Here is a 72,089-nt window from a genome sequence, read left to right on the forward strand (position 1 = left end):
GTATTTAGTTGCTTATTTGAATTTATTTTTTCCTGAGGTAGGTGTGTATCACTATAACCTTCCCTCTTCGAACTGTGTGTGCTGCAATTGTGTTTGCTGAATTTGGCTCTTTGTGTTTCCATTTTCATTTGTCTCTAGGTATTTTTGAATTCCTCTTTAATTTCTTCAGTGAGGTTGTTTAGTAGCACATTGTGTAACTTCCACATGTTTGTGTTTTTTTCTTGTAGTTTATTCCTAGTCTCATAGCATTGTGGCCAGAACAAATGTTTGACATGATTTCAATCCTCCTAAATTGTTGAGATATCAATTTTGCCCTAGTATATGATATATCCTGGAGAATATTTCAGGTGTACTTGTAAAGAATGTGTATTCTGCTCCTTTTGGATAGAATGTTCTCTATATATCTTTTAAGTTCATCTCAACTAATGTGTTGTTTAAGACCAGTGTTTCCTTATTGATTTTCTGTCTGAATTATCTATGAATGCAAGTGGGGTGTTAAAATCCCCTACTCTTATTGTATTACTGTCAATTTCTCCCTTTATACCTGTTCATATTCCCTTATGCTTTTAGGTACTCCTTCTTTTGGTGAAAATATGTTTACAATTGTTACATCTTCTTGCTGGTTTGATTACCTGATTATTTAGTAATGGCATTCTTCTTAACTTATTATGGTCTTTGTCTGAAAGTATGTTTTGCCTGTTATAATTATTGCTACCTCAGCCTTCTTGTTTCCATTTGCAAGGAAACCTATTTTTCTATGCCCTCACTTAAAGTCTCTCTGTATATTGAGACATGAAGTGAGTATCTTGCATATATATGGGTCTTATTTTTTTCTTAATACATTCAGCTACTCTGTGTATTTACATTAAAAAATAATTATCGATTGTGGGTACTTATTGCCATTTTTGTTTTCCTTTTGCTTTTGTAGCTCTTTTGTCTCCTTTGCTGTTCCTTTACATTCTTCCCTTGTGGGTGATGGCCATCTATATTGTCATATTTGGATTAATTCCTCTGTTTGAGTGTAAATCTAATAGGTTTTTGGTTTGTGGTTATCATGAGGTTCAAACAGAAATATATATATATTATAATTAGCATGTATAATATATGATATATATATACAAAAATATATATAAATGAAACATATATTTTATATAAATACCTATTTTATATTATGTATCATATATTACTAATGTGAAATATAAATCATACATATATTATTATATATATTATATATAATGTATTATGTATAATATATGACTAATATATGTAACGAATAATATATAATTCATAATAACTTTTAATAAATATTAAAATATGTATAATGTATACTGTTATATATTATATAAGAAAATATATATACAAGTATAAACATAAATATACAAATACATAAATATAAATAAATAAAATATACATTATATTATATACATTATAATATAATACATAGTATTATTATGTATTATTGTATTAGCCTACATTATATATAATAGAAGATAATAAAATAAAATTATAATATGATAATATAAACTACATATATATTATATATAATATATAAAATACATAATATATTATAATGCAATACAACATACATTATATTATATGATCTATTATATATACATAAATTATATTATTTGTATATTATAATATATAATATTATATCACATTATGATATATATAATAGATAATATATAAAAATATAATAATATATATCACATATAATAATATTATGTATATAACATATAATATAAACATAATAAGATATATTATATATTACATATTATAATGTAGATTTAATTGTATAATTGTATAATTTTATAATGTATATATGTGTAATTGTACAATATATATTATATATTATACACTTTATATTTTAATATATATTACATATTATAATGTAGATATAATTGTATAATTGTATAATTTTATAATGTATATATGTATAATTGTACAATATATATTATATATTATATATTTTATATTTTAATATATTAAGGTATACAATACATTATATTATAAATTATATATTATAATTATGTTTTTATTTATATATATTTATAAGTATATTATAGATTATATGTAATATATATTAATAGATAATAATAACAATATGTATTAATGTATATGTATATAGTATAAATATAATATAAATATATAAGTATCAGAAATAGATTTGAATGAAAGTAATATAAACAATATTCTATATATTATACTCTAATACTATATTTATTTATGTTAAAAATAAAATATATTATTATAACAATTTTATATTAGGATCACTATTAATATTATTATATTAATAATAATATATATTAATCATATATTATGTATGTATAATATATTATAATATCTTACCTTGTATTGTACATTAATATATATTATTATATATTATATACAATATATACATTAATGTATATTGTATATATTGTATTGTGTATTATAATGTGTATATTATACACATTATTATACGTATTAAGCAGAATTTCTGCTTAAAAGTCATCTGACAGCCTTATATATTATTTAAATATTTATATGCTATATTTATATATTTATGTATAAATATATAATATATATTTATACATTCATATAGTTACATTATTAAATTATATAATATAATTACATTATATTTTATATATGTATTAATTTAGTACATATTATTATATATGGTATATGTTATATTATTATATAAACTACAAATATGAAATTTATAATATAACATGTAAGAAAATATAAATATTCTATAAATATATAATATAATTTAATTTAATATAATATATTATATTATAAGTATATAAGTATTTATATTATTAATATTGTACTATTATACCTTTTTATAATAACTATAATATTGTAATTATTGTATTTATATTGTAATATTATATTATAATGAGTACTATTAATCTATTGTAGTATTATATATTATGTATTAAATAAAATTTTACTATATTTGGCTATATATCTGTATTATATCATATATATTATATTTTTTATAATATATTATTTTAAATATAATATGAATATATTTATCAGATATAATACTATATTAATTATATCTTTAGTGAATATATTAATTGTAGTATTATAATTAATATATTATATATTAATATATAATTATATATTTTATGTAATATAATTAATATAATATAATTAAGACATTTCTTATTACATATAAATATATATAATTTATAGAATACATTATATATTATATATAATATATACTTATATAGTATATAATATATTAATATTAATCATAATTTATGATAATGTATCACATTATGTTATATAATAAAATATGCATTTTATTATATATATTACATCATTTATATGTATTATGTATACTATGTTTATAAAAATATACATATTATATTTTTGTGTATTATATGATATATTTATAATATATATGTATATAATATATAATATATGTAATATTTTATACATGCAATATACATATATAATTTCTATTTAATAAAGAATATATAATATGTTATATGTAATATATTACATATAATATATTATATATTGTACTTAATATATTACATATAATATATTTTATAATATATATTATATACATAATGTACATATTATCCACATATTTACCTTTTATATAATTATATATTATATATAATTATATGATATGTATTACATTATGTATATAATACTTATAATAACTCTGTTTTTTGTACATATTATGGAAAGTTTCTGATTAAAATTCAGCTGACAGCCTTTTGGTAGAATGTGTATATATATATATATATATATATATATATATACACACACGTATATATATATATATATATATTTATATTTTATATACATAATTATTTTAAGTTGTTGATCTCTGAAATTTGAATGCCTTCCAGGAACCCTGCATTTTTACTTCCTCCCTTTATGTTTAATATTTTTGACATATGTTACATCTTTTTATTTTGTGTGTCCCTTGACTACTTACTGTGGATTTAATTACTTTTACCACTTTTGTCTTTTATCTTTCCTACTAGCTTTATATGTGATTGATCTATGTTTACTATGTGTTTGCCTTTACCAGCTAGATTATTCCTCTTGTAGTTTTTATATTTCTAATTTTGCTCTTTTCTTTTCTGCTTAGAGAAGACCTTTTAACAGTTCTTGTATAATCAGTTTAGTGGTGCTGAACTTTCATAGTTCTTGCCTGTTTATGAAACTTTTTACCTGTCCTTCAAATCTGGTGATAGACTTTCCAGGTAGAGTATTCTTGGTTGTAGGTTTTTTTTTCTTTTCATCACTTGAAATATATCTTGCCACTTGCTTCTGGCCTGCAGAGTTTCTGCTTAAAGTTCAGCTGACAGCCATATGGGATTTCCCTATACAGAACAAATTGCTTTTCCCTTGCTACTTTCAGATTCTCACATGATCTTCAACTTTCACCATTTTAATCACAGTGTATCTTGTTGTGGACCTGTTTGTATACATTTTAACAGGGACTCTCTGTTTCCTCTACCAGGTTAGGTAAGTCTGTTTCCTTTACCAGTTTAGGAAAGTTTTGAGTTATTAGTTTTTCAAATAAATTCTCTGTCCCTTTCTCTCTCTCTTTTCCTTCTTCAGATCCCTATAATGTGAATGTTAGAATGTGCATGATATTGTCCCATAAGTCTGTTAAACTCTTCTTATTGTTTTTTTCTCTTTTCAGCTTGGGAGATTTTCACTACTCTGTTTTCCAATTTTCTAATTTATTCCTCTATATATCAGCTAATCTGTTTTGATTCCATCTACTGTATATTTTAAAAGTTTTAGTTATTGTGTTCTTAAGCTCTGTTTGTTTCTCTTCATATATTCTATTTCTTTGTTAAACTTTTCCCTGTGTTCATCCATTCTTCTCCTGAGGTCATTGACATCTTTATGATCATTATCTTGAACCCTTTATCAGGTAGATTGCTTATCTCCAGTTTGTTTATTTCTTTTTCAGAAGTTACATAAGCTGTTCCTTCCCCCTTCATTTGGAACCCATTCCTCTGTCTCCTCATTTTGCCGAATCATGTGTATTTGTTTTATATATTAGGCAGGTCAGTTATGTTTCCCAATATTGGAGAAGTATCCTTATATAAGAGATATTATGGGGCCAAGCAACACACTCCCCTCTGGGATCTAGAGCTTTGTGTTTTAAGTGTGCCCCTAAATTGCCTGCATGAGCCTTTCTGCTGTGGAGAGGCTGACTCTTGTGCATGTGGTGATGGGTGAGGATAGCCCTTGGTCTGGTTGGCTCCAGGCTGTGAGTCGTGTTTTGAATTCTGGCCTGCTGGTGGGTGGGTCTATGTCTTGGTATAACCACTATGTGACCTGGAACATTCCAGAGCTGGTGCTGGCCCATGGGTGGCAGGGTTGGGTCCCAGTACTGCTGACTGTATGGCCTGGAAGGAATTAGGACAGATGCCAGCCTCCTGCTGAGTTAGCAAACCCCTAAGGTAATATGCTAGAGGGCAGGACTCAAGCTATCACTTGCCTCTCCATCGTCCTCATGGTAACAACTCCCTAAGATGGTTGCCTCCAACCTGTATATCCCCAGTAGGGTCAGAGTTGCCTCTTGCCTCTCGGGGAGGCTCACCAAAATCAGCATGTGTGTCTCCCCAGGTCCCTTTCAGTCTACTGACTCTGCACTGGGACTCAGAGAGTGTGAGATTTTGCATTTTAAGGGCAAAGTGTCATATATGGCCTTTATTATGTTGAGGTAGGTTCCCTCTATGCCTACTTTCTGGAGGGTTTTTAATCATAAGTGGGTGTTGAATTTTGTTGAAAGCTTTTTCTGCATCTATTGAGATGATCATACGGTTTTTATCATTCAGTTTGTTAATGAGGTGTACCACATTGATTTGCATATATTGAAGAATCCTTCCATTCCTGGGATAAACCCCACTTAATCATGGTGTATGATCCTTATAACGTGCTGTTGGATTCTGTTTGCTAGTATTTTGTTGAGAATTTTTCATCTATGTTTGTCAGTGATATTGGCCTGGAGTTTTCTGGAAGACCTAAATAGACATTTCTCCACAGAAGACATACAGATTGCCAACAAACGCATGAAATTATGCTCAACGTCACTAATCATTAGAGAAATGCAAATCAAAACCACAATGAGGTATCACCTCACACTGGTCACAATGGCCATCAACAAAAAATCTACAAAGAATAAATGCTGGAGAGGGTGTGGAGAAAAGGGAACCCTCTTGCACTGTTGGGGGGAATGTAAATTAATACAGCCAATATGGACAACAGTATGGAGGTTCCTTAAAAAACTAAAAATAGAACTACCATATGACCCAGCAATCCCACTACTGGACATATACCCTGAGAAAACCATAATTCAAAACGAGACACATACCACAATGTTCACTGCAGTAGTATTTTCCATAGCCAGGACATGGAAACAGCCTAAGTGTCCATCGACAGATGAATGGATAAAGATGTGGCACATATATACAATGGAATATTACTCAGCCATAAAAAGAAATGAAATTGAGTTATTTGTAGTGATTTAGATGAACCTAGAGTCTGTCATACAGGATGAAGTAAGTCAGAAAGAGAACAACAAATACTGTACGTTAACACATATATATGGAATCTAAAAAAAAAAAAAAAAAAGGTTCTGATGAACCTAAGGGAAGGACAGGAATAAAGACACAGACATAGAGGAACGGACTTGAGGACACAGGGAGGGGAAGGGTAAACTGGGACGAAGTGACAGAGTAGCATTGACATATATACACTACCACATGTAAAATAGATAGCTAGTGGGAAGCAGCCGCATAGCACAGGGAGATCAACTAGGTGCTTTGTGACCACCTAGAGGGGTGGGATAGGGAGGGTGGGAGGAAGACTCAAGAGGGAGGGGATATGGGGATATATGTATATGTGTAGCTGATTCACTTTGTTATACAGCAGAAACTAACACACCAAGATGTTAAAAAAGAGAACAAAGTCTCTGTTTCCTACAGCCCTCTGGTTCTCCCATATGCAAACCTCACTGGCCTTTAATGCTAGAATTCTGGGGACTTGGCTTCCCACTGCAGGAGCCCTGGCCTGAGGAGCCTAATGGGAGGCTCGGACTCCTCCCTCCCATTTTGTGTCATCTACTCAGGAGTGTAGATGTTGACTGTACTTCATCTCTGCCCCTCCTACCCACCTCATTGTGGTTACTTTTATATATCTTTAGTCATGGAAAATCTTTTCTGCTAGTTTTCAGATTGTTTCACAAATAGTTGCTCTGTTAATAGTTGTAATTGTGGTGTCCTTGGGAGGAGGTGAGCTCAGGGTCTTCCTACTCCACCACATTGGCCACACGTGTAGAGGAGATATATTTATATAAAATAAAAATCTACTGCTATTCTGCATGTTCCTTCTGAGTATAAATGTCAAAGACTATCATTCAGGTAACTTTTCATAGCTATACCCATATTGGTAAATAAGTACTTTGAACTATAACATTATAATACTAGTGTATTATAAGAAAGAATGTATTAATTTGCCTTTCCAATATTTTGCATAATAAATAATTCCTTGAAAAAAATTTTCAATAGCAATCCCTACTAACAATAATCAAAGTAAACAGATTCAATTTCCAGATAAGGAAATGCTTTTACAGAGCTGTCTATTTAAGGAAAATTCAAGACTAGAAGAATTTGGTTATCCTGCTGTCGTTTGTCATCTCTTTTTTTCTAGATAATTTCCCTTTTGTTTTTCTTTACAGATTATGTTTTTCTGAATGATACTTGAATTATGCTATTTAACTAATTTTGGCTCATGCCAAAGCCAATGAATATATGATTACAGTATTATTTAGAAAGGAATCTATATGTTTCATTTTGGGTTTTTTGTTTTTGTTTTTTTTTTTTTTTTACAATTTAGAGAAAATTAAAAACGTACGTTTGAGAGAAAAATGAGACTATAATAAAAGACTACTTCTCCCCCTTTATCCTTAGATAGATACTTCCTACTGATCTTAATTGTGACATAAAAAAATTCTCCGTCATGAAAGAAAAAGTTTTTGTTTTGATAGCCTAGGCAGTTTGAAATGAAGTAAGAATGTATCTTGTCATGACAAGGCTTGTGTTTGATTCCAAATGCTTATTTGAATACATGTTCCAAAAAACCCCCTACCACTACCAGCATGGGAGTTAGGTAGAAGAGTAAGGAGGAGGAAAATTATCTTAACTCAGTTCTCCATAGCCCACTCAGATAGAACAATCGATTAAAGGCTATTAATTCAGTCTATAAAGAAAAATGCAAGCCACATGTTAAGTATGTTGGACAAAAGAAGAAATAGAGATAGACATAACATTTCTCTTTAACACTCAACTACTTGTCCCAAAACAATGTATGGCTCTGGTCCTGAGAATATCCTTCAGGAACAATGTGGGCAGTAACAGATGTTATGTTTAGGATTCCTTTTAAATGGCTTGATGGACAGTTGGTTTCTTATACATTCACTTGTTTACAAGGATAAAATCAAAGTAGCATGTTGGGATTCAGTGGGTCGTGAAAGAAACAGGATAACCTCTCAAAAAGTTGCATTCGAGGATTACAAAATCTCAAGAGAAGCACGCTCCTCTTGGGTCAGGATATTTTACATTTTAAAATTAGGTAATAAGATAGAAATTTCATTTTTTGGTGATATAGATACCCGTGTTATTCTGCTGCTTTTTTATTTATGGATTCAAAACAATCTAACACACTAATTATATCAGCGCATTGCTTGTGAGACATATTTCTTATTTTACATATATTATGTTTTTTTTTTGTATGGAATTCTTAATATTTGATTTGGCTTTCAAGAAGGGAGAGGAGTTTTTAACATTTCCTATAAACTTTCATAGGGAAAAATTATTTGACAGTTATTACACTCAATCCTAATGGTCTTATTTTATTAGAGGCAGATTTAATAGGAAGGTCCACCATGTTCTTTTATAGCATTAAGCAGCAAATTGGAGCAATTTTGGAGAAACTTGATTAGTAGAAACTTTACAAGTATTACAGGATCTATTTGTTGAACTAAAGTAAAACGCATTATATAGCATTGTGACTTACCTGAGAAGTATAATCAACGATGCCATTGCTAACTTTATGCTGATGGGGAGAGAATAAATTAATAAATGTATAGCTTGAGCTCAATATTCTTGAGGCAAATATAGCTCAACCCCAATTCCTAGAGTGCTTACCTCACTGGAGGGACCTATTTTTTGTCCAAGTTTGTTACAGTGGAAGCAGAAGCTTAGTTTCCTTTGATTCACTACTTTATTTCACTGATGGGAATAAAGTAAGATGAGAAACTATTTTTTGTATTTGTATCAGCAATAGTAAATTCACTTTTGTTACAGCTTGGTGTTCTATCGTAGAACTTGAATATCAGAAATGAACCTTTCTTTCCTCATATCCAAGGTGCTCTAAGAATTGTCCTGTAGTTCTTGACACTGTCCATGGATTACTTCAGATGACTATGGGAGACATAGCTTTTCATGGGCACTTAGTAAAAATAAAATAAAACAGAATAAAGAAATTAACCAAGTTAGAAAGATCAAACACAATTCTTTGTGAATAAGGTAGTCTCGGCTACCTTCAGAACCAAGGGTCATGGTCCCACACTGAGAAAGTGGCTGCCATCATCAAGAATGCTGCTGAGCTGGGGTGGGGGGGTGCTGGAGAAGAGTAAGTTAAAATGCCACAATGCTTCCCCACAATTTTTAAGTTGTCTTTTTCTCTGTTCAGCTTTTTTTGCTTGGTTTTTGCAAAATTTTGCCTCTTTTCGGAGTTGGGGCAAAGTTGGTTTTGACAGTTTCTTCTTGTATGTCAATGTTTCTGTGGAGGGATGAGCATTGGGAACTACTGACTCCACCTTTTTGCTGATATTACTTTATCTCTTTCCAAATTATTTTATTTGCGTTTCCTATATGTGTGTGTGTGTGTGTGTATTCTTTCTGTTCCATGTTTAATTTTAGTAACAATTTACTTTTTAATACTCAGTTAAAGTTACTTACCAATATAACTTCTAACATTTTTTTCTAGGTCATATCATCTTACAAAGCTTGGGTGCAGACACTACACTTTGGAGGTTAATAAAAAAATTATTGAAACCTACTTTGTTCAAACAAATAACTACCACAGAAGTTTTTCCTTTCATTTTGTGATTCTCAAAATCTGCCAGTATGTAAATATACTCAGATATTTAAAATATTTCAAATGGTCCAAACTGGAAAAAAAATATTTTGACAACAAACTGTGGTATGATGTCAGATCATACTTATAGCTATATCTTATTTTTTAAAAATTCTTCAAAATATGCTAGACTACACATAGAAAGGTATAACGGCATTATTATAAGCCACTACATGAAGGTTCAGTAGCATAAAAAATCTCACATCATAAAAGCTCATAAAGATAAATTTCTGGGAGGAGAATTTTAACTCTGGAATGTTATATAGAATGTCATATTGAGTGCCATAATCCTACAGGTAGAAACTGGAAACATGTAAGACTTACAACAAGGAAAACAAGATGAAGGATTGTGAGTCCTGTTAAAGTTTACATAATAAACTAAAGCATCTAGATATATTCTAATGTCAACTAATCAAATTATGTAATTTTGCTACATAGAATTAAAAGTTTATAACATATACAATTATAAATTTCCCAAACTTTGCTAAAATGGAAAAAATATCAAATAAGTTGTTAACCTTTACTTAGGATTCTTTAGTTTGTCTTTAGAACATCATTTGTAACACTAGTCATTGTCAGTGGTGTACTTCTTAGTGTTCTCCATGGTGCCTTTTGTTCACAGAAAAAAATCGTTAATTTTATGATGGTTTTAAAATTAATATTTCAAAATTTAGTGCATTAAAATTACAAATCCCAAAGCATATTTCTTTCTTAAGATTTTCTTTTTAGTTTAAAAATCTAGTTAGCTGTGTAAAAACATAGAAAAAATTTTAATAATCATCTTTAATTGGGGTGTTTATAATTTAACTAATTTTCCCTAAACTTTGACTTACACTTATAAATTAAAGTATTTGACTTCCTTTTTAAGAACTCAGATATTTGTCTTGGAGATAAAATCTTCCAAAATACTGAAAAATTTTGTAAATCTAATAAATTTAACATAAATAAAATGAATTTGATGACTCAAGATTTACTATATATTCCAATAGTGTGTATGATCATAGTAAGGAAACAATTTAAAATTTTAAATCTATTACATAAGAATTTATTTTAAATTTGTATGACAGGATAGTTTATTACTCTAATAAGGCAATATTTTAAAATTTTAGTACAAACTAAATATGCACAAATTATTTTTCTTCTCAAAATACTAAACTACAGGTTTCTTTAACATTAATATCTATATAGTAAATTCAAAAACTCCTTAACTTAAAAAAAAATACCTCCCAGGAAAACAATTATCTTCTCATTTACTGAGTATATTACTATCTGTTCTATATGCTGTGATATGTGATAGAAAGATGTAGACATTTAGGATAACACCTAGGATAATATTTTTCAGGTTCTTAACTCTCAGATCCCATTTTTAGGACCACTATATCAAAAACTGTCAAACATAAAGAAGGTGTTTGCTATATTCTTTAAAGTCATTGCTTTCTTCACTGATAAATAATTTAATTTTGGTTTTGCTCTTTTTGGTTTTGCAGTTTTTTACCTTTTGAAGATATTTAATTTTTTTCATATTTTGTAATGATTACATTCAAATCATTCCACTCAGTCCTCTGTACACTTATGTATATTTTATAATCCTTTCAACTGGAACCTCCCAGCCATTTTCTTATTATCTGGTAGGATTGCAACATTTTATTCAAGTGACATCTGATTGGATGCTATAAATCGCAAGATTGCCTGAATCTGGGGTTATAGCTTCCCAAATCATCCAGTGACATCTTTCTATGGTTAATACAATTATACTATAGAAAGCTTTATGATCCTGTAACACTGGCCTGGGTGCTTGATCCAATATCTGGTTTTAAGCCCAATCATTTCAAGTAAAATTCTATAGTTGAAATATTTAAAATATTTGATAAATGAAAGTCTTTATTGAATTCTTGTTTATTTCTCTTATACCCTTTTATTGCTTCTTGTTAGATGATTATTATATAATTTTTTAAATTAAAAATATTAAATTATTACTGTGATACAGATACAATAAACATGTGTTACGATTTTATTTAACTTATTATTAATAATGCCATAACCAGTTCAAAGGAGAATACAGATGATTACTGACTTACAATGGTTTGACTTATGATTTTTTTACTTTATGATGGTACGAAAGCAATATGCATTCAGTACAAACCATACTTCGAACTTTGAATTTTGATCTTCCCCTGATTAGTGATATGTAGTATGATACTCTCTAGTGATGTGGACAGAGGCAGCCAACTTCAGCTTCTGATCAGCCACGTGAACACCAGGGTAAACAACCAATGCACTTATAACCATTCTATACCCATAAAATCATTGTATTTTTCATTTTCTTTACAGTATTCAGTAAATTACATGAGATATTCAATGCTTCACTATAAAATAGGCTTTGTGTTAGATGATTTTGCCCAACTTTAGACTAATGTAAGTGTTCTGAGAATGTTTAAATTAGTCTGGGCGAAGCTATGATGTTTGGTTGGTTAAGTGTATAAAACACATTTTCGACTTACAGTGTTTTCAGCTTATGATGGGTTTATTGGGGGCATAGCTGCATCATAAGTCGAGGAAGATCTGTATACAAATGAGGCACTTAGACCTCAGGGATATTAAAATGGACTTGCTAATGGACATGAAACTTTTTCACAATGGGAAAGGTTGTCCTTCTACTGACCAGGGATCATTTACATGTCTATAATGCAATTATTACTTTGCATTGTTCTAAATTATCTACAATTTACAGAATTGTGAAATAGTTTATAGGCAAAAGGCTATTATCAGATAGCCAAAAAGAAGTTGTTCTAAATGATGAATATTTTCCACTGAAAATTTCTAGGAATCTATTATTTTCTCCTACATTGATCTTTATTCAAAACATTCCTGTAAACTTAGTATAATTATCTTTCTTTCTGAGTAAGACAACATGGATGATACAATGGAAATCATGTTGTAATAGTTGCATTTTCTTACATCACCCTAGTTAGATGCATCAGAGAGTGAAAGTTTAAAGCATTATTCTATGAAATTATACTAAACATGGATTTTTAGGTTGAAATTCTTATTGAGATAATTGTAGGTTAATATGAAGTAATAAAATATACCAGAGATCACATACATACTTTAACAAGTTCTCCCCAATGGTAATAATTTACAAAGCCATAGTATAATATCAAAAGCAGGATATTGCTATTGACACAATCTACTCATATTACTTATTTGAAATTTCTCTACATCATCTATTTAATTAAGTATATATCTAATTGACATATCATATTGTAGGGAAAGATTCTTAAAATTATGACCCTTAAGTGTAGAAAATATGGAAGAAATGAGTACTAGACATAGCACATGGAAAATAATTTAGATCATTTTAATTATTGTTTTGCAATCCAGATATCTTTTATGTATAAAAGAAAGAGTAAAAAAAAAAGTTATCACGAATAAAATATTTCTTTTTTATGCCACTTTTATCTAAACTTTAAATTAATTAATTTATCATATTTGCCTGTCTATTCACTTATTAAATTTTCAATAATGAGTTTTTCTTCTTATTTAAAAAATAACACTTTTTTTTTTTGGTCTTTCGTATTTTATGTTTGTAACTCCTGTGGTTAATTATTATCAGTGAAAAAATATTGGACAGACCGTCTTACTTTAGAAATAATATTACTCCCTTTCAAAGCACACTGCTTGGCATAGTTAGAAAAATCAATCTGTAACAACTTATATGTAGAAATATAGTCATGTTATAGTTTTTCTAGCCTTTCACAACATTGTAGTCATTAGCTCTGAAGAATATATGAAATATCTTTTCTAATTGATAATTTCTGTTTTGTTCTTACTTTAAATTAATTGAAGCAATCTTTTAAAAATCAAAATGTCATAGAGATTATTAGACTCAATTCACGATTTTAATTATTTTACTTTGAATCAGGTGAAAGTATACACTAAGTAATTATTGAAAATGTGTTAAAATTTTATTTCTTATTCCAAGTTTTTTGAATGTTCATATATTTTAAACAGATATAGGGTGAATTGGTATTTCCAAATAACTCAAAAATAACCATCTTAACATACACTCCATAATAATTATTCCCCATGTAGCTAGAAAAAGTAGATGAAATAGGGATGTCACACTCAAACGAAACCTGTTTGAAGTCTCTCTCTTGGGAATACATAAAACTTCAACTTTGCATTACATATCATAGTAATTGTATATATAATAATTGATTAATAATTATAATAAATAATAATTTGTATCATAATCAATTTTATATAAATAAAAATAAGTTTAAAAATTAAATTTTTATGGGCATGAGAATTATTTTGACCACATATGTTCAGTGGTCTGTTAGTCATTAATTTGTTCATTCATTCAAATATAATATCAAAAATACCTATGGGCAAAATTTATATTCAAGCAATGTAGGCATTACAATAACTGAAAAGTTAATATTTCATTTATCATTTCAGTTAATTCATATTTTCTTATTGATCAGAAAATTAACCTCAGAGGAAAATCATGTCTTGATGTGTTAAAGAATCTGAGGATGTTGAATATTTCACTTCATGCCTTATTCACCACTGGGTATGAAAGAGGATGAGCTGCCTGATTAGATGTCAGTGGGTTGCCTATGTTAGAATCTGCTCTCATTTTCGGAATGAATCAACACGTGTACCATTATACAGAAAGAACCACAGATACTGAGTGCAAAACTACTTTTGTTCCGTGACCTGTGAATTTAACACTTTTTGAGAAATTTATTGAAAAATAACAAAAAGTTAATGACTTGAAATGCAATGTATTCTAGAATCAAAGCTGGATACACTAAAGTTATTTTATTGGCTGCATAAAAGAGCCACTGATAATAAAAAGGTAAGATCAGGGGAAATCTGTGGAGGAAAATCTAAACGATTTTTACTCTGGTTTTCTATTTCTCAGATTGTATTGTATATATATTCCCCACAAGGAAAACTCAAATGATAAGAGTGTCATGTGGTATGAAAATAGTTAGATGTTGACCCGTTAATATGTAAATAGTAGAGTGTAGATCATATGCTGGGCATCAAAACTGTGCTGAGTACAGTAAGTCCCCTATATATGAAACTTCAAGTTGCGAACTTTCAAAGATGTGAAAGTGAGTTCACACGTCCAATCACGTAAGTTAGTTCACTTGTCTGGCGTACACTGTCACGTGCATGAATCCTCTACAAGTGGTTGTGCTTTTGTGCACCTTACAGTACTGAATAGAGTGCAGTAGTGCAGTAGAGTGCAGTAGTACTAGTAGAAAATACTAGTAAAAAATAGTACTAGTACTATATAGTACTAGTAAATACTAGTAAAAATAGCACTAGTATTATTAGTACTATGGTATTAGTACTATTAGTATTAGTATAGCACTATAGTATTGGTACTATTACTAGTACTATATAGCACTATACTAATAGTGCTATTAGTACTATAGTATTAGTACTATTAGTATTAGTATTAGTATAGTACTATATTATTAATACTATTACTAGTACTATACAGTACTATACTAATAGTACTAGTACTAATAGTAAAAGTACTAGTAAAAAATAGAAGCATTCCTTTCTTTGGTACTAGTGCAGAACTTCTTAGAATATGCTACCTTAGAATAAAATATTTTTTCAAAAATAAAATTTCAAGCCCACAAAATAATTTCACTCTGAAGAGCTTTGAATAGGAATGTACATTACATAATTATAGATATAGGATTGATAGATAAAAATTAGACGTCATTTTTTTAATCCAGTTACTTCACTGTGACCACATTTGTTAAAATTGAGTTCAATATTATGTGTGGTCTTTATGATTTCTTTGGATCCCTAGTACCTATATTTATTTCAATAGACATAATATACTTGTGTAAAAAGTGTTATAAACCTATTACAGTACAGTACTATATAGATGATTATGTAGGTTGGGTACCTAGGCTAACTTTTTTGGACTTACCAACAAATTGGACTTATGAACGTGCTCTCAGAATGGAACTCATTCATACATAGGGGTCTTACTGTATATTGCCCTGTGGAAAAGCACAAAGAGTCAATATGTGAGTTGGAACATAAACTCCAAGCTGCAAGTCAATATAAGAATATTTTATTTATGTGTATATATATATATATACATATATATATATATATATATATATATGATTTTTTAAAAAGAACAAAATGAAAGTTTATTTAGCATTTTAAATAAAAGTGTATTTATACTATTTCAGAGTTTAGTATATATATATGTAAGTATAAATGTATTTGACACATAAAGCATGTAATGAGGGTTGAGGTGACACTTCCACAATTTTGGAGAGTAACTTTAAATGACTTTATGAGCATATTCACAGATTCCTTCAGTTTTAAGAACATTGGGGGAAAAAACAAAAAATCTTTCATAATACCTATATCCCGTGTTGTTTGATAATTTCAAAAAAACATAAAAATTTCTCTTCTTTAGTATCTGACATTTCTTTCACGTATTTTTCTACTGTAAAATGTCTAGAATGTGTTACTTACTTTTAAGGTTTGGGATTTGATGTTGGGCACATTTTCCTAATAGATATATTCTTGTTCCCCCAAACCTAAATATTTAACATTCAATTCATAAAGATTTAAATGTTAGAAATTATGTCAACTTGTATTGCTAAAGATGGTATTACATTTAATATAGTTTTTAAAAAAAATGAAAGTTTATTTAACATTCTAAATAAGTGTGTATCTATAATATTTCAGAGTTTAATATACCAACTTTTTTTTATTTTTCATATATGGACCATTTTTAAAGTCTTTATTGAATTTGTTACAATATTGCTTCTGTTTTATGTTTTGGGTTCTGGCCCCGAGGCATGTGGGATCTTAGCTCCCCAACGAGGGATTGAACCCACACTCCCTGCATTTGAAGGCTAAGTCTTAACTAGTGGACCACCAGGGAAGTCCCAATATACCAACTTTTTATGGAGATTACTTTGAACAATTTAATGACGTTTGTTAGGAGGTTCTATCTTCTAATAAAATATTACAGTCTTACACATTAAAAAAGAAGAGGCCAACATCAGACAAAAAAGGAAAGCATGATATTGTGTTATGTGTCTCTATGGGTACATGCTAATGCTTACAAATTACAGTGCATGATAAAATATCATAAAATAATATGATAGCATAGAACAACATAGCATTTTCTGTACCTGTAAAGCAAAAACACAATACATTAAACTTTGTATTTATAATTCATTAATTATAATGTCATTAGTTCCTCTTGAAAACCTTTTCTTTTATAGTCAATAAAAATCTCAATAAACCAGGAAATATGTTGTTCACAATTCTATATATTTACATGTTGAGATGTTCACAACAAATAATCTTCTACTTTACCTTTTTATTTTTTCTTCTACTTTACCTCTGAACTTTATTTTATTTATTGCTCCTTTTTATCGGAGCCTCATAGTAGACAAATTCAAGTGCTGTGATCTGGTTAGTCCTGGGCATACAGATAGATAGATAGAAACAGATATTATAGAAAAATCGAGAAGTTATTAATAAAATATTAATAAACTTACTATGTACACTTAAAAATATAAAAGTAAAATAAATTTATAAAACATAAGAGCAAGGGAAGGCTTTATTGCCAGATATGTCATATTACTACTAGGTCACAGCAACTGAAGTAGAGTAGTATTATCACCAGAAAAGGCAAAAATAAATGGAACAAAATAGAAGGCCTAGAAACGGAGCCAAGCATAAATATACATTCAGTATATAATATAGGGTCATTTCAAGTCAACAGCAACACAATAAATGCTATGATAAATGATGCAGAAATAATGTATTAACTACTTGGGGAAAACATTTAGTCGGGGTCATACCTCACAGCATGTAATATAGTAAATTCCAGAACAACTTGTTATACTATAAATAAACCAAAGCTATATATATATATATATATATATATATATATATATATATATATATATATATATATATATATATATATATATATCTCATGCATATATATGATGCAGCAAGTATTTTTAAGCATAGCAAAAGCAAAATAAATAAAAAATAAAAATAATGCAGGTTAATGCATTAAATATCTAGATACTATATATCCAACTACTAAACATATTTAAAAAACAAATTTTACTGGAAAATCGTCCCAAATATCCATCTCAAGTAAATAGTGCACATTTTTTATGGAAATTAACTAGGAAAAAATCTGCTATTTAGTGTTAAAAGTGGCAATTGCCATTTATATGGAAGTTACAAAAGATAAAATACAGAAAGACAATACTAATAGCTGTCAAAAATCAATTGAAAAACATTAAAACAAATGAGTACATAATGATTTAATTGCTCTCCTGTAATTCTTTTCTTAAACTTTGAACATAAGGAAGAGAGTTCTAGAGACGTGATTAATCTGGGGAATTTCCCATGTAATATACATACCATGTTCTTTTTTAGGTAAAAGGTAAAATCCATGTGATATTGAATATATTTAAGATTAGACTGAGAATAATTTATATTAAAATATATAGTGAATAAGAGACAACTGTGTAGAAACCAGAAACTTGGCCATCAAACAGTTTGTGTCTCTGCTATTACTAAACTTTGACTTTTAGCCACTTTAATCAATTAAACCAATGATACTAAAAGTCCTAGTCTAACTGACTGTTTTAATATTAAGCCAATTAGATGTAAATCCCTACTTATGCTATTGAAAGTTTGAGGAATTGGACTGATGAGAAGTTCACCTCTGTTCTGATGGTAGGAAGACCAGCAGATGGAAGCACTGAAAGATCCTAAACCTAGTTTGTAGATAGGTCTAGGGCACACATGATTACTCAGAAAGATGAACTGGCTGGAAAAATACAAACCCTTGTATCCTTGAGAAAATGAAGCAAAAATGGCCCTCCTGGTAAACCAGCAGCAGATAATTTGTGAACCAAGAAAAGAGAATTAACAATTAAAATGCACAGTTATAAATATTTATTGGCCAAATATTGCATTGAAATATAAAAGACATCATGTCTTATATTAAATAGAAAAAAAAAAAAAAGAAGGCCTGTATCTCCAAGGCAATGATTCACAGTGAATTTGATACCAGATTCAAAATAAAATTTAATTAAAATTCTCAGAGATACCATCTTTTAATTTATCATTTCCCGATTCAGTGAGAAATATTACTGCCATTTACTACTCTGTTATCTAATAAAAATGAATAGCTTTTTGATTTCAACTTGTATTTCCTACTATATGCATGACTCCCAGTTCATCACTGGAAGTGAGCACAAGTGGCAACAAAATACCTAACTTGAGAAAGTTTTATAACTTATTTAGAAGGATAAATTAGAAAAATACAATAGCATAGATTTTGGTCTAATGTTCTGCTCAGAACTTACATTATCCTTGAAAATTTCCTTTTCTTATAAATAATGATATTAAAAAAGCATATCTATTCAATTATTCCTTCTTTTCACCTAAGAACAAGCACAGAGTACAAATTTTACGTTTCTGAGAAATACGCATGGATGGGATAGAGATTTAAATTTTAAAAAACTGAATTATAATATAATATGTATTTCAGATTTCTATACTATTTTTTTCCTAAAATATTTGACAAATTTAAAGCATTTATGTAGGTCCTCTGTCATTAATGATCATGGATTATTGTAAAAGACTGGGCAAAATATCACAAAATTTAAGTTACATTGGCATTTAAAATTTCAGGAGAAGTCTAAACCAATTTGATACAATTATTTTGTACTGGCATTTCTAATGGTTAGTGGTTAATCTAAAGCTCATGACATATTTGATTAAACTAAAATTGTAGATGAATAGCCCTTTCAAATTGTAATAACTGATTAAAACCTGTGCCTGTGTAGCAAAATAATATAGGTCTACTAGAGGGTATAGAAGGGATAAAAAAGCACTTTCTTTTAAAAGCAGTAAGTGAATTTTAATTAGAAAAAGTGTAAGAGTAACACATCAAATATATTCTATCATTTTTGTTACACAGAACCTGCTGAGGTCCTTAAAATGAAAATTCAGTTAATTAAGTCAAAGCCTTAACAGATATAGAAATTGTTAGCAAGGATGAAGGAAAGATAATATAGAACAGTTTTACCAGTAAAAGGAGATATTTGTAGTAAAATATCTACAGGTAACTGGTACTTTAATTGTTCAATAGGTATATAACTCAGATCATTGGATTAAACATATTCCTATACTTAATTTAATGAGGTGTTCAAAAGTTACAAGTAATTACTTTCATTCTCATAATTCTTCATAACATTTAGGGTCTTCATACAATATAGGGTTTTCTGTCACTGAAAAGTGAGGAAAATGTTAAATATAAAGCTACACGTGCCCATTTGGCTTAGAAAATTATGGATATATGTCAGCTAGCTTCCATATTTTTATGCATTTATTCCTCAATAATTCAACAGTTCAAAGTCCAGTTTAATAACTTCTCAAGTGCTATGTGTCTTTTCTCTTATCTCATGTCCACTTTCAGTTTTGTATTACTTTTGTGTTTTACAAAACATTAATTTGTGTTCATTACAAAATATTAGTAAATGTAGATAAGTGAAAATAAATATTGTAGCTTTACATCACTAATTGTTAGAAAAATGCAAATCAAAACTACAATGAGGAGGGTGAATATGTTGTTCAATAAAGTTCTTGGTGAAAATGAAAAAAAAAAAAAAACCAAACACACACACACACACACACACACACACAATACAATGAAGTATTACCTCACACCAGACGGAATGGCCATCTTCAAAAAGTCTACAAACAATAAATGCTGGAGAAGGTGTGGAGAAAATGGAACCCTCTTGCACTGTTTGTGGGAATGTAAATTGGTGCAGCCACTATGGAAAACAGTATGGAGGTTCCTCAAAAAACTAAAAATAGAGTTGCCATATGATCCAGCAATCCCACTCCTGGTCATATACCTGGACAAAACTGTAATTCAAAAAGATACATGCACCCCAACATTCATAGCAGCACTACTCACAATAGTTAAGATGTGGAAACAACCTAAATGTCCATCAACAGATGAATGGATAAAGATGTGGTACATATATACAATAGAATACTACTCAGCCATAGAAAAGAATGAAATATTGCCACTTGCAGCAACATGGATGCAACTAGAGATTATCATACTAAATGAAGTACGTCAGAAAGAGAAAGAAAAATATCATATGATATCACTTATATGTGGAATCTAAAATATGACACAATGAATATCTACAAAACAGAAATAGACTCACAGACATAGAGAACAGACTTGTGTTTGCCCAGGGTGATGAGGGGGAGGGAGAGGGATGGACTGGGAGTTTTGGTTTAGTAGATGCAAACTATGACATTTAGAATGGGTATACAACAAGGCCTTACTATGTAGCACAGGGAACTGTATCTATTTTCCTAGAATAAACCATAACGGAAAAGAATATTAAAAAAAGTATGTATGTGTATAGCTGAGTCACTTAGCTGTACAGCAGAAATTGGTACAACATTGTAAATCAACTATACTTCAATTAAAAAAAAATTTAAAAATTTAAAATAAAAAAAATTATGAAAAATAAATTAAAATGTACTTGTTCTTTATATATTAAAGGATTATAAAATTTGGTAAGAAAAACAAAAATATATCTAAATATAAATAACAAACAGATAATTTCAGTGAAAATACAAACAGCAAATTACCACTTTAAAGAATCCAATATCTACAGTAATCAAGAAGACAAATTCAAATGAAACGCATTTCTCACTTTTCAAATTTGGGGGAAAAAATTACATTTTATTGACTTTTGGGGGTGATCGCTATGTATAGCAATCAAATTATGAAGTCAAATTATGAAGTGCAGCTGAAACATATAATTAAAAAATTATAGTTTATTATAAAAATTGTAGTTTTAAAATAAAGTTAAATAATTTAATAATTCTGATATCCAAACATAAACACCATTAATATTTTGGTATATAATCTTCATATTTTACATTTCAAAATGTAAGTATGTTTATATAAATAATTATATGTAATATATAAATATACACATAGGAAGATGCCTTCATAACCATTATATTTTATGGAATTATTTAAGGCCTTCTTTTCCTTCAGTGATAGATAGATGATACACATGCAATTTGGGGGATCATATAGAAATGTGTTCTTATCTTGGCTCTCTCCTTTACCAACTATGCAACATAGAGTATGTTAATGCACCTATGAAATGGGAATAATAGCATTTTCTCATAATGATGTTGTGAGAATCTAATGAGAAAATGCCTAAAAGTACTTTATACCATACCTAGTACTTCCAATAAAGATCACCCTTCTCTTCCTTGACCTCTTTCCTTTCTTCTTCTTCTTCAAGAAATCTAAACATCCCCAATTATTTAATCATAATTATTTCATCAAACTAATTCTAATTTGATATCGGCTATTCTGTTTATGTGCAACATATTTCTAAAAAATTGGGAAGTTTTTAGTGTATGAAATGGAAAAAGTTATAGCATAGTAATGATCTTTTTTAAGATCCAGCAGAAAGTTCCCAGAACATTGTCTTAAACTGATATTGGAGTGTTATTTTGGGGTAGATTATTTTTTTCATTTTAGCTATTGTTGATTATACATATTTTCTGCTCTTGAGTTTATTTGGATATTTTGTGTTTCATAGAAAAAATTCCATTTCAATTATTTTTTCAAAAGTTAGTACAGACATACTCATAGACCTTCCTCAGAAGTTTAATGTCTTGTGTGTATAAAACAAGAATATTTTTATTAGTCGTGGTATCTTCTACTTGTAGAATAACAGTGTGCTAAAGACTATGACTCCAATTTTTTTCATATCTGACTGCATACAACTTTTAAGCCTCATTTCCTCCTCTACCTTTACTGCCCCAAATCTGAGCCGATGATAAGGAAAACCTGAAACTCCCTCTTTTGGGGTCCCCAGGAGATGCAAACCATGCAAGGCCCTTCCTGTTCATGAGAACCCTAACTCCTTTCCCACTACCTAATCTCCATAAAAATTTCGATCCAGTGGTCACTTATGGCTGTTTCTCAGGATTTTCAGATCAGCCTGGAAGGTATGCCCTGATCTCCCAGGAAATCTCATTATGTAAGTAAGAAACTTTTTCATAACAGTCTTGGTGTGTGTGTGTGTTTGATATAGTCAGTCTTAACATCCAAACCAAATTGGAGGTGGAGTCCATCTTCTTTCTTGAGGATAGCTAAAATAAGTGCAGATATGATGGTATTCTTATGAGTAACCTCTTAATGTCTCATAAATAGGTTAGAAAAGAAGAAATACATTTACTGAAACCTCTTCAAAATTAAATTCACTCTACAGAGTTTAGGAAACCACACTAATTTTACTGGATATTTTGTGGGATAAAAAGAATAGTGTGTTCACATATGTGCTATTGACAGAAAAATAAATTCCCTCTCGCTCATTTTTGTTTTCATGCCAATGTTTTCTATGGTGACAGATGGTGAATCTGCACAATTTCACTGATTTTTCTTTCTACATTTAAAATTTATTCATCTTCCTTGTGTACATCAGTTTAACTAGATCCCATCCCTCTAGACTTTCATTTCTAATCAATCTTAAGGCAAAGGTGTGCCTGAATATATGTCATAAAAACATGGGCTAACTAAAATGTAGATCTCTCCATAATAGTATTGTGCATCTAAAAGAAACACTATTTTTATATTATTCTACTTCTGCTATTCACATATACAACTACACTTTCAAGTCTATTTTTTTTTTCTTTCCTCCAAGTTTTTATCAGTAAAGTTTCCCACAGACTTTACTTGAGACACCTGACTCTCTTCTGGTATATATTTGTGGTGTCTTCTTTGTTCAACCTGAATTTTTCCATCCTGGGAATAAGGAACCTATACTGACCATGGCACTCTTCTTATCCCAGCTTGCTCTTATGGAAAGTTGGGGTTGGGGATGCCTTTGGCACAAACACAAGAACATTCAGATTCACAGGGACCTGAGACAACAAGTATTGTGAAGTTAGGGGCCCTGGACACACTTGCTCCGGCCTCAGAAACAGAGCCTTCCTTATATCTCGGCCTATACCACAGGGATGAAGCATTTAAATGAATTGCTCACTTCAGGCTTTTCTTCCAGAGCCTCTTCCCTTGTGGACAGATAAACCTTATATTTTTGGACCTTCTTTTTCACATGGCCATAATGCCTCATCATCTGCACTTTTCCTATCTCTTAAAAGTGGAAGACCTGGAGGCATAAAAAGAATGCACATTTGAGTTACCCAGGCCTACCATATGGAAATCACTAACTAAACAAGGAATATACACAGAAGAATATAGAATCAAACATTGAGAGAGCAAAAAACAAATACCATGCTATTATTTGAAACTCTGCATTCAACTGTGCTCAAACCAGTCTACCACTAAATAATATATAAATCAGAAATGCTGAAAAGTGGCTTCAGCTTGAGATTAAATGTTTTCTCAATAAAATCAATGTCTTAAATTTACTTTTAAAACAAATTAAAGACTTTCACATATAGCAGAAATATATTTTTTACATATAAATCAGTAGTACATCTTTAAAGAATATGTATTGAATTCATTAGTATATTTTGAAACTTAAAAATAATTATGGATGACATTTAAAAAATTATTATGGAAACAGTTGGAGTCCTGTTAATTTATAAATAATTTTGTAATTTTGTTTATTTCCTCACTATTTCACTAATAAATAAATAATGTGACAACTGATTGCATTATTGTCATTCATTCAAAATTCATTAGTGGAAGTTTTTCGCCAAAATATTTGGTGATGGAGAAATAAACATGACTAAACAACTAAGTATAACATAACACTTCACTTTTATGTTCAAAGAGTACATGGGAGCCTATACACTTAACAGTGTTCTTCAAAAACTTTCTGATAAATATGTAATTGACTTCTCTTTCTAATATGTTTAATACTCTACTTGTAATTTTACCTGTATAAATTAAAAAGTCAAATGGCTTCTTAGAGGAAAGGTTTGAGTTCATTTTAATATGGTGTTATTATTATTTCCTTTCTTTTAATAATTCCTACAGGTGCCATGCAGCAAATTGCAGTTAGCCAAATAGTGAGACAGGCTGGGACCTGGGGCCTTTTGCTGCAGTACTGCAAAGCTTGCACCTGGACACAACTCTCCTCAAGCAACAAAATACACAGAAACTATATGGGACTATATAACTATATAACTATAGTTATATATATATATAACTATATAACTATATAACTTATAACTATATATATAACTTATAACTATATATATATATATATATATATATATATATATATATATATATATATATAACTTATAACTATATAGTTTATAACTATATAAACTATATAACTGTGTGCATGTGCAGTTGGGGCAAATTCTAGACAAAAGATACAAAGAGACCAAAAAAACCCAGCTGGCACTTCTGAAGAGTCCAGGGCAAAAGCAAGGTACTGTGCATGCTCCCTGCACAAAATGCCACCTAAGGGGTGGGCAAAACACCTAAGCCACTTCTCTGTTCAACCCCTGGACACATGCCTACCTTCACCCCATATAAGGAACAAACTTAACCCCCTCAGGGAGCGAGCCAGCAGGGGAATCTGTTACTTGTTCTCACTATCCCCTGCTGCAGCAGGGGCCCCAATAAAGCCTTGCCTGAATTTCTTGTCTGGCATCTAGTCAATTCCTATTGATTGGGGAAGGCCAAGAACCCTGGTCGGTATCAGTAGAAGCCACTTCTTCATGCATCAGTCAGAAAAAGAAAAGAAAACAAAATAAAATAAAACACCGCAAATATTTTAAGGTGTAAGTATGGGAATTAGGTAATTAAAAACATGCCACCCCAACCAAGAAAAGTTCAAGATGAAATAGCTTTCTTGGTAGACCCTATTGTATATTTAATCCCATATTTAAAGAAGAATTTACACAATTCTTTGCAAACTCTTCAAAAAAAAAAAAAAGAAGAGGAAATATATCCTAGCTTGTTCTTTGAGTCTACCATTAACCTGAGAGCAAAGCTAGATAAAGACATCATAAGAAAATGAAATCACAGACCAATATGCCTTATGATATAGATGTAGAAATTCTCAAAAAATACTAGAAAACTAAATCCAAAGCATTAAAAGCATTATACACCATTAACAACTGGGGTTTATCCCAGGAATGCAATGGTGGTTCAACATAAGCAAATTAGTCAATGTCATCATATTAGTAGAAGGAAAAATAATCACATGATCATCTCAATTGATTCAAAGAAGGGTATATGACAAATGCAAACATTTTTTCATGATAATAACACTCAGAAAACTAGCAAAAGAAAGACAATTAATTGATATAATAAATGACATTTATGAAAAATTCGCAGCTAACATCATACTCAAGGGGAAGATTAAAATTCTCCTACTAAGGAAGGAACAAGAAAAACGTGTCCACTTTTACCACTGCTGTTCAACATTGTACTGGAAGTTCTAGCCAGACCTATTAGGCAAGAAAAAGAAATAAAAGATATCCAAATTGGAAATGAAGAAGTAAAACTATCTCTATTTGCAAATGACATGGTACTATTTGTAGATTTTCACAAATAATGGACAAGAAATCTTCTAGAACTAATAAATAAATTCAACAGAGTTGCATCTCTAATGTAATCAACCTGCTTCTAGAAGGCAGGGCCGTTCCTGTGGGAAAGGTTTCACATTGAGTCCTTCACTTTGATTTCTGCTGTTAGAGGTAGAATGGTCATCAGCAATAGTAGGATCCATTTTGGTGAGGAGAAGATGACATGTTCAAGCTCATGCATAACCTTCATCTTTCTTGAGACCACTGAGTAATCTTTGGGGTGGCTGGGGAAAGAATCTGACAGACATTATCAACATAACGAGTTTTCTTGTCCATCTGATTATTGAAAATCTCTTCTGTTACTTTGGTGAGCATTCTCATAAAACACAAATATTTGCATTCCCTTGGCCCATTCATGGGAGTTTATTCACATGATTCTCCTCCACATGTCCCATTAATAATCTTTCCATCTGTTCCTTCCTAGTGCTTCATTACTATGTCAAGCCACTAGCAACTGCTTATGAATAAATCCTTCTAGCTATATCTCTTTCTGTGCAGATTTGACAGGCATATTCACTGATAAAATATCTGCTTATTAGAGTATTTCATTTCCTCGCTGTTCCTTAGGGCCACACATGCTGTGGATGTGAGTCTTCCACAGTCAGTTTCTACTAGGTGTCAAATATTGGAAAGAACCAATTATAAATCAAGCCATGTTTTTCTTCTTGTCTTGTCAATTCTCCATCGGAAAAATGTGTGTGTGTGTGTGTACAGGCACACACGGGCATGCCCATGTGTGCATACAAAAACAAATGTGATTTTTTTTCATCTAAGGTTTTAGATTTGAGCACTTTGGTCTACACTAAGACAGATTTGCTAGGTTTTCAAAGCACAAAAACAGTGCCCAAAACTCAACATGTGATTACAAATATGTGGCAGAGATACAAATTCCCCTTCCAGAAGATTAGGGGGAAAGGTAACATCTGGCTGAGGTTGAAAATATACACCTTACTCCCTTACTTTACCTCATTATAAAAAGAAAAAAAAAAGACATTTCTACCTTCTATTTAATTTTATGTTTGTCAGGGTAAAATCTGCAGAATTAAAGAAGTCCAATTTAGTAGTTTCAATTTTACTTCACAGTTGAGAGTAGGTTGTGCAATGTAAAATTCCTATTGAAAATAATATCTTGATAAGTCATTTCTTTCCAAGTGATGAAGATTGAGTTAATTAATTTGGAAACCTGGCTGTATATATGTTACCAAGTCCAAGCTCATACTGCTTGCAGCACAACAAGCCAATAAATGGAGAGATGAGGTGTTGGGGCAAGGAATAGCAACTTCATTCAAAAAGTCAGCAGATGGAGAAGATGGTGGACTAGCGTCCCAAAGAACCATCTTACCCTAGTTACAATTCAGAATTATTTTATACTAAAAGGGGAGGAGGTGTGGCTGATTGTTGCAGAATTCTTGGTACAGGAATCCTTTGTTCTTATAGCTGTCCACTTAAGTCTGGTCACAATGCTCCTATAAACTTCCAACAAGAAAATTGTTATTTTCTGTTCTGCAACTTTTTATCTCTATATGAATGAAAAGCCTTTAAAGGTAAGACCCTTGAGAAAGGACTATCTCATATGTTTTAGGCTATAGGCAACGTAATTTTACAAAGGTGCAGAGCCAGCATGACTAAGCACAGGCAACAGAGTACAAGGGTTAGAGCTAAAGGAATAAATCCAACATGGAGTCATGTTTGTTCTTCTCTGTTACATATAGATAATATTTCCTGAGCAAAATAATTCTTTCTTGTATTTTAACCAAAAAAAAAAGTGTTTTTTGAAAAGTTGGTAAAGGAGGGGGAAAAAAGGATATTTCAAAGCTTGAATTAATTTAGCTTTAATTTTAAGCCTCTTTAATACTGTTAAAGTCCAACTATTCTTTGCTTTCTGTGATATGTTTATGTGACAAAAACCTTGATCCATTGCATGACCGTGGCTATGAGTTAAACTAAACATTCCTGTCCTGATTCACAGCATAGCTGGTCTTCAGATTAGAAGTGAGCTGCATAAATCTTTTTTTTTTTTTTTTTAATCTGGCTTTAGTAGAACTATCATTAATAGAATAAGATTAGAATAAGCAGTGTTTTCAAATATCTTTAAAAACTTAAATAATGTTAGTGATTTTACTGTGGGGATACAAAATCTATTTAATTTTTTGTTGTTGCTTCTTGAGAAAATAAAGATAATTCCTATTGGAAAAACTGAGAGGCAGTAAAAGAAAATGGGTGAGAGCTCTGGAGTCAGGATGCCTATGCTAGTTATCTTGAATATTGCACCTACCAGCAGCTTTGCTCCATTTGCAAAATAAGGATAGTGTTACACATACTCCAAAAGGTTGTTTTCAGTATTAAATGATTTTACATACGTAATATTAAGAAATTAGAATTGCCTGGTACATATTAAAACTCACTACATGTTAGGTCATAATATTATTATGAGAAATTTTGTCAGATTGAACATAGTTGTATGTATAAACATAAAATATATAAGTCCTAGTAAAGAATCAAAATTAATGTATCAAGCAGGCCATTTCTGGTCCTCTATAATGTCAGTCAAAATAAATTATGTTGCATTTAAACTAAAGTCAAAAGAAACACAAACCCCTTTTATAAAGCTGCATTTATATGCAAAATCTGGGCCTTTAGAGATTTTTGTGGTACGGTTTAAACTAGATAAATGACACTTTATGAAGTCACAAAATGTGCCTTTAAACAGCATAATGGTTTTAATGCATTTTAATTAGCTATCTGGCAAATCAACAGATGTCCATGAACAAGCTTGCATAATTTTTCTACTAACAATACTCTCGGTCCTTTCTAAGAGCTTGTAACATTGTTTGCATTAACAAACAATACATCTTTGATTTCTGGCTTCACAATTTGCAATAGAGTTTTTAAAGCAGTACCACTTTGAAAATGTCAATAAAATACACATTTTCCTTAATCAATTCAGATGCACAGTATGATACAAGTAATTTCTCAGAACTGATGCTAGGGTCTGTCAGAAGATATGTCACAGCTTAGAGTTTTCATAGACACATGTGTCCATATTAAAGTCAAGATGTCCCAATTTATGTTATCTTTTCTCAAGGACCCATGGAGACAAAAATTACTTTTCTCAAGGAAACAGTTTCATTCATGAGGCTGTGTAGCATATTGGTTTAAGGTTCACACATACTCTGAAGGCAGATTACCCACAATTAATTTTAGCTTCTAGCACTTCCTGGAGGTGTGACCTTGGATAACTTACTTAACCTCGTCAAGGCTCTACTTCTTCCTGTGTAAGGTTAGGTAAATAAAAATAGTTTTTTCATTGGATTGTTACTAAAATGGAAGAAAAAAATGTAACATCATGTGTCAGTTCTTCAGTTAAGCATTGGATTTTAAAATTGTTTATCTGATGAAAAGTGAAATCAAGAATTTTAATCTTATCTTTTTCAAATATAAAGAAAAAGAACTATCTTTTCCAAGAAGTACCTTTTGATATTTTTGGTATTCTATTGTTGTATCTTGGAAACAGCTACTGTTGCCTTGTTGCATTCAGAAGGAAGAGGAGCTACTTTCTGGATATGTGTGTATGTGTGTATATTCTCCCTAATGTGTGCTACAGTGGCAGGTAGCAAAAAACTCTGCATGGGATTCAACTGTCCTCGCTGGATACTAAGTATAGAAGCTCATTCCATGCCTGTGCTTGCCTTTCCTCCAACCGGCCTTTGATCAAGGTAGGAAGATGCTGTAAGACCTTCTCAATGGCTGGAATGTACATGCTTGAGAATTGGGGAGGTAACCCATGGACAAATATTTGACCAGTGGAAGAGAGAAGCCATTCTCTAGCTTTTCTCTTTTCTTCTCTCTAAATGGAAAGTACACAATAGAAATGGGGATCAAGAGTTTAGGAAAGGATAGGAAAGAAAGAAACCTCAATAAGACCTGATGACTGGTGATGTCACAGTTGCAAATACCTTTAAAGAATTTTTAAAAATGTGACAATATTCCAGATTCTATTCTCTGAGAAGGAAGACACTCTACATAGAAGGATTTCTTCTAGTTAATATCAGTACATAGAGCCAAAATTAATTTCTGCTGGAATATTTCCCCCAATTGAAAGTATTTTCTCAGGACATGGAGTGTGGGCAATGACTAAAATGTTTGTCATCTGTCAAGTGTAAAACTGAGTTCTCCACTGAGCTTCTTTCCTTAGATACCACTAACTATGTGCATTCATCGTAGGCAATACTTAATACTATATGATGGGAAATAAACCGGAATAAGTTTTAAAAGGCCAGGCATTCACTTTCTCTCTAAGAGCAATAGGTGAACAGAGAGGGGTGGGATACTATTGTGTTCCCTAGCACACTTTCATGCTTATTTAAAATGAGACACCTCAGAGACATGGCATTGAACTGATTTACCTTCAGAGGTCCTGAAGGATACACCTTCATGCACCTGTTGGGCAATGCCGGGGGAATTTCAATCCACTCTGAAAGAGAAAGGTCAGAAAGAGAAGACTGAGCAGAACTGGGGGGGGGGGAGGGGCTGATTTTAATTCCTTTGGAATTTTAACTCACAAGATGAAAATATTTTGATTTTGTCTTTTAATTTCTTCATCGTTGGAGTTTGACTTGTGAGAGAATTTAATTTGGGGACATTGGACATTTGATAACAGAATGTTTTAAGAAAATGTATGCCCTCTCTATGCTTCTGGCATTTTCAATTTTGACTTGACCTTAACATTTGGTTATTGGAGTCTATTTATGATTGCATTTGATTTCATTATGGATAGAACATGTGTTTGACTGTGTTGGACACTGAAGTTAGATATCTTTTGGGAAGTAAAATAAAATAGGGAGTGAAATTTCAAGTTCAAGGTGAACATTCCCTTACAGTAGATACACCTCTTTCATTGTTTGATCCATGAGGACAAAAATCTCACTGCCTAAAACAGTGCTGTGAATATTCACATAGAGAGGACAGTGTGTAAAGTGTGAACACATTATGAAGGTGGGGCACTCATAGACTGCCATTCCCTTAACCAAGGATGACAGCCATATTCCTGGCTGGACATCAGTTCAAGATGTAATACAAAACTTGAAAGAACAAAGACCTGGGAATATGAGAAAAAAAAAATCCTTAAGACAATTCCTTACAGAGAGTTGGTCTTAAGAAATTATGGGAGCTTATTAAACCATCTCTGAAAGGTTCTTGACTCTGCATCTGTTGCTGGATCTTCCAATCCACAGTGCAGGCAGTCAGGAAGGGAAGATGAATATAAAGTGGAGTAGATCAAGGCCAGGACGAGTGCCACATGAAAGGGCTGGAACTCCACAAAGAAGGAGTGAAACCTGTGTCAACGTTTATTGTTTCTGACCTTGGTGACTACTGTAGCCTACAGAAGTCAGGGTCCTTTATCACAGAACTAAATACTCTCTTTTGATTCAGTAGTGGGAAAAGCTGAAGGGGAATCTGGGGGAAGGTAGAGCAGCTACAAGCTCAGCCACTGATTCAAGCAGGTTAGCAACAATATGTTGTTGACTGAAAAAAATGCACAACCTAAAATTTGAGAACTATGTTTTATCCAGTGGACTTTATAAAGGCTCAAGCCTGGGAAGCAGCTTCTCCAATAGCTTGGAGGGACCCCTCAGAAGATGTAAGGGAGGAGCCAGGATATATAGGAGTTTTGCAACAAAACCAGGTAGTTGGAACATCAAAAGATAACTGTTAATTAAAGAAAACCAGGGCTTCCCTGGTGGCGCAGTGGTCGAGAGTCTGCCTGCCAGTGTAGGGGACACGGGTTCGAGCCCTGGTCTGGGAGGATCCCACATGCCACGGGGCGGCGGGGCCCGTGAGCCACAGCTACTGAGCCTGCGCGTCTGGAGCCTGTGCTCCGCGACAAGAGAGGCCGCGATAGTGAGAGGCCTGCGCACCGCGATGAAGAGTGACCCCAGCTGGCCGCAACTGGAGAAAGCCCTCGCACAGAAACGAAGACCCAACACAGCCATAAATTAATTAATTAATTAAAAAAAAAAAAAAAAAGAAAACCAGACATCTCAAGTTAGGGAATTTAGTGCTTTTCTATGTATGAGAAAATGCAAGAGTCTGGGCTCATTGAAATCATTCCTTTGATATGTGCCTTAACTATCTAGGGCAGTATCCTGCTCCTCTCCATCCTGAATCCCCTCAGGATGCACATTTGAGGGTGGCTGCAGTGGCTACTGTCCCCATGGCCACAACATCCTTTGTTTACTGATAGGGCATGTGACATTCTATGTTCACAGTGTTCAGTGAGCTACACAATGGTGCTACTTCCCTTCACACTCCAAATCTCCTGAGAATCTCTCTTCTGTCCCACTCTTAATAGAAGCATAGTAGGTAATTCTGGGAAGTACAGTTTGGCCTAGCAAGTTTCCACATTACAAATCCACCACACTGTTCTTTCCCCTCTGAAAGAGGAGGAATTCTGTCCTTGGCTACTGACCAAATCCCTCTATTCTTCCCATAGAGGTGAATCAAGTTACCTGATTATGGGGGTGGCATTTATTTATTTTTCTTGATTTAGGGAAAATAACCTGTATAAGTTTGAAACATGGGAAAATGTTGACCCATTGGAGGCAATGGCCTAATGACCCATTGGAGGCAATACCTTCTTTATTGTCTCAGTCTATCCATTGGATGGCTGTCCTAAGGTCTAGACAGGAGAGTAGATATTAGAAATCTCACTGGGCTCTCATACACAAGCCAAATTCTCCAATATACTTTACATCAATAATAATAAAGCTTACATTTTGTTTCTACATTTTTAGAGCCAAATATTTTATTTCTTCAATTAGAAATTGGGAGGGGAGGAAAGAGGATATTTTTGAGTCTTTAATGTTATGATGGAAATATGAATAAAATATTTCAAGCTATAACATGAGATGCACCAAAATATAATTAATTTCTTTAAAATAACATTTTCTAAAGGTAAAATTTGTCTATTGTGACTATTTGGCATTAGAAACTTGCCTTGAATAGATCTACACAGTTCAAGGTTTCTGGCTACAATACCCAGAAGGATTAAACTAAAGCCTTTGCCAAAATACTAAAATAACCTGAAATTAGATCTATGCAAATTATATCATGTGTGTGTGTGTGTGTGTGTATGTGTGTATATATATACACACAGACATATATATATATATATATATATATATATATATATATATATATATATATATATATATATATATATATATATATATATATATAAATGTCAAATGTTGTGTATGTTGAAGAGTTTTTCATTCCCGGATTAATACTACCCCATGATATGCACTGTTTCAGGATAAGGTTGTGGCTGTTAAAATAGTAGTGAATAACATTGTCATGTTACTACTATTTGTGCTGCAAAAGCCAAGATTCTGGTATATTTAGTGATATCTTTTAAGAAAACTTTTACAAAAGTTTATCTTCCTCCTGATCAAAAGTCCCTCTATCATGGGGTATATTAGACGGTATGGAAATAGAGTGCCACTCACAAGGGTCTACACTTTCCTCTTTTAAAACTGAGCCCCAGGAACTATGATGTGAGTATGAAGTACATAAGTTTTCCAACAGTGAGGAATATGCCTGTGCCCTACTTCACATCTGGGGTTCTGGATGTAGCATAATCGCAATGTGAGGATGCTAGTGTGATTGTGAACTTAACAGCTGCAACAGTATGAAGTAATAGCCAAAGATGCTCATAATGACTGTAGCACATCACAAAATAGTATTTCTTTATTTTATTTAATTGAATTAGCTAAATAAGCTAATAAGATCACTTCATTAACTTTAATGAGAATTATCTTTTACCTTTATACAGTAATCAGGTAGAAAGTTTTACTATAATAAGGGCATGCTTAGAAAAGGGGAAATAGAAGGGGGAATATAAGTTAAAGTGTGTGACGGGGGAAGGAGTAAATGCCCTAAAAGACTTGGAAGAGCTGGCAAAAGGAGATTTTTAAGATGATTGGACTTAGGTATAATCATTGTACATCATGGATGTAGCATCACCATGAAAAAAAAAAAAAAAAAAAAAGCATCAAAAACCTGAGCTTGTTTGTAAGAGCATACCAGAAAACTAGCTATGCATGACACTCCACTTCCCTGGCTAGTTTACTGTGTGAGGAGGATGGCACAGCATTGATAGAGGGCTGTATCTAGATAAAAGAACTGAAGTGGGCTACAGGCGGGCATAGGATCTGTGGCAGATCCAGACATTTCTACATGTCTGCCTTTGAAACACAGAAATGCCAACACCAGGGTGGTAAGTGGTCCTCAATGGACCTTGACTTGTCTAGAATATCCAGCTGACCAAATGCAACCATTCTGCCTTCAGCTGATCCTACATTATTATATATGATCCTACACGATTGATACATTGCTACATAATTGGAAGTGGGAATAAATAAGTAATATGGGTGTCTTGGTGGAAATTGAGAAAACCCCGAAGACATCAAGTGGACCAGATGATACTCTAAAGAGTCATTTCCTAATTATGAAAGTCCAGAAGCTACTCTAATTACACTTTTGCTTAAAATAATAATGTTCAAGGCTTCATTCTGTTTTCTGAATTTCTTAGTAACATTTTAATATAACATTATTATTATTACTTTGTTATCTACAACTTGTTTCTATTGCTTGCTAGTGAAAAAAAGACACTAATTGAAATTAATCCTGAAAGGCTGTCAGCAGAAAATAGAAAAGTGTAAAATACTTGGCATTGGTTATTGTGTTAAGATGTTATAAAAAACCTTGAAATACCCATTCACAGTCTGGAGCAAAAAATAATTAGAAGTACATGGTTTTCAGAGAGGGAAAAACAAAACAAAACAAAAGTAAGCCACATCCTCTGATTATCAGAGACCTTGTACTTGCTCAAATTAAAACTCTGGGATTTATATATCTGCTACATTAGGCTATTAATAAAGTATTTGGTGCTTAAACTTTAAGCAAGTGGAATTTTGAGTTACATCTGTCCTAAACAACACTCCCTTGGAACCCCAAATATCCCTTTTTCCCATGCCATGAATAATAAATTAGTAGAGAAATGGCATCATTTTAAAAATGATAAAATCATCTTTGTAGCTTTTTCTACTTAAGTTAGGAATACGGGAGAGAAGGATTGTTTTCATAAAGAGTCTCTGATATCCCAGAAATGGAAAGAGCCTGAGACACCAGAGTTCACGCGGTGCATTTGACGGTTCCAGGCAAATGTGTACAAAGTTAATAGGGTGGAAAGTAGAGTCAGCTGACAATCAGAAGTCAGCAAGTGGTATACATGCTGTTATCTCTGGACATGGTTAATTAATCATGGAGCTGCTAGGAAAGAGATCAACAGGCAACAATTTCACACAACTATCACAAAATGTGTATACACTGAGAAAAGGATAAGTCATCCATCCCTTTGGAAAAGAAATATAATTTAACTACCACCATAAATAGTTGTGGCATCTCACCCAGGTCCATGTCACAGACACAGACCCCCTTGAATGAATTCTGTACCTTTGAAGGAAGGTCTGCTATAATACTACACATAGTTACTGTTGAAAGTTTTTTTTATAGTTTCCAATACACTCTGTGGTCAGTATCTGAGGTGACTGTAAACTAGGAAAAGCAAAATATCCAAATATCTCAGGAATTATTAAATTCTGGAGCTAACAATAATTTTAGGGACCATAAAATCATCTCGCCAAATGTCTCTGGAATGTATTCAGGAATATCATGTGATAACTAAATGTATAACCAATTTTGCATCATGTTAGAACTAGGAAAACTCTAAACATAACCGTTGCTTTCTATTTTGGGAATTGTGTAGAATTGCAATTATTTCTTTCTTAAAGATCTGGTAGAATTTGCCAGTGAAATCATCAGGGGATGGAGTTTTCTTTTTTGGAAAGTTTTTAATACAAGTTAAATTCCTTTATTAGATTATTTGTGTTACCTATTTCCTTTTGAGTAATTTCGGTAGGTTTCTCTTTCAGAAATAGGTCAATTTCATCTAAATTATCAAATGTATTTGTAGAAAACATTTCATAGTTGTAACTTATTATCATTTTAATGTCTGTGGGATCTGTGTAATAACCCATCTTCATTCCAGATATTGGTAAGCTGTCTTCACACTTGTTTTTCTTTTTACTTTGTTACTTTGGATAGAGTTTTATCAATTGTTTCTGACCTTAGGGAAAAAGTATTCAGTATTTTATCATTAAGTAAAATATTAGTATAGGTTTTATATAGGTGTCCTTTATCATTTTAAGAAATTTTCCTCTTATTCCTTTTTTGTTTGTTTTTATTCCAAATGAGTGCTACATTTTGCCAAATGTTTTTCATGTATTTATTGAGATGGTAATGTGTTTTTGTTCTTTTTCTGGTATATTATGTTAATTGATATTCAAAAGTTTACTCACTCTTGAATTTGTGAGATAAATCCCACTGGTTAAAGTTTTGAAAAAAAATGGAAATGTGTTATTATTTATTCTTTAAATATTTGGTAAGATTCTCCAGTTAAGACATCTGGGTCTGAGATTTTGCTTTTTGGAAGATTTTAAATTATGCTTCACTTCTCTTGCTACTCTGTTTCACCCTCTTGCTCTTGCTATAAATGATCATTTGATTAATCTTTTATTTAATCATACCTTAAGGATAAAACCTCTTCTTAGGATTTTGGGAAACTCATAGGAGGTTTTAATAGCCACTTTCCTTATTTAAATCTACATGTAACAATATTTTCCGGGTATTTTTTAAAGACTTTTTGTTAAAGTTCCTGATTGTATTTTTCATGTCTTGTTTTTGTTTTTTTCAAACAAGACATCATCATCTATAAACAGAAGTACTTGAGAATTGTTTTTCAATAAGCTTTTTATTTTAGAGTACTATTATACTTACAGAAAAACATTTTTTTAAATAATACAGAGAGTTTCTGTATAAACCATTATCACCAACTTACATTAGTATAGTATGTTTGTCACATATAATGAATCAATATTGACACATTATCACTAACTGAAGCATATACTTTATCCAGATTTCCTTAGTTTTTACCTAATGCCCTTTTTCTGTCTCAGGATATCACCTAGGATATTACATTACATCTAGTTTTATGTCTTCTTGGGTTTTTTCTTGGCCAGAACAGTTTCTTAGACATTCCTTGTTTCTGTAACCTTGAGGGTTTTGAACAGTGCTGGTCAAGTGATTTATAAAATATCCCTCAATTGGGATTTTGTCTGAATTTTGTCCTCATGACTAGTTTGGAGTTATGAGTTTTGGGGAGGACGACCCCAAAAGTAAAGAGTCTTTCTCATTGTATCAAGGGTACAAGATATCATCATGACTTATCCCTGTTGATGTTCACGATTATTACCTGATAGATGGAATGATTTGCAGGTTTCTCTACTGTAAAGTTATTATTTTTCCCTCTTTATACACTATCTTCTCAGAAGGAAGTCACTATGTAATACCCACAGTGAGGAAGTGAAGAATTATGCCCCACCACTTTGAGGGCAGAATGTCTACATAAATAATTTGGAATTCTTCTGTGTGGGACTTTTGTCTATTTCCCTCTTTGGTTTATTTATTCAATTATTTAATTAGATAATTATAGATTCAATATATTTATTTTGTACTTTCATTTACTTTGTTTTTCAAATTGTGCCAGCTTTGGCTATTGGGAGCTTTCATTTGGCTTTTTTGTCCTTTTGACATATCCCTATCATTGTGGCTTTTTGTTTGTGTTTGAGAACTTTTTTTAACTTTTGATGTTACAAAAATACTCCAGGTTCATCTTGTATATTCCTTGCCACAGTCCAACAATCATCTATTTCTCCAAGGATTTCTGAATCATTTTATTGAAGAACAGGAATAGAAATGAAGATCTGGGGGATGGGTGGTAAGTGTGTTTCTTGCTACTGAGGTGTAGTTCTTTCTAGGTCATCTCCGCTTACAGAGTAAAAATGTGTGTGTGTGCCTGTGTGTGGGCGTGTGTGTGTGTACCACCACATATATGTACACATAGCTATAAATATTTCTGTGTATAAACTTCTCCATCTATATTGTCAGAATTACTTTCAAAGGACAGAAATATGGTAATATTTTAATTGACAGTGATAACTTTTCATCTGTGAGATGGAATGGCTTGCAAAGACAACACATAAAGATTACAGTACAGATGATAAGAATTGTCTCGTTCTGGGCAAGATAGCGGAAGAGTAAGATGCGGAGATCACCTTCCTACCCACAGATACATCAGAAATATATCTACACGTGGAACTGCTCCTATAGAACACCAACTGAACGCTGGCAGAAGATGTCAGACCTCCCAAAAGGCAAGAAACTCCCCATGTACCTGGGTAGGGCAAAAGAAAAAAGAAATAACAGAGACAAAAGAATAAGGATGGGACCTGCACCAGTGGGAGGGAGCTGTGAAGGAGGAAAGGTTTCTACACACTACGAAGCCCCTTCGTGGGCAGAGACTGAGGGTGGCGGAGGGGGGAAGCTTCGGAGCCACGGAGGAGAGCACAGCCACAGGGGTGCGGAGGGCAAAGCAGAGAGATTCCCGCACAGAGGATTGGTGACAAGCAGCACTCACCAGCCCGAGAGGCTTGTCGGCTCACCCGCCGGGGCGGGCAGGGGCTGGGAGCTGAGGTTCAGGGTTCGGTCAGATCACAGGGAGAGGACTGGGGTTGGCGATGTGAACACAGCTTGAAGGGGTTAGCGCACCACAGCTAGCCGCCAGGGAGTCCGGACAAAGGTCTGGAGCTGTCGAAAAGGGAAGAGACTTTTTCTTGACTCTTAGTTTCCTGGTGCGTGAGGAGAGAGGATTCAGAGCAACGCCTAAAGGAGCTCCAGAGACGGGCGCAAGCCACGGCTATCAGCGCGGACCACAGAGACGGGCATGAGATGCTAAGGCTGCTGCTGCCACCAACAAGAAACCTGTGTGAGAGCACAGGTCACTCTCCACACCTCCCCTCCCGGAAGCCTGTGCAGCCCGCCACTGCCAGGATCCTGTGATCCAAGGACAACTTCCCCGGGAGAACGCAGGTGCACCTCAGGCTGCTGCAACGTCATGTCGGCCTCATCTGCGCAGGCTCACCCCGCATCCGTACCCCTCCCTCCCTGCAGACTGAGTGAGCCAGAGCCCCCAAGGCAGCTGCTCATTTAACCCCATCCTGTGTGAGAGAAGAACAGACGCCCTCAGGCGACCAACATGCAGAGGCGGGTCCAAAACCAAAGCTGAACCCTGGAAGCTGTACGAACAAAGAAGAGAAAGGGAAATTTCTCCCAGCAACCTCAGGAGCAGTGGATTAAAGCTCCACAAACAGCTTGATGTACATGAATCTGTTGAATACCTGAATAGACAACGAATCATCCCAAATTGAGGTGGTGGACATTGGGAGCAGGATATATAATTTTTTTCCTTTTCCTCTTTTTGTGAGTGTATGTGTGTAGGCTTCTGTGTGAGATTTTGTCTGTATAGCTTTGCTTTCACCATTGGTCCTAGGGTTCGGTCCGTCCGTTTTTTTGATCCTAGAAGGGATCAATAGGAGAATAACTGAGGCAGAAGAACAGGTAAGTGACCTGGAAGATAAAATAGTGGAAATAACTACTGCAGAGCAGAATAAAGAAAGAAGAATGAAAAGAACTGAGGACAGTCTCAGAGACCTCTGGGACAACATTAAACGCACCAACATTCGAATTATAGGGGTCCCAGAAGAAGAAGAGAAAAAGAAAGGGACTGAGAAAATATTTGAAGAGATTATAGTTGAAAACTTCCCTAATATGGGAAAGGAAATAGTTAATCAAGTCCTGGAAGCACAGAGAGTCCCATACAGGATAAAGCCAAGGAGAAACACACCAAGACACATATTAATCAAACTATCAAAAATTAAATATAAAGAAAACATATTAAAAGCAGCAAGGGAAAAACAACAAATAACACACAAGGGAAGCCCCATAAGGTTAACAGCTGATCTTTCAGCAGAAACTCTGCAAGCCAGAAGGGAGTGGCAAGATATACTTAAAGTGATGAAGGAGAAAAACCTACAACCAAGGTTACTCTACGCAGCAAGGATCTCATTCAGATTTGATGAAGAAATTAAAACCTTTACAGATAAGCAAAAGCTGAGAGACTTCAGAACCACCAAACCAGCTTTACAACAAATGCTAAAGGAACTTCTCTAGGCAAGAAACACAAGAGAAGGAAAACACCTACAATAACAAACCCAAAACATTTAAGAAAATGGGAATAGGAACATACATATTGAAAATTACCTTAAATGTAAATGGATTAAATGCTCCCACCAAAAGACACAGACTGGCTGAATGGATAGAAAAACAAGACCCATATATATGCTGTCTACAAGAGACCCACTTCAGATCTAGGGACACATACAGACTGAAAGTGAGGGGATGGAAAAAGATATTCCATGCAAATGGAAATCAAAAGAAAGCTGGAGTAGCAATTCTCATATCAGACAAAATAGACTTTAAAATAAAGACTATTACAAAAGACAAAGAAGGACACTATATAATGATCAAGGGATCGATCCAAGAAGAAGGTATAACAATTGTAAATATTTATGCACCCAACATAGGAGCACCTCAATACATAAGGCAAATACTAACAGCCATAAAAGGGGAATCGACAGTAACACAATCATAGTAGGGGACTTTAACACCCCACTTTCACCAATGGACAGATCATCCAAAATGAAAACAAATAAGGAAACACAAGCTTTAAATGATACATTAAACAAGATGGACTTAATTGATATTTATAGGACATTCCACTCAAAAACAACAGAATACACATTTTTCTCAAGTGCTCATGGAACATTCCCCAGGGTAGATCATATCTTGGGGCACAAATCAAGCCTTGGTAAATTTAAGAAAATTGAAATTGTATCAAGTATCTTTTCCAACCACAACGCTATGAGACTAGATATCAATTACAGGAAAAGATTTGTAAAAAATACGACAACATGGAGGCTACACAATACACTACTTAATAACGAAGTGATCACTGAAGAAATCAAAGGGGAAATCAAAAAATACCTAGAAACAAATGACAATGGAGACACGACGACCCAAAACCTATAGGATGCAGCAAAAGCAGTTCCAAGAGGGAAGTTTATAGCAATACAAGCCTACATCAAGAAACAGGAAACATCTCGAATAAACAACCTAACCTTGCACCTAAAGCAATTAGAGAAAGAAGAACAAGAAAACCCCAAAGATAGCAGAAGGAAAGAAATCATAAAGATCAGATCAGAAATAAATGAAAAAGAAATGAAGGAAACAATAGCAAAGATCAATAAAACTAAAAGCTCTTTCTTTGAGAAGATAAACAAAATTGATAAACCATTAGCCAGACTCATCAAGAAAAAAAGGGAGAAGACTCAAATCAGTAAAATTAGAAATGAAAAAGGGGGAGTAACAAATGACACTGCAGAAATACAAAGGATCATGAAAGATTACTACAAGCAACTCTAGGCCAATCAAATGGACAACCTGGAAGAAATGGACAAATTCTTAGAAATGCACAACCTTCCGAGACTGAACCAGGAAGAAATAGAAAGTATGAACAGACCAATCACAAGCACTGAAATTGAAACTGTGATTAAAAATCTTCCAACAAACAAAAGCCCAGGACCAGATGGCTTCACAGGCGAATTCTATCAAATATTTAGAGAAGAGCTAACACTTATGCTTCTCAAACTCTTCCAAAATATTGCAGAGGGAGGAACACTCCCCAACTCATTCTACGAGGCCAGCATCACCCTGATACCAAAACCGGACACAAGATGTCACAAGGAAAGAAAACTACAGGCCAATATCATTGATGAACATAGATGCAAAAATCCTCCACAAAATACTAGCAAACAGAATCCAACAACACATTAAAAGGATCATTCATCATGATCAAGTGGGGTTTATTCCAGGAATGCAAGGATTCTTCAATATACGCAAATCAATCAACGTGATACACCATATTAACAAATTGAAGGAGAAAAACCATATGATCCTCTCAATAGATGCAGAGAAAGCTTTTGACAAAATTCAACACCTATTTATGATAAAAGCCCTGCAGAAAGTAGGCATAGAGGGAACTTTCCTTCATATAATGAAGGCCATATATGACAAACCCACAGCCAACATTGTCCTCAATGGTGAAAAACTGAAACCATTTCCACTAGGATCAGGAAGAATACAAGGTTGCCCACTCTCACCAGTATTATTCAACATAGTTTTGGAAGTGTTAGCCACAGCAATCAAAGAAGAAAAAGAAATGAAAGGAATCCAAATTGGAAAAGAAGAAGTAAAGCTGTCACTGTTTGCAGATGACATGATACTATACATAGAGAAACCTAAAGATGCTACCAGAAAACTACTAGAGCTAATCAATGAATTTGGTAAAGTAGCAGGGTACAAAATTAATGCCCAGAAATCTCTTGCATTCCTACACACTAATGATAAAAAATCTGAAAGTGTAATTAAGAAAACACTCCCGTTTACCACTGCAACTAAAAGAATAAAATATCTAGGAATAAACCTACCTAAGGAGACAAAAGACCTGTATGCGGAAAATTATAAGGCACTGATGAAAGAAATTAAAGATGATACAAATAGATGGAGACATATACTATGTTCTTGGATTGGAAGAATCAACATTATGAAAATGACTCTACTACCCAAAGCAATCTACAGATTCAATGCAATCCCTATCAAACTACCACTGGCATTTTTCACAGAACTAGAATAAAGAATTTCACAATTTGTATGGAAACACAAAAGACCCCGAATAGCCAAAGCAATCTTGAGAACGAAAAATGGACCTGGAAGAATCAGTCTCCCTGACTTCAGACTATACTACAACGCTACAGTAATCACGACAGTTTGGTACTGGCACAAAAACAGAAACATAGATCAATGGAACAGGATACAAAGCCCAGAGATAAACCCACGCACATATGGTCACCTTATCTTTGATAAAGGAGGCAAGCATATACAGTGGAGAAAAGAGAGCCTCTTCAGTAAGTGGTGCTGGGAAAACTGGACAGGTACATGTAAAAGTATGAAATTAGAACACTCCCTGACACCATACACAAAAATAAGCTCAAAATGGATTAAAGACCTAAATGTAAGGCCAGACACTGTCAAACTCTTAGAGGAAAACATAGGCAGAACACTGTATGACTTAAATCACAGCAAGATCCTTTTTGACCCAGCTCCTAGAGAAATGGAAATAAAAACGAAAATAAACAAATGGGACCTGATGAAACTTAAAAGCTTTTGCATAACAAAGGAAACCATAAAGTAGATCAAAAGACAACCCTCAGAATGGGAGAAAATATTTGCCAATGAAGCAACTGACAAAGGATTAATCTCCAAGATCTACAAGCAGCTCATGCAGCTCAATAACGAAAAAACAAGCAACCCAATCCAAAGATGGGCAGAAGACTTAAATAGACATTTCTCTAATGAAGATATACAGATTGCCAACAAACACATGAAAGAATGCTCAACATCATTAATCATTAGAGAAATGCAAATCAAAACTACAATGAGATATCATCTCACACCAGTCAGAATGGCCATCATCAAAAAATCTAGAAACAATAAATGCTGGAGAGGGTGTGGAGGAAAGGGAACACTCTTGCACTGTTGGTGGGAATGTAAATTTATACAGACACTATGGAGAACAGTATGGAGGTTCCTTAAAAAACTACAAATAGAACTACCATACAACCCAGCAATCCCACTACTGGGCATATACCCTGAGAAAACCATAATTCAAAAAGAGTCATGTACCAAAATGTTCATTGCAGCTCTATTTACAATAGCCAGTACATGGAAGCAACCTAAGTGCCCATCATCGGATGAACGGATAAAGAAGATTTGGCACATATATCAAATGGAATATTACTCAGCCATAAAAAGAAATGAAATGGAGTTATTTGTAGTGAGGTGGATGGAGTTAGAGTCTGTCATACAGAGTGAAGTAAGTCAGAAAGAGAAACACAAATACAGTATGCTAACACATATATATGAAATCTAAGGGAAAAAAAAAAAAAGTCATGACGAACCTAGTGGCAAGACGGGAATAAAGACACAGACCTACTAGAGAATGGACTTGAGGATATGGGGAAGGGGAAGGGTAAGCTGGGACAAAGTGAGAGAGTGGCATGGACATATATACACTAACAAACGTAAAATAGATAGCTAGTGGGAAGCAACTGCATAGCACAGGGAGATCAGCTCTGTGCTTTGTGACCACCTAGAGGTGTGGGATAGGGAGGGCAGGAGGGAGGGAGATGCAAGAGGGATGAGATATGGGAACATATGTATATGTATAACTGATTCACTTTGTTACAAAGCAGAAACCAACACACCATTGTAAAGCAATTATACTCCAATAAAGATTTTTTTTTTTTAAAAAGAATTGTCTATTCAAAATACATTAAGATAGTTTAAAACTTTAGTGAATGTGGATAGTGAAATGGGATAACAAGGAAAGGTAATTCTCAATTTTCCAACTTTGGATAACTGTGTTGGTAGCAAACTTTATTATAAAAAGAACAAAATTTTGAAAGGAAGATTGCTTTGTATATTTGTTTCTTATATAATGACCGGAAAAGCTGCCTATCACTGAGGCAAATATATCCAGAAAAGAAGTGTGTATAACTAGGAGTGTGGGTAGAACTGGAAAATTATTTCGAATTCCCTTGATTATTAAGTACATCATGTGAACAAGGGCAAAAAGTTTTGAAATGAAGATATGAGAAGCAGAAAAAAAAACTGAATCATTAATATTTTTCATCTTTTAATTTTCTTTAATAGAAGACTCTATCAATGCTGAAGAAGAAACATTCCCAAGCTTAATTGGTTTCAATATTATTAATACAGTCTTTTGGCACAGTATGTGCAGAAAAGTTAAATAGAACACAAAGGTCAATTGCAGTCTCCTCTGTCCTTGAAATTAAGCCACTTTGGGCTGCATCACTACTTGTTGTCCTGTACGTGAGCAATCTCAGCCGAAGAGGTCTATTCCTGTCTTCAACTTTAAATAGTGGCTACAGCTGCCCTGAGTTCAGTCGCTGGGCTGCATGGAAGTTTAATGTGTGGAATATTGCCCATCTCTGATTTACCTCTAAATTTATCATCTCTTAATTTATTAAATGTAACTGAACATACTGTGGGTTTACATGGAAAGCAGATGTATTTCAGCATTGGAAATAATTTTGAATGATAAGTCAGTATCTCTACACTTAAAACTGATACTTGAAGATTAGTTTGAATAATTAAATACACTCACAAAATGTGCCCCCTTGATAGATTTAAATGTACGTCCAGAGACTTCTTTGGTGGCACAGTGTTAAGAATCCGCCTGCCAATGCAGGGGACACGGGTTCGAGCCCTGGTCTGGGAAGATCCCACATGCTGGGTAGCAACTAAGCCCACGAGCCAAAATTACTGAGCCCGTGTGCCACAACTACTGAAGCCCGTGCACCTAGAGCCTGTGCTCCACAGCAAGAGAAGCCACCACAATAAGTCTGTGCACAGAAATGAAGAGTAGCCCACTCTTTCTGCAACTAGAGAAAGCCCACATGCAGCAACGAAGACCCAACGCAGCCAAGGGTGAAGAACCCAGACTCAGCATCCAGACTATTCAGCTTGAATCCTAGTTCCAACACTTAACGGCTTGTTATCTTTGACAGATTACTTAGGTACTACCTGCTTCAATTTCCTGGTCTATAAATATGAGATTATAATAGTATCTACCTCATAGGTGTCGTTTTGAATATATAATGTGCTAATGTACGTACAACACTTAAAGCAGAACTTGGTGTATAATAACACTCAAAAAGTGTTAGTGATGAAGTTGTCATGTAACACAAACCAAGCTTTCATTTTGGGCTATTCATGGAGTCAGATGCTTGTACATACCATCACTCTTTTTTTTATTTTTTTTGGTAAATATTCTAATATAGCTTATTTATCATTGGTCATTGATATTAGTTCCACTTGATCTTAATTGAAATAAAGATACTCTAATATAGTTTAGATATCTATTCTCAGTAAAAGATACACAATAGAAAGCCAATAATTTATAATCATAGACAAAGTAGTCAATCAAATGGCTAAGAAAAGGTAAGCAATATTTCAATGTAGTCATTATAGACTGAATTAACTTATAGGTATTTTCCAGAATTATATAATGTTTGCTAAAGAAGTATCAATTTCCTGATATTTTTCTGCAAACCAATACAGTAGAATTTTTTTAAAAACACTAAAATTTAAATTGTATTCATGGTGAATATGACCCATGATTGTCTAATGATTTCTTTTTATTAATTCAAACTTACATAAGTTTGCTTTTACCAAAAAGATACTTTCAAAGGGAAATTGATGAATATGTAAACATCTATGTTCATTGAATTTTAAAGCTTAAAATACCTAGTTGTCACTAATAAATTAAAAGTCATACTGATAAGATACATTTATGCATTGATATCTCTTAAAAATATGTTCAGTTTTTGTGCCTCATAAATTTCCATATTTTTCCAAGATAGATTTTCTCTCAAGTACAAAATCTTTCACCATTTACATAGAGAAAATGAGTACTTTTAAATTGTACTGATTGCCCTCCTAAAATTCCTCACATCGTTGAAACCTATTTTCATGAAATATGTTCTTACATAAAGTTTATTTATATCAGGTTACTAATAGCAATATACCTAACACAATAATTTTTCCCCTTAAACTGGATATGGAGCTGCCATAAACAAATAACATAAATCAGAGAATATGTCTCAGTGTAATGCATGTACCTTGCATTTTGAAGCCATATCATCTATGCTTTGAATTACATGGAATTCTAAAAATAGTTGTAAGCGAAATAAGTTTTTGGAACCAATACCATTCATTGGTATATTCATAATAAGAGTTTTGCTACTATAGTAGTTTTCCCTTGGTTTAATGGAAGTTGTATATGAAGTGTTCATATAAATTACATATTGCGATAATCCAAAAGCTTTTTTCTTCCCAAGATCCATATGTTGAATTTTTAATGACTGATGTGATGGTATTAGAAGGTGAGGTCTATGGGAAGTGCTTAGGTCATGAGGATGGAGCCCTCCTGAATGGAATTAGTGTCCTTATAAAAGAGGCCCCACAGAGAATCCTCACTTCCTCTACCAAGAGAGGAACCAGAGAGAAGGGACAGACTGTGAACCAGGAAGAAGGCCCTTCCCAGAATATGACCATGCAGGTGTCTTGATCTTGGAATTTTCAATCTCTGGAAGCATAAGGAAAAAATATCTGTTGTTTATAAATGACCCAGTCTGTGGTATTTTGCCAAAGCTCCCCGGATAGTCTAAGAAATATGTTTATATGATATATTTGTATGGAGACTATTTCTTGAGTGGCTATAAACCATGAAAATAAAGAGATTTGGGATAATTAATTTGTAAATTATCAGATGTACTTTCTTAAAAATACTGATTTTATAGCGCAATTAAATAAATATAATTTACCCTATATTATCATTACGGAGAGAAAGCTTAGCTTAGACCCCTGAGAAGAGCAATTCTTATGGCTTTTTGGTTGGATTTAGGCAAAAAAAAAAAATAAGCATGCTGTTTTGCAGTAGATGTCCATGCGTACTTATATTTTTTAAACTATTAGTAAAATAATTTATATTTCTTTTGGGAAATAAATTACAGTCAGTGTTTAGGAGGTAAGAAGATTGTCTTTGCTAGATGATGGGGTAAAATATGTACTTGACACAAACTGTACTCAAACTTATTTTCTGAGTAAAATAGAAAGCTAATCTTTCTTAAAGATAACTCTAGAATTTGCAGTGTCTTGATTCAGAGTGCTACAAAAAGCAGATGACTCTTCTCAGCTATGCTTGCCTAAAAAGAAAAGTCTTCTATTTGAAGAAAATTAAGATGGTAGACAAACATTAAATTGTCTTTCTCCTCAAGGAGTAATGTAAAGCAGAATTTTGTTGAGAAAACAGTGCTTGGTGTGTTATCCACTTCAACTCACTCAAAATCCAATAATTCAAAGCAGAATAGCTTGCTAGGAAATATCATTATCCAAAAAAAAACTGTTAACATCTCATCTAGGCAACAGATGTCTGGCTATATTTAAAGAGTTGTTTAGGAATGTCATAACTTTTTGAAATATTGAATCATTTTGTAAGAACTGGTGACATCTAAGTTACTAAAATCTATTTTTGCTTATATGTATTTTTGTCTTTGTATATTTAACTGAACATGAAAAGTACCAAAAATAAATTCTCCTTTGTACAAGAAGGTTTATATTTTTCCTTTTCTATTTTTTGTTCCATTTTCTATTAGGGTGTTTTTGTCTGAGCAGTATTATACCATTCTTCTTCTGTTGCAAAGAAGCCCAAGTGAACTCTTCTGTTTCTTAAAACTCCAAATAATAAAATATTATTTATATAAGAATCTCCATAAACACTTCTAATCATTGTGTATAATATTTAGGTAAATTAGAATTAATACTATGATACATGTGTGTATATTTGTGTATGTATACACAAACACACACACATTCACTGCCTCTGGCACAATAAGTTCTTTTTTTTTTTTTTTTTTTTTTTTTAATGCAATTGATACTAGACCTCATTGCTCTGTGCTAAAATATTGAGGATAGGGACTTCCTTGGTGGTCCAGTGACAGAATCTGCCTTCCAATGCAGGGGACGTGGGTTCGATCCCTGGTCAGGGAATTAAGATCCCACATGCCGTGGGGCAACCAAGCCCGCGTGCCACAACTACTGAGCTCACGTGCCTCAACGAGAGAGCCCGCGTGCCACAAACTACAGAGTGCCTTGGAGCTTGCAGGCCACAACTAGAGAAGCGAAACCCCGCATGCCACAGCTAGAGAGAAGCCCACGTTCCACAACAAAGGATCCCGCGTGCCTCAATGAAGATCCTGCGTGCCACAACTAAGACCTGATGCAGCCAAAAAGAATAAGGAAAATAAGTAAATAAAATAAATAAATATTAAAAAAATATATTGAGGATATTTCAATGAGTGGCATATACTTGCATCCTTGAATTTTTGTAGTAAATACACGTAGGGTTTTTGTTGCATTGTAATAAAAAATTTCTGCAAGTAATCCTAGTCCCAGCCCTGATCTATCTTTTTCGCTGTTCCTTTGTATGCTAGAGAATAATGAAACTGAAATATTCAGACAGTCACAGGTATATTAGGGACTAAGTGAGGGGTAAAGATATTCCTTTTCTTTGAGGCACAAAGAGAATGGAAGATTCAATACTGCCACGAATTTGAATTGGGATAATCATGCTCTGCTATGAATTATAGCTATTGTCAATTTAGGAAGCAAAATAGAGAATTTTTCTCCCAAGAGCAACAGAGAAGGATATTTCCTGCATGGAAAACACTTAGAGTGGGAGACCTGACTATATTTACCAGTAAGTTCCTAAATCTAAATATTCATAATAAAAGTCATACTAAGAAAACAGTTTTTCAATTTAACAATTTAAAAATATTGATGCAGAACATTATTAGTAATGACCTTTGTCTTATAGATAAATGCAGAGGCCAGTCTCATCATTCAATAACCCTTGGACCTGGAGATATTTAAGTACCAAGAAAAAGAAGGAATTAGAAACTCAAAACAATAAATTGAGTGCATACAGCCAAGAAGAGTCTTTATCCAAGTTAATATTTAGAAAAATAAAAGTGTTAAGAAAACCCAAGTGACTTGTTGAAGAGGAGTTTAGTGGCAGAGAGATTATTGTTATTAAGATAATATATTAAAAAAAGCATGATTTCTATGAACATGAATGAGAAAGTAGCTTTCCTTGAGTGAATTTATAATTTAGTGGGAGAGAAAAGCATTTAAATTGTAATTGTAGTTCAATTAATCTGTAAAATATCAGTGGGGTGCAAACAGCAGAAAGGGCAGGGGATTTGGAATTAGAAAGGGGTTGGTTTTCTTTCCAACCCTTATTCTGCTACTCCAATTCCACTCTGCTGCTTACTAGTTGTATACACAATACCAAATTGCTTTGGGCTTTGAACTCAATTTTCTCAATGACTGTATTAGCTTTCTGTGCCTGCTGTAACAAATTACCACAAACTCGTGAGGTTAAACAACAGAAATTCATTCTCTCACAGTTCTGGAGACCACAAATCCTAAATCAAGATGTTGGCAGGGCATCAATCCCTTTGAAGGCTCAAAGGGAGAATCCTTCCCTGCTCTTACCAGCTTCCTGTGGCTCCAGGCATTCTTTGGCTTATGGCTGCATAAATCTAATTTCTGCCTCCATCTACACAGGCTTTTCCCTCTTCCTCTGTGTCTTTTCCTCTTCTGTCATTTATAAGGACACATTATTGAATTCAATAATTATTAATATTAGTGTTAGATCACTAGAGTTAGTATTATTGGATTTTATCAGATAATCAAAATAATCTCATCTTGAGATCTTTAACTGAATTACATCTGTAAAGATCCTTTGCCCAAATTAGTTAACACTCACATATTCTGGAGGGTTAGAATGTGGAGATATCTTTTGGGAGCCTCCATTCAACCCACTACACTGACATACGGTAGTCCCCCTTATCTGAGGTTTTCCTTTCCATGGTTTCAGTTACCCTCAATCAACCACGGTCTGAAAATATTAAATGAAAACTTCCAGAAATAAACAATTCATAAATTTTAGATTGCCTGCCTTTCTGAGTAGCATGATAAAGTCTTGCACCCTCCTGCTCTGTCCAGTCCTGGACAGGAACCCTCCCTTTGTCTAGCATATCCTGCTAGCTAGGTGCTTAGTAGCCAGATTGGTGCTCAGATCAGTGGTGGTGGTATCGCAGGGCTTGTGCTCAAGTAACCATTATTTTACTTATCAATGACCCCAAAAACACAAGAGTAGTGATGCTAGCAAGTTTTTTCTGATATGCCAAGGAGAAGCTGTACAGTGCTTCCTTTAAGAGAAAAGCTGAAAGTTCATGACTTAATAATGAAAAAAATATATATTTTGAAGTTACTAAGATCTACAGTAAGAATGAGTCTTCTGTGCTTGAAATTGTGAAGAAGGAAAAAGAAATCTGTGCTGGTTTTGCTTTGGCACCTCAAACTGCAAAAGTTACAGCCACAGTGTGTGATATGTGCTTAGTTAAGATGGAAAAGGCATTAAATTTGTACAAGATAATTTGAGAGAAAGATAGAGACTACTTTCACATAACTTCTATTACAGTATATTGTTATAGTTGTTCTATTTTATTATTAGTTGTTGTTATTCTCTTACTGTGACTAATTTATAAATTAAAGCTTATCATAAGTATGCATATATAGGAAGAAACATCCTGTATAAAGGGTTGGGTACTATCTGAGATTTCAGGCATCCACTGGGGGTCTTGGACTGTATCCCCCAAGGATAAGGGGGAACCACTGTATTAGGAATAATGACACTGATGTAGAGAGTATGGTATTATTCTGGCTAGCACCTCTGTGTATATCCATACCTCTCTTATTCTGAGATGTTGTATTTTCTGTTGGCCTTTTCTCAACCTCTAAATAGTTCAGCTGGAAATAGGAAAAATATCAGTCTGTTCAGGATCCTCTTTGGACACTCTTGAGAAAGCAGCACTCTCTTTTTAAGGATATGGTTAGACTAAAAGACAATAAAATACTAGAGTTACCAATGACCATTGTTCTCACCACTTGATTAAAACCTGACTCAACAAAAGAGTAAAACACACCAGAGAAATGTTTAAAACAACACATATTTCTGAGACCATCAATGTACTGTTGTACCTACCTGTATCTCTACCCATCACAATTTTGAACTTGTCATGTATAGAAGTAAAATAGATCCCTGCCTGTTAATGATGTTTGATCTTGAATTTCTGTCAGTTATTGTATAAAAACCTTTGTAAATTTGAAACAAGGTAATATACACAAAGAACATAGCAAGTGCTTAAACATGGTTTTAATTTCCTTTATACAGTGTGCCCATTTGCATTCACATATCTTAATTTCCTACAGTTTCCTCTAGAGTGAAATAAGATCAAGAGCAAAGACTGTTTTTTTGTTTGTCTCTATGCTTTTAATGACTAATATAAATGACAAGTATACAGAGGAGAAGAGATTTCTGAGAAATGATACCAATCTATTAAACGATTCATTTGCTTGGACTACATTTCTCTGTAGAGGATTTTCCTGCTGGTTTTGTTTAGTGTAGTAAATCTCAAAACTTTATTTGGCTACAAAGAGCAACTGTCTCTAAGAGTGTGAAATCCAGACCTGACAGAGCTGGAGCTTTCTTGGTTGAAGTGGGAATAGGAGCTGACCCCTCCATCTACTTGTTCCTTTCATTAAACAACTGTCAGTAAAAACCACTGAAGTGAGGCACTTTTCCCTTAATGCACTTGGCACAAAGTGTATTGTTCTTTATCAATCTACAGTAATTGATGTGTATATTTGTGTCTGTTTTGTACGCAACAAAATCTACCTGGCTAGCAGGAAAATTTATTGCTAGAACAAATATTTTGAAACCACACTATAATGCTGGGATACATCAAACACTCTCAGTTTTTCTTAATTCTGTCCAGATCAGCAATAGGTATAGAATCCTAATCTTATATTGGCCATCCAAACAATTTGCATATTCACATGGAAATCATTTCAAAATATAGCTTATCTACACATGTTTCTTATTTCCTCTAATGTGAGGAATCTTTAGTGGCCTATTTGTAGAAGATGACATGATTATGTGTAATGAATTGATTATATGGCCAAATTGTGACCATGTCTTATACGTATATACTTTCCATGGACGCCTTTAATCCAAAATGTAATTCTCTCTACCTGATGATCTAACAAATATTGGCCTATAAAACTTAGCAATGCATTACCTAAAATAGAGAAAAGCAGTTAAAACTTGTTAATCTCATACATAAAGTATATGCAAATCCTATTATACTGAGTTCCAATTAACCATTGATTTAAAGTTACAACATACAAAAGGTCCTGGCAATTATTAGATTTAGTAAAAAATTATCTATAATCCTTAAACAAATGGATTACTTGTATGAATCCTAGTGCTTGCAGCTCACACAAATTAATAAAGAATTCTAGATATGACTGTGACTGTTCAGGAACATTTAGTGCTGTCTTTTGAGTCCTTTACATTTAAAAATTCTTAATTAGTTTTAATCAACTGAGTCATCAATAAGGGTATAGAAACGAATGTTTTAATATTTTCTACCATTTTATGCAGCCTGGAATGAAAATCTATCTGGCTGATTGAAACGTAAACCACATATCTGTGGCAAAAAAATGAAACATAATTCTATAGCAACTTGTAAAGGATCACTTTAGAAAACTGCTAAACCCTAGTCTGTGTAGTATTAAACTGATTCACTAAGACTGTTAGAGAAAATAGTGAGTCTTATGTTTTCTTTCTTTCTTTCTTTTTAATTTTTATTTATTTATGTATTTATGGCTGCATTGGGTCTTCGTTTCTGTGCGAGGACTTTCTCTTGTTGCGGCAAGTGGGGGCCACTCTTCATCGTGGTGCGCGGGCCTCTCACTATTGTGGCCTCTCTTGTTGTGGAGCACAGGCTCCAGAAGTGCAGGCTCAGTAATTGTGGCTCACGGGCCCAGTTGCTCCGCGGCACGTGGGATTTTCCCAGACCAGGGCTCGAACCCGTGTCCCCTGAATTGGCAGGCAGATTCTCAACCACTGCGCCACCAAGGAAGCCCTCCTATGTTTTCTTGACACTGAGATTGATGGTTAAAATGTGGAGTCAGAATTTTTTTAAAATGTCATTAACTTAACCTGAAAAAAAATCATCCAGGGAATTACTTTTTTAATTAATAAACTTTATTCTTTTGAGTGGTTTTAGATTTAAAGAAGAAATTGAGCAAAAAGTACAGAATTATCACATATCCTGCACTGTACTCCCCAATTTCCCCTATTTTTAACATCTTGCATTAATTAGTGAAGTAATTTGTTATAATTGATGAACTAACATCAATTCATTAGTATTAACTAAAGTGTGTAGTTTACATTGGGGTTAACTCTCTATGTTGTTCATTCCATTGGTTTTAACAAGAATAAAATGACACTTATCCACCATTATATAGCATACCAAATAATAGTTTCACTGTCCTAAAAATTTCATGTTTTCTTCTTATTCATCCCTCCTTCCTCCCCCTGAACCCCTGTCAAACACTGATCTTTTCAGCATCTCCATAGTTCTGCCTTTTCCAGAAAATCATGTAGTTAGAATCATACACATGTAGCCTTCTAATATTAACAGCTTCGTTCACTTGGTAATACACAGTAAAGGTTCTTCCATGACTTTTCAGGGCTTGATAGTTCATCTCTTTTTATGCTCAATAATATTCCATTGTATAGATTACCACAGTTTGTTTATCCATTTACTTACTGGAGGACAACTTGGTTGCTTTCACACTTTGGCAATTATGGATAAAGTTGCTGTAAAACTATATGTACAGGTTTTTGTATATATGTAAATGTTCAACTCATTTGGATAAATACCAAAGGGTGTGATTGTGGGATCATGTGGTAAGAGTATGTTTACTTTTGTAAGAAACCACCCAACTGTTTTCCAAAGAGGCTGCAACATTTTGTATTCCCACCGACAATGAAAAACTTTCTGTGGTTCCATATCCTCGTCAGAATTTGGTGCAAGGAATAACTTTTAATGTTTCAGGACTTCCCTGGTTGTGCTGTGGATAAGAATCCACCTGCCAATGCAGGGAACATGGGTTCGAGCCCTGGTCTGGGAAGATCCCACACGCCACGGAGTAACTAAACCCATGCGCCACAACTACTGAGCCTGTGCTCTAGAGCACGCAAGCCATAACTGCTGAGCCCACGTGCCACAGTACTGCAGCCTATATGCCTAGACCCCATGCTCCTTAACAAGAGAAGCCACCGCAATGAGAAGCCTCCGCATTTCAATGAAGAGTAACTCCCTCTCTCTGCAACTAGAGAAAGCCCACGCAACAACGAAGACCCAACACAGCCAAAAATAAATAAAGAAATGCATAAATAAATAAATAAAACTAGCACAAATATTGTTTCAATTTAATAAATAATTATCGCGTTACTCTAGGTTCAATACACTATTCTATGCACCGAGGATATAGCAGTAAACAAAAAGTTTTGGCTACACTGCTCATAGATTCTAGAGGGAGGAGACAAAAAAAGTAGAAATAATAATATAAAACATAAGGTCAGGTAGAGAGGTGCTATTCTAAAAGGATTGTTCAGGAAGGATTCCCTAATAAGATGACATTTGACTAGAGACCCAAGTGAAGTCGGGAGTCTAAACGAGAATATCTGTATGGAGATAATCCCAGGCAAATGAACAAGGCTCCCCAGAGAAGCCTGTTGGGCTCATTCTCAGAACTTATAGTCAGCTTGTGAAGCTGGTGCAGAGGTCCGATCTGAAAACAGGGACAAAAAAGACTGGTAAGAACGACCAGTCTGTAGCAGTCAGAGTGGAAGGAGGGAGAGCGGTTAAAAAGTAACTACTATAGCCCAGGCAGGAGATGGATGTGCCTTGGTCTAGGGTATAGTTCTAATTTACGGAAAAGCTCATAGATTTTCAAGATAATGACTCCATGCATTTTTTTACTGATAAGTTATAAGGCGTAGGAGGGAGGTGTAAAGGATGACTCCAAGGTTTTTATCTTAAGCTAAAGGCTACACAGAAGTGTGCTTTGTTGAAGATGGGACCTATGAGGGAATCCACTGATTATCAACAAAAATTAGAAATTTGGACATATTAAACAGGGATGCCTTTTAGACATCCATGTTGAAATATCTAGCAAATAATTGGATATATAATTAAGAAATTCTGAGGCTATCATTTGGAAGCCATCATTTAGACTGGAAAAGATCACCAGGAGCTGCACTGTTTCTTTCTGGTAGACACTAGCTTCATGTACTTATAACATCTAAATTTAAAGTAACCCAAGTTAAGTAAAAACTTAGAATGTAGTTCTTCAGTCACACTAACCACATTTCAAACGTTTAATAGCCACAGGTGGCTACTGGCTACCATACTGGTCAGTGAAGAACATTCCCATCATCAAAGTTTGAGTTCTGTATACTAGGAGACTGTATCATTTGATGAAAAAGTTTTGGTTTGTTTCCTCTATGCCGACATTTGTCACCTGATTAAAATGGAAAACATTATTTAAAGTTTAGACTTTATTGACACTTAACCTAATACATTCCATCCACAGGTCAACTTAGTTCTATGAATGAACTGATCAAGGAACACGAATGTTGATTTTCATGCTCCCTCACATAAATCAAGCTCAGTTCACTAAATTGCTTTGTTAGTTGTTGTTATTCTTGTTGTTTTAATAAGGAGATTTTTGGGCAAGGAAAAGTGTGTGTGTGTGTGTGTGTGTGTGTGTTTTAGAACAAAGTTGTAGCTCTCCAGATATACAATCTAGCTTCAAACCTTAGTTGTGCCTTTCCCAGCTGTTTATACTTAGGCAAATTATTTAAACTCTGTAAGTCCTGCTTTCCCCAATGGTAAAATGGGCATAACCATGTCTACCTAAAGGGTTATAAGGAATAAAAGAGCTGATGGTGGCTATAAAGTGCGTAGTCTTGCAGCTGGCACATAGTAAGTACAAAATAAATATTAGCTTAAAAATTATCAACAGTAATAATAGTACTATACAACTATGTAAAAGTTTTATAAATTGTTATTACACGTATGTTGGAAAATACCATAACTTTATTAAATGATAAGAAAAAGGAGATGTTACAAATAAATTTACCAAAGCTTATACAAGACTTTTGTCTGTAGCAGTAATAAAAATATTTAATTTTTAGAGGCATTTAGATGAGCATAGATGCAATTAATAAAATGTTGATTTTTTATAAGGTCCTGGTATGATACATTTAAAAACTGTACATGTTGTATGTTCAAATCTTTATTAGAATATTTTCTCTATTTTTAAAATTTTAATACTAGATTTCAAGATCAGTACACATTTCAGCATAGTTTATCTACATCAGCAATACAAGAAGTTGTAGCTAACAAATAAAAGCAGAATTGAAAAATGGAGGTAAAGAAATAGTACTGAATTAATTATTGGAAAAAGATTCCAAAAATCGAAGGATTATTTCTGAATTAAGCACTACACATGTGCTCTCCAGTTTCATAAGTAAATAATTATCTCACTGAAACTTGGACTTGCCTCACTTGCAATTAGTAGAAACCTAATTAAAATTTAGGAGTTATCTTTGTTTTGAGAGTGTATGCTATGTAAGTCTTTATCTGACTAGCAAATATATTTTTGTGTGTGTGTTACATGTTTGTTTTGATTATTGCTAGAAATTTAGGTGCTAGATTGATTAATTTTAGAATAAGGTGATAATTTTTTCAGTTGTGTTCGAGATTCTGAAAAGAAAATAAGAAAACATTTAACAGAGACTATCTGTATAATCCCTTTTGATGTTGCTAGCGAAGCTGATCTAAATTTTTCTACATAATAGTCATTAAGATGGATATACTTCCTTCCAGTTCTTAGCCATATAATCCTATTTTCATCACCACCAATTTCCCATTTATCCTATAAGCCCAACACCATCTTGAACATTTAAATACTTTTGGTATTATAGAATACAGTCATCCCTCATGTCCATAGGAGATTGGTTACAGGACCACCTCCACCCCCGCCATTGGATAACAAAGTCTGTGGATGCTCAAGTCCCTTATACAAATTGGTGTAGTACAGTCAGCTTTCCACACTGGTGGTTCTGCATCTCAGGATTCAACCAAGCTCAGTCATTTATAATGCTTCCCGTGTATGGCCCAAATCTTCTATACTATAATAAGATGTTTGTTTCATCTTTGGATCTAAGCATTCAATATCATTATATCAATTTTTATATTCATATTAATGGGATGAAGTTACATATTTTTTAAATGACATATTTTGGATAAAAATAGTAAAGTTAGAAGATAAATGGGAAATGTTGTATTAGAATGGATTACATTATGTATCTAAATTTCAGTAGCTTACCCCAATAAAATTTGTTCTTTGCCCATGTTACATAGTCAGTTTCAGTGTAGTGGGGTTCACTTTATGAAATCATATAGAAATAAGAAATATTGTTTTCCAACTAGACTGAGTTGTTGAGGTAAGATATTTTTATCTAACACATCATTCTATGCCCAATGCATAGCTGGTATCTGTCACATGGTAGATATTCAGTGATTGTTTGTTGGAAGAATAGGTGAGTTATTTATTTAAAATGGAATATAAAATAGAAACAGAGTTAAAAGTATGCAAATATTCTCAGAATGGGAAGGACCAAGGAGGGCTGTATATTCTATTAATAGTTAAAAGCAGAAATAAATATAAGATTTAAACATTTACATATAAAAAAATTCCCTGACAGATTATGAATACTTAAAATCCTAAAGGAGATGTTAACTAAGGAATCTGATTTTAAAAGTAATGAAAATAGATGATGCTTTTGTATAAGTAATGACACATATATGGATAGGCGCTCAAAGAAAAATAAAATGTAGAGATACTCAGAATGTATAAAATATGATATCTTGAGAAAGATTTTATATTTTGAACTCTAGTAGATTAAGTAATTTTTCGAAATCTATAATGCGTATATTAAATTGTTACCCTAAAATATTGATTGCTATAAAAATATCCATTAAAAAAATATCTATGTGCCTACCACGTGCTTAGCAATAATTACTTACCCTTATGAGACTTACTGTCTAAAGGATCTTGATAAAAGAACTAACCATATGATAAAAATAAATATGTGGTAGGGACCTTCAAGATGGTGGAGGAGTAAGACGTGGAGATCACCTTCCTCCCCACAAATACATCAAAAATACATCTACATGTGGAACAACTACTACAGAACACCTACTGAACGCTGGCAAAATACCTCAGACCTCCCAAAAGGCAAGAAACTCCCCACGCACCTGGGTAGGGCAAAAGAAAAAAGAAAAAATAGAAACAAAAGAATAGGGATGGGACCTGAACCTCTGAGAGGAAGCTGTGAAGGAGGAAAAGTTTCCACACACTAGGAAGCCCCTTCACTGGCGGAGACGGGGTGCGGGTGGGAGGGAAGCTTCAGAGTCACAGAGGAGAGCACAGCAACAGGGGTGCAGAGAGTAAAGTAGAGAGATTCCTGCACAGAGGATCAGTGCCAACCAGCACTCACCAGCCTGAGAGGCTTGTCTACTCACCCACCAGGGCGGCTGGGACCTGGGAGCTGAGGCTCCAGCTTCAGAGGTCAGATCCCAGGGAAAGGACTGGGGTCGGCTGCGTGAACACAGCCTGAAGGGGGCTAGTGTGCCACAGCTAGCTGGGAGAGAGTCCAGGAAAAAGTCTGAAACTGCCAAAGAGACAAGAGACCATGGTCTTGGAGTGTGCGAGGAGAGGGGGTTCAGAGCACCGCCTAAACGAGCTCCAGAGATGGGCATGAGCCACGGCTATCAGCACAGACACGAGAGACGGGCATGAGACGCTAAGGCTGCTGTTGCAGCCACCAAGAAACCTGTGTTCAAGCACAGGTCACTTGCCACACCTCGCCTCCCGGGAGACTGTGCAGCCCGCCACTGCCAGGGTCCTGTGATCCAGGGACAACTTCCCCGGGAGAACACACGACATGCTTCAGGCTGGTGCAATGTCACACCAGTCTCTGCTGCTGCAGGCTCACTCCACATTCTGTACCCTTCCCTCCCCCTGGCCTGCGTGAGCCAGAGGTCCCTAAACAGCTGCTACTTTAACCCTGTCCTGTCTTGGTGGGGAACAGACACCCTCAGGTGACCTACATGGAGAGGCGGGGCCAAATCCAAAGCTGAACCCCAGGAGCTGTGAGAACAAAGAAGAGAAAGGGAAATCTCTCCCAGCAGCCTCAGGAGGAGCAGATTAAATCTCCAAAATCAACTTGATGTACCCTGCATCTCTGGAATACCTGAATAGACAACGAATCATTCCAAAATTGAAGCAGTGGACTTGGAGAGCAAATGTAGACTTGGGGTTTACTCACTGCATCTAATTTGTTTCTGGTTTTATGTTTATCTTAGTTTAGAATTAAGAGCTTATTATCATTGGTAGATTTGTTTATTGATTTGGTTGCTCTCTTCCTTTTTTTTAATATATATATTTTTCTTTTTTCTCTTTTTGTGAGTGTTTATGTGTACTCTTCTTTCTCTGATTTTCTCTGTATACCTTTGCTTTTACCATTTGTCCTAGGGAACTGTCAGCTTTTTTTTTTTTTTTAGTAGTTTATAGCACTCATTATCATTGGTGGATTTGTTTTTTGTTTGCTTGTGCTCTTCTTTCTTTCATTTTTTAATTACTTTTTTTATTTTTAAGAATTTTTATTTTAATAAATTTATTTTATATTTATTAATTTATCTTTCTTTCTTTCTTTCTTTCTTTCTTTCTTTCTTTCTTTCTTTCTTCCTTCCTTCCTTTTTCTCCCTTTTCTTCTGAGCCATGTGGCTGACAGGGTTTTGGTGCTCCAGCCAGGTGTCAGGTCCAAGCCTCTGAAGTGGGAGAACCGAGTTCAGGATATTAGTCCACCAGAGATCTCCCAGTCCTACGTAATATCAAACAGCCAAAACTCTCACAGAGATCTCCATCTCAATGCAAATACCCAGCTCCACTGAACGGCCAGCAAGCTGGACACCCTATGCCAAACAACTAGCAAGACAAGAACGCAACTCTACCTATTAGCAGAGAGGATGCCTAAAATCATAATAAGTTCATAGACACCCCAAAACACACCAAAAGATGTGGTCCTGCCCACCAGAAAGACAAGATCCAGCTTCATCCACCAGAACACAGGCACCAGTCTCTTCCACCAGGAAGCCTACACAACACACTGAACCAACCTTATCCACTGGAGGTAGACACCAACAGCAACAGGGACTACAAACCTGCAGCCTGTGAAAAGGAGACCCCAAACCTGGTAAGTTAAGCAAAATGAGAAGACAGAGAAACACACAGCAGATGAAGGAGCAAGATAAAAAACCACCAGACCAAACAAATGAAGAAGAAATAGGCAGTCTACCTGAAAAAGAATTCAGAGTAATGATAGTAAACATGATCTAAAATCTTGGAAATAGTATAGAGAAAATACAAGAAACATTTAACAAGGACTTAGAAGAACTAAAGAGCAAACAAACAATGATGAACAACACAACAAATGAAATTAAAAATTCTCTAGAGGGAATCAATAGCAGAATAACTGAGACAGAAGAATAGATAAGTGACCTGGAAGATAAAATAGTGGAAATAACTGCCGCAGTGCAGAATAAGGAAACAAATAATGAAAAGAATTGAGGACAATCTCAGAGACTTCTGGGACAATATTAAACATACCAACATTTGAATTATAGGGGTCACAGAAGAAGAATAGGAAAAGAAAGGCACTGAGAAAATATTTGAAGAGATTATAGTTGAAAACTTCCCTAACATGGGAAAGGAAATAGTCAATCAAGTCCAGGAAGTGCAGAAAGTCCCATACAGGTTAAATCCAAGGAGAAACACTCCAAGACACATATTAATCAAACTATCAAAAATTAAATACAAAGAAAAAATATTAAAAGCATCAAGGGAAAAGAAACAAATAAAATAAAAGGGAATCCCTATAAAGTTAACAGCTGATCTTTCAGCAGAAACTCTGCAAGCCAAAAGGGAGTGGCCTGACATACTTAAAGTGATGAAAGGGAAAAACCTGCAACCAAGATTACTCTACCCAACAAGGATCTCATTCAGTTTTGACAAAGAAATTAAAACCTTTACAGACAAGCATAAGCTAAGAGATTTCAGCACCACAAACCACCTTTAAAACCAATGCTAAAGGAATTTCTCTAGGCAGGAAAGACAAGAGGAGGAAAAGACCGATAATAACAAACACAAAAAAAATAAGAAAATGGTAATAGGAACATACAGATCCATAATTACCTTAAATGTAAATGGATTAAATGTTCGAACCAAAGACATAGACGGCTGAATGGATACAAAAACAAGACTGGTATATATGCTGTCTACAACTGACCCACATCAGACCTAGGGACACATACAGACTGAAAGTGGGGGATGGAAAAAGCTATTCCACGCAAATGGAAATCAAAAGAAAGCTGGAGTAGCAATTCTCATATCAGACAAAATAGACTTTAAAATAAAGACTATTGCAAGAGACAAAGAAGGACACCACATAATGATGAAGGGATCGATCCAAGAAGAAGGTATAACAATTGTAAATATTTATGCACCCAATATAGGAGCACCTCAATACATACAGCAAATGCTAACAGCCATTAAAGGGGAAATTGACAGTAACACAATCATAGTAGGAGATTTTAACACCCCACTTTCACCAATAGACAGGTCATCGAAAATGAAAATAAATGAGGAAACACAAGCTTTAAATGATACATTAAACCAAGTGGACTTACTTGATATATATAGGACATTCGATCCAAGAAAAACAGAATACACTTTCTTCTCAGATGCTCATGGAACATTCTCCACTTTCACCAATAGACAGGTCATCGAAAATGAAAATAAATGAGGAAACACAAGCTTTAAATGATACATTAAACCAAGTGGACTTACTTGATATATATAGGACATTCGATCCAAGAAAAACAGAATACACTTTCTTCTCAGATGCTCATGGAACATTCTCCTGGATAGATCTATCTTTGGTCACAAATCAAGCCTTGGTAAATTTAACAAAACTGAAATTGTATCAAGTATCTTTTGCGACCCCAATGCTATGAGACTAGATATCAATTACAGGAAAAAACTATAGAAAATACAGACATATGGAGGCTAAATAATATGCTACTAAATAATCAAGAGACCACTGAAAATCAAAGAGGAAATAAAAAAATACTTAGAAACAAATGACAATGAAACCACGATGAACAAAAACCTATGGGATGCAGCAAAAGTAGTTCTAAGAGGGAAGTTTATAGCAATACAATCCTACTTCAAGAAACAAGAAATATCTCAAATAAACAACCTAATCTTATTCCTAAAGCAATTAGAGAAAGAAGAAGAACAACAACAAAAAACCCTATGTTAGCAGAAGGAAAGAAATCATCAAGATCAGATCAGAAATAAATGAAAAATAAATGAATGAAATGATAGCAAAAGTCAATAAAACTAAAAGCTGGTTGTTTGAGAAGATAAACAACATTGATAAACCATTAACCAGACTCATCAAGAAAAAAAGGGAGAAGACTCAAATCCATAGAATTAGAAATGAAAAAGGAGAAGTAATAACTGGCACTGCAGAAATGCAAAGGAACATGAGAGATTACTACAAGCAACTATATGCCAATAAAATGGACAACCTGGAAGAAATGGACAAATTCTTAGAAATGCACAACCTTCCAAGACTGAACCAGGAAGAAAGAGAAAATATAAAAAGACCAATCACATACACTGCAATTGAAACTGTGAATAAAATTTTTCCAACAAACCAAAGCCAGGACCCGATTGCTTCTCAAACCCTATCCTTCTCAAACTCTTCCAAAATATAGCAGAGGGAGGAACACTCCCAAACTCATTCTACAAGGCCATCATCACCCTGATACCAAAACCAGACAAAGATATCACAAAGAAAGAAAACTACAGGCCAATATCACTGATGAACATAGATGCAAAAATCCTCAGCAAAATACTAGCAAACAGAATCCAACAGCACACTAAAAGTATCATACACCATGATCAAGTGAGGTTTATCCCAGGAATGCAAGGATTATTCGATATACACAAATCAAACAATGTGGTACACCATATTGAATGTGATACAATAAATTGAAGGAGAAAATCCATATGATTATTTCAATAGATGCAGAAAAATCTTTTGACAATATCAACACCCATTTATGATAAAAACCCTCCAGAAAGTAGGTATAGAGGGAACTTACTTCAACATAATAAAGGACATATATGACAACCCCACAGCCAACATCGTTCTCAATGGTGAGAATCTGAAACCATTTCCACTAAGATCAGGAGCAAGAGAAAGTTGCCGACTCTCACCACTATTACTCAACATAGTTTTGGAAGTTTCAGCCAAGCAAGCAGAGAAGAAAAAGAAATAAAAGGAATCCAAATTGGAAAAGAAGAAGTAAAACTCACTATTTGCAAATGGCATGATACTATACATAGAGAATCCTAAACATGTTACCAGAAAACTACTAGAGCTAGTTAATGAACTTGGTAAAGTAGCAGGATATGAACGTAATACACCAAAATCTTTTGAATTCCTATACACTAATGATGAAAAATCTGAAAGAGAAATTAAGGAAACACTCCCATTAACCATTGCACCAAAAATAATAAAATACCTAGGAATAAACCTACTTAAGGAGACAAAAGACCTCTATGTAGAAAATAATAAGACACTGATGAAAGAAATTAAAGATGATACAAATAGATGGAGAGATAGACCATGTTCTTGGATTGAAGAATCAACATTGTGAAAATGACTATACTAACCAAAGCAATCTACAGATTCAATGCAATCCCTATCAAACTACCAATGGCATTTTTCACAGAGGTAGAACAAAAAGTTTCACAATTTGTATGGAAATACAAAAGACCCCGAAGAGCCAAAGCAATCTTGAGAAAGAAAAACGGAGCTGGAGGAATCAGGAGCCCTGATTTCAGACTATATTACAAAGCTACAGTAATCAAGACAGTATGGTCCTGACACAAACACAGAAATATATATCAATGGAATAGGATAGAAAGCCCAGAGATAAACCCATGCACATATGGTCACCTTATCTTTGATAAAGGAGGCAAGAATATACAATGGAGAAAAGACAGCCTCTTCAATAAGTGGTGGTGGGAAAACTGGACAGCTACATGTAAATTAGAACACTCCCTAACACCATACACAAAATTAAACTCAAAATGGATTAAAGACCTAAATGTAAGTCTAGACACTATAAAACTCTTAGAGGAAAACACAGGCAGAACACTCTATGACATAAATCACAGCAAGATCCTTTTTGACCCACCTCCTAGAGAAATGGAAAAAAAAACAAAAATAAACAAATGGACCTAAGGAAACTTAAAAGCTTTTGCACAGCAAAAGAAACCATAAACAACCATAAACAAGATAACCCTCAGAATGGGAGAAAATATTTACAAATGAAGCAACTGACAAAGGATTAATCTCCAAAATTTACAAGCAGCTCATGCAGCTCAATATGAATAAACAAACAACCTAATCCAAAAATGAGCAAAAGATCTAAATAGACATTTCTCCAAAGAAGAAATGCAAATTGCCAACAACCACATGAAAGGATGCTCAACATCACTAATCATCAGAGAAATGCAAATGAAAACTACAATGAGGTTTCACCTCACACCGGTCAGAATGGCCATCATCAAAAAATCTACAAACAATAAATGCTGGAGATGGTGTGGAGAAAAAGGAACCCTCTTGCACTGTTGGTGGGAATGTAAATTGATACAGCCACTATGGAGAACAGTATGGAAGTTCCTTAATAAACTAAAAATAGAACTACTGTATGACCCAGCAATACCACTACTGGGCATATACCCTGAGAAAACCATAATCAAAAATAGTCATGCACCACAATGTTCATTGCAGCTCTATTTACAATAGCCAGGACATGGATTTCTTATTTTATAATAAACCTATAGACAGAATGTTGGTAATGTTATCATGGTTACAAACAGAATATGCACATTAACAGGAAAAATGTAAAAATAAATTTTGGTTCAGGAAAAATGAGGAGTCTGAGAAATATTGAAAGGCATGCTGACATATCATGTTTCATAGTGGTGATCAGATGGTTAGTCTATCAGGGTGGAGCAAGAAATTATTGAAGTGTCTAGTGGAGAATGTGAGGACATTGTATAACTTTATTAGGGAAAGGAAAGAAGGGGATTGGCTGTGATTTTCAAGTCAGGTAAAATTACTTATATAAATAATTACATAAGGGCTAATGCTACAAACATACAATATTGAAAACAGAAATAATCACCAGGAAAGGCTAAACAGGTAGTCTCTGTTACACCGGGCTAAAGAATGGTCCAACAGCGTTTGTTGCTTTGCATATTTTAAGTCATTCTCTGCTATTTTCCAAGTGTAAGGATAACTCTCTTAAAAAAAAAAAAAGCTATATAGACAAATTTAAGGTTAGCATAATTAATTGTTTTTAAAAATAATATGAACAAGGCCAACCAATCTTCATTATCTGACCCCCAAATATTTGGATTACTTCTTTCCTTTTATTTCATTCCTTGAGACAGAACAGTTAAGTCCTGCTCCTTTGTCTCAGTCTTGGCTTTGAATAAACCAACAGAATGTTAAGAACTTCAATGATTCTTTATAATTCTTTCACTTTGGAATAATATTAGAGTTACAGAAAGGTTGCAAAATACTATAAAGAGTTTTTGTATATCTTTCACTCAGTGTACCCTAATGTTAACATATAACAATGGTATATTTGTTAAGACTAAGAGACTTTATATAATTACAAGAGTATTAATTGAACTCCAGACTTTTTCCATGTTTCACAAAACATTCACAGATATCCTCTTTCTGTTCAAAGATCCAAACCAGGATATTACATTGCATTTAAAGACTTTGAATATAATAGTCTTAGAGGAGAAGTAGAAGGTGAGATCTCAGAGGCTTCTGATCAATAGGAGTTGGAGTTTCAGGGGATGAAGAAGAGAATTGAGCCCCCATAAGAGGGTGATACTCCTGAGGTAAATGTATTCTTTCTTCAGATGATAACCATAGACTCAGAATAAATCTTCATGAATTTTTAAAAGAACATATCAAGTATCAATAAATAGGGGCAATACATCCAAGGTATGCATGGAGAGGATTCATTAATATTGCCTCTGTAAATCCCCAGCCATGTTCATCCTCAGAAAGAGCAGGCAGGTATTGAGACTCTTACTCTGGTTTCTCTAGAACACTGTAGAAACATGAATCACTCCTCCATTTCTTTCATGTTTGTGTCCATCCAAATAACCTCAACTAAATGAAGCTATTATCCTTTTTTTTTTTTTTTTTTTACATCTTTATTGGAGTATAATTGCTTTACCGTGTTGTGTTACTTTCTGCTGTATAACAAAGTGAGTCAGCTATACGTATACCTCTATCCTTATATCCCCTCCCTCTTGTGTTTCCCTCCCACCCTCCCTATCCCACCCCTGGGTGTCACAAAGCACCAAGCTGATCTCCCTGTGCTATGCAGCTGCTTCCCACTGGATATCTATTTTACATTTGGTAGTGTATATGTGTCCATGCCACTCTCTCACTTCGTCCCAGTTTACTCTTCCCCCTCCCCATGTCCTCAAGTCCATTCTCTACATCTGTTTCTTTATTCCTGTCCTTCCCCTAGGTTCATCAGGACCATTTTTTTTTTTTTTTTTAGATTCCATATATATATGTGTTAACATACGGTATTTGTTTTTCTCTTTCTGACTTACTTCACTCTGTATGACAGACCCTAGGTCCCTCCACCTCACTACAAATACCTCAATTTCGTTCCTTTTTATGGCTGGGTAATATTCCATTGTATATATGTGCCACATCTTCTTTATCCATTCATCTGTTGATGGACACTTAGGTTGTTTCCACATCCTGGCTATTGTAAATAGAACTGCAATGAACATTGTGGTACATGTCTCTTTTTGAATTAACGTTTTCTTAGGGTATATGCCCAGTAGTGGGGTTGCTGGGTCATATGGTAGTTCTATTTTTAGTTTTTTAAGGAACTTCCATACTGTTCTCCATACTGGCTGTATTAATTTACATTCCCACCAACAGTGTAAGAGGGTTCCCTTTTCTCCACACCCTCTCCAGAATTTACTGTTTGTAGATTTTGTGATGAAGGCCATTCTGACCGGTGTGAGGTGATACCTTATTGTGGTTTTGATTTGCATTTCTCTAATGATTAGCTCTTATGCTTTTAAATATCTAGTACACCAAATGCTTGTTTTTGCTGAAACTTCACTAGGCTATGCCCACTTTTTAAAAATCCTTATTTAAATAATATGCTATTCATTTTATAAAATTGATAGTCTTTTCTTTTTTTTTTTTCTTCTTTTGACCCAATACTAAATTATCTTAAGCTACATCTTGTGTAAGAGTCATTTTCCTTAGGAACATACCTTCTTTTCAATTATTCAAGTGAACAAATAAAAAGACTTAATTTCCTTGTTCAAAACAAAGCCTGTTGAGGCAGATGAGTTGAATAACAGAAGGCCAGTCAAATAGGGAAGATAATTTTGAACATAAGCTCTTTTAGAAATAAAATACAGACTGCTAAACTACTCAGAGGTAGACTATACTAAAAGTATAGTAAGAATATTGGCTGAGGATCTATAGCTAAATTTTTATATCCATATCTGTATCTGTATCTATAGCTACATGTTTAACCCAGATAAAAAATATGTCTGACCAAAATGCAATGCATGGCTGAATTGCTAGGACTTTAAAGTACAGATATTTTGTTACTTGTGGTTAAAAGTATATCAGATAGGACTTCCCTGGTGGCACAATGGTTAAGAATCCACCTGCCAATGCAGGGGACACGGGTTTGAGCCCTGGTCTGGGAAGATCTCACATGCTGTGGAGCAACTAAGCCCGTGTGCCACAACTACTGAGCCTGCTCTCTAGAGACTGCGAGCCACAACTGCTGAGCCCACGTGCCACAACTAATGAAGCCTGAGTGCCTAGAGCCCGTGTTCTGCAACAAGAAAAGCCACCACAATGAGAAGCCAGCAAACCTAAAGGAAGAGTAGCCCCCGCTCGCCGCAACTACAGAAAGCCCACGTGCAGCAATGAAGACCCAACACAGACAAAAATAAATAAATAAGAAAAATATTTTTAAAAATATATATCAGATAACCAAAATATTCCTATAGTCACCCAGCCAACGTGGAAAGTAAAATACAAAATTTGCAATTTTATGCTAAAGAATTCCACTTTTAAAAAGTTCTTTTAGTTTTAATTTTCACAGAAATAATGTATATGATATGCAAAACTAAGTCAAAAATCTGCATCACTAAGAGCCATCACACAGGCATGTGATATAGAATCATTCTTCTGAACAGTTATGCCAATAGGCCTCACACTGGTCCCAGACAGGGCAGTGAAACTTGGATTTCCTCAATTTGCCCATTAGTAAATTATGGAAAGTACTATTCTCTATATTTAAGCATGCAAGTAGAGAAGCAAAAAAAAAAATTTAATATACTAATGAGTGCAGCATTGTAAGTCCTTTAGAGGGCAAAGGGTCTAAGTGCTAGATGCACATTAAGCTCATTAATGTAATTAATGTTCCGATGATTATTTTTTCATAAAAAATGGTTTGACTGAAACCTTAAAAGTGTATTAAATAAAATACTTTTGCATGACAGATAATAACTGTGGACTTTAGTTTTCCATTTATTATAATTTTAAATAAAATACTTTAAAGTGTATTAAATAAAATACTTTAAAGTGTATTAAATAAAATACTTTCGCATGACAGATAATAACTGTGGACTTTAGTTTTCTGTTTATTATTATTTTCCTGGCTGCCTCACTGTACTTTACTGGCTTTTTAAATTTGGCAACAGGCACAAACTGTTATTGGCAAATGCTTTAATAAGCTCTGAAACCTTATTTGTATATTTAGTAACTCTGAAAAATTAATTCAAAACTTAAATAAAGAAATTAGTCATATTGTGGAAAGCATTATAATATTATCTATGCTATATCTATGCCATCCTTTCATATTTTTCAAATGATAAGTTTTTGGTTAATAATTTTGGTAAACTGTGAAAAGGTAATAAAACCATAGCTAAGTGGGAAATTATAACAATAAAATACAATGATAAAATTAGAACTACTATACCAATGCTAACACAAATAACAAAATCTTAGATAGATAACTATTTATAGCTTGAATGTAGATTATATGAATGCATCTCATGTCTAAAATGACAAATGACTACATAGGGATTTTTGGGGGTGGGGAGAATACTTAGAAAAGCTATTCTTGTATGGAAAGTCATACCAAATGGGCATAGTTCAACTTTTTATTTTGAATACCATTAATTAACTCTAGTGACTCACATTTAAATATTTTAATCTTAACTTGTTTAATTTAAGACTTATTTTCTAATTCATATGAACGCCAGCATCACATAGGCTACAACATAGTCCTATTGACATAAATAAAATTTGGTTTATGCAAGTTCAGAAAGATTTATACTAAGCATTTTAATACCACAACACAAATAATTTATTTGATATTTCTTATAATCAACATAGGGTGAGAATTAGCAAGTAGTGTCCTAAAGTGTGGTTGTTTTAGATAATGATTTTCATCATAAGGATAAGAAATTTTACTGAATTATGAGAATACTGTTAATAATATTCAATAAAATAAAAATAATGTAGGCAGATGATCAAGAAATTGGAGGGCTTTTAGTCTCTCCATGAGACTGAATTATTTCTCATGGCTTTATCTTAAAGAATTCTGAACATCCAAAATTCAGAAAGATCAAAATAAAACATATTAAAATTCATTGTAAAGCAAATATAAATTAATTTGTTGGATCCCACTATTGGATATGAATTTATTCATTAACTATGTATATGTTTTTAATTCCACTATAAATGATAATTAAACATTTAGGTGAAACCCCACCAAAGAAGTTGATAGGTAGACTTACCCCAGATACAGGAGTCCAAAAACATGTGATAGAGGAAAACAGGAAACAAATTTAAAGTAAAGTCCTTATGACACAGGGGGGTTTCTATCAGATAAATGCCCAAATAGTAAATTATCATTTTTCACAAAAAATCCATGTGTTCTATAAGTCTATCCCTATGGTGACTGTAGCAGAATTTTAGTGGAATACACTTGGACAGCATTTGTGGAATGCACTTATATAGAGGAAAGTGAGATTCTGGAAGATCCTGCATTTACATAGATCAATACTGTAAAAAAAAACTATATTTTTTCTCTATATTTGTATATATCTATACCCAGGTTCATAAAAATATATTACCTTTGGAAAGTGTGTGAAAGACTCAAAGACTTGAGTATTAATATGTATGGTGTTAGGCATTTTTACATTTATAATAGCATATCTGATATCCAACTGTG

Source organism: Eschrichtius robustus, chromosome 9 (genome assembly GCF_028021215.1).
Source record: "Eschrichtius robustus isolate mEscRob2 chromosome 9, mEscRob2.pri, whole genome shotgun sequence".
Lineage (NCBI taxonomy): Eukaryota > Metazoa > Chordata > Mammalia > Artiodactyla > Eschrichtiidae > Eschrichtius > Eschrichtius robustus.